Source organism: Electrona antarctica, assembly GCF_951216825.1.
Source record: "Electrona antarctica genome assembly, chromosome: 16".
In the NCBI taxonomy this organism is placed as follows: domain Eukaryota; kingdom Metazoa; phylum Chordata; class Actinopteri; order Myctophiformes; family Myctophidae; genus Electrona; species Electrona antarctica.
The window spans coordinates 37746062-37818150 of NC_136797.1; the positions used below are offsets into that span (position 1 = coordinate 37746062).

At 41.9% G+C, this 72089-nt stretch overlaps 3 protein-coding genes across 5 annotated transcripts; 1 reads left to right on the forward strand and 2 right to left on the reverse strand.

Moving 5' to 3' along the window:
- Positions 1-4271: 4271 nt before the first annotated feature.
- LOC306939444 (F-box only protein 7-like) lies at positions 4272-5780 on the reverse strand (the record flags this gene model as incomplete). Its single annotated transcript, XM_079524032.1, has 1 exon — positions 4272-5780. The coding sequence occupies one exon, from the start codon at positions 5778-5780 to the stop codon at positions 4272-4274; it is 1509 nt and encodes a 502-aa protein (XP_079380158.1).
- A 4666-nt stretch (positions 5781-10446) lies between these two features.
- Positions 10447-47303, forward strand: dennd1a (DENN/MADD domain containing 1A). 3 transcript variants are annotated; one of them, XR_013791980.1, is made up of 24 exons: positions 10447-10616; positions 14073-14137; positions 17074-17120; positions 17545-17594; positions 18019-18138; positions 18543-18612; positions 19629-19709; positions 21707-21760; positions 22724-22834; positions 23360-23460; positions 24852-24897; positions 26846-26947; positions 30647-30772; positions 31229-31330; positions 31829-31916; positions 32901-32941; positions 33525-33596; positions 34718-34774; positions 38140-38274; positions 38503-38573; positions 39709-39843; positions 41074-41323; positions 42643-43907; positions 43939-47303. XR_013791980.1 is itself a non-coding variant. In XM_079525128.1 (23 exons), the coding sequence occupies exons 1-23, from the start codon at positions 10600-10602 to the stop codon at positions 43708-43710; spliced, it is 3009 nt and encodes a 1002-aa protein (XP_079381254.1). In that variant the 5' UTR covers positions 10447-10599; the 3' UTR covers positions 43711-47303. The 3 variants fall into 3 exon arrangements, 2 of the variants coding, with proteins under 2 accessions (XP_079381254.1, XP_079381255.1); XM_079525128.1 differs by having other exon boundaries at positions 42643-47303; XM_079525129.1 differs by lacking the exon at positions 39709-39843 and having other exon boundaries at positions 42643-47303.
- Positions 47304-50312: 3009 nt separating this feature from the next.
- Positions 50313-51656, reverse strand: LOC306939445 (beta-1,4-galactosyltransferase galt-1-like; the record flags this gene model as incomplete). Its single annotated transcript, XM_079524033.1, has 1 exon — positions 50313-51656. One exon carries the CDS (start codon positions 51654-51656, stop codon positions 50313-50315), a length of 1344 nt encoding a protein of 447 aa, XP_079380159.1.
- Positions 51657-72089: the final 20433 nt, after the last annotated feature.

The following is a 72089-nucleotide window of genomic DNA, read 5'->3' on the forward strand; positions in this document are numbered from 1 at the left end:
GTGCGTGTGTGTGCATGTGTGCGCATCCTTTACTCCTTTAGTTTTCAAATAATTGATATCAATATTTCTTTTGAAATCGCTATGGAAAAAATGACTGGATCTGGAACGATGGAACCAGAATGCAGGAGTTTATCCTCATTTAGAGACCCCTGGAAGATTGCCGAGGTGGACCGAGGTGGACCAACTACCATAAACTCCCGAACTTACCGCACGATTCTCTGAGCTGCTCATATGGCGAGTTGGCGGTGCCTGGGATCGACTCGGATTGTACCAGTGACCCATGACCTATATGGTCCAAAGGCGAGAGCTCGACCAACAGACAATGTGTGCGTAGGAATGGAGCTTAAAGCAGGCTGTCCTATGTTTACAAAATGTTTCACTTGTATTTGAGAATTGTTTGACACGAGTATATCAACTGTAAACTTTGACTCAAGTACTGGAAATTAGTGCATTGTCCACCATTGTATGAACATACTGGGGAGATGTTTCAATAAACACTGTCTGGGATATGACTTCATCATATCGTCACTGCAGGAAGAAACCTTGTATGTCCAAAACTGTTCATTTTCAGGAAATAGAAACAAGAACATGTGTTCCAATGTGCATGGTTATTATTTAGTCACAAGCTCTGAGTTAATACTTTTCATTGGTTCAATGTTTATATGCACGCACGCACACTTAACAAATTTCAACCAGCCGTTCAAAGATTGCGAATACAGCAGATCTACAAACCCATGTCAGCTTATTACCGCTACTTCTTTGTGTGACAGTGTCATACGGCAAAGTATAAAACAGTTATTCATTTTATGGAAAGTGGAGATACAAGTTTCTGTCCGAACAGTGACAACATGGAAGATCCCAGGACGATGTTTAAAGCAGTTGTAAACACTGGATAAAACTATCTTCTCACTGTTTACATCACCATAACACCACTGTCATGCAGTAGTGGAAAAAGTATAGATATTTATTTTAAAGTAAAAGTATCAATACCTACTGCAATATTGAAATAGGCCTATACTCTGTTACAAGTAAAAGTCCATAATTCAAAATGTACAGGAGTAAAAGTATTGTTTTGGGTTTTGGCATCAAAATGTACTTAAATGTACAGAAAGTAAATGTACTCGTGCACAATGTCCAATTTCAAGTTTTGGCTATTTTCAAAAGCAAGTGCATGGTTAATGTATATGTTTTGTAATTGTGGGCTTGCTGCAACACCAGTTTGTCTTATAGAACCAAAACGTTGGCACCTAACTAACTACTCCTACACACTTTCACTTACACTGTTCAAACCTTGACTGTGTCAAATGTTCAGCTTACTGTGGAATCGCACGGGTGTACATGAATATTTGAAATGTTTTTTAGTTTGAGAAATATTTTACTTTAACATGATAATGGAAGTCAATGGAGGATTTTGATACATCACAACTTCTTCATACTTTCACCCGGAAACTCTACTTTGAAATGTGTTGTTGTTTTTTAGATATTTAACTTTTAAAACGTAAAGTGATAAATCTTTGGACTCGCCATATTTCTTCATACTTTCACAGAGAAACTCAATTCACAGTTTAAAGAAATCCACCTTACTGTGGACATACACGCTTGAGATTATTACTTCGAAATAATTTGCAGTTTTCTAAATATATAACTTCAAGTGCCACAAGTGCCCAATGCATTGGCCATGGCCATTTAAAGGGTAGCAATAGCAAAGAAGTGAACACAAGTCCATATATTGCACAAATGTGCTGACATCATCACATTTGTGATGACGGCATTGGCCGTTTTTAGCCCAATGAGTGTTTTTTGAGTGGTGCAAACCACTCCAACAACTGGCTTTGTACCCGTGTACCCGTGTACCCGTGTTTGTTCGTACCAAAAAACGAGCATGGTTGCTATGGTCACTGACATTACGTCAGACCACAGCTGATCACCTTGCATATAAGACCTTGCACCACTCAGTTCACACGGGTGTGATTTTTTGCAAAACTAATGTTTGAAATGGATTCAGCATCATGAAAACCCCCTAGTTTGACACATCACATGCTACATAAAGCATGATGAAATTTTGAATATTTTGCCTTCTATAGGTTGTTAATGGTATAGTACAGATTATGCCAATTATGAAAATTGTTCAATTTATGCAAGTTAGCATCCGGCAGTTTCTAAATGCTGGGGACCCATACTCAACATTTCTAACATAAAACCTTGGTGTACTCAACATGTCCGGGTTCACAATGGGGCTCATATGGGCTGGCTACTAGACTAGGGGCGACTGTGGCTCAGGAGGTAGAGCAGGTCGTCCAATGATCCATGGGTCGGCGGTTCGAATCCCGGCTCCTCCTGTCTACATGTCGAAGTGTCCTTGGGCAAGACACTGAACCCCAAATTGCTCCCGATGTGCTGGTTGGTACCTTGCATGGCTTCCGCCACAATCGGTGTGTGAATGGGTGAATGTAATGCACAATCTATGTAAAGCGCCTTGGATAAAGGCGCTATATAAATGCACCATTTACCATTTATTTACCATTTACTAATATAGGCCATGCCCATTTCTATACTGGCCATATATGGAACGTGTCTTGAGTGTACATGGTTTGATGAGGTCAGATCAACATATGGAATGAATTCTGTATTGGCTACATATCGTGTCACAAGGCGTGACTGACTGACGGGAGATGCAGGTTTTCATAGTACACTGGCTGTGACCTATATGGTCACAAGACTCGCAACAATATTTGGATCCAAAATGTAGTGGAGTAGAAGTAAAAGTACTGGAAACTGGAAATACTCAAGTAATGTACAAATACCTAAAAATTGTACTTTGTACTAGTTACTTTACACCACTGGTTCCTGCATGCATAGTCTAAATAAGACGCATGATTAAAATTACATGCTGGACAATTTAACTGCAATAGCCTATACACTTTGTCCACAGACACTGGGCTGTATATAAATAAACCGGCAAGTCCACCAAGGACACATTGATGGCATACGGCAAACAAGTGATGCATTGATTGAATATCAATGCATTAATGGCACAAACAAATAACAAAGATATGTTGTATTGTCATAAATGGTTATAAGCGCTGTTGGCATTTGGAGGGTACATTGTGTGTGTGTGTGTGTGTGTGTGTGTGTGTGTGTGTGTGTGTGTGTGTGTGTGTGTGTGTGTGTGTGTGTGCGCGCGTGTGTGGGCGTGCGCGCGCGTTGGGCCTGACGTTAAACTGCTCCGTTGTAAAATGTAACTATACCAACGTTAATGTAGTGCAGTGGTTCCCAAACCTTTTCATGTCAAGGACCCCCAAATTGACACTAACTAGCCCAGCTGACCCCCATTTGAAAATATATGCCAAGGACCCCGTAAGAGAAGATTTTTACGGCTCTAGCAGTGATTCTCAACCCGTTTCATTTCAAGGACCCCCCGTTGGACATTTCTATCTCTGGGACGGGACACCCAATTTATGATCAATGTTAATTATTAATTTAACTCTGAGAGTGTACAAATCTGGTCCATTTGGTTCCATTTGTACACTCTCCGAGTTACCGACCCATAAGGGTCCATTTGGTTCCAAACTATCTGCGGACCCCCTGGAACTCCCTCAAGGACCCCCTAGGGGTTCCCGGACCCCACTTTGGGAACCACTGATGTAGTGGGTGCAGATTTAGGAATTTCAACCACTGGACTGTGTGCCCTAAGCACACACTCACAAGCTGGCCTACAAGAAGGCGACGCTCACGATGGAGTAACATATTGGCGTGCCTCCCACTCCCGTGAGCAGCTGCAGGCGTCAGATCTGGTCTTCTATAGCGCTGTGTCCATCCGTGAGTGAGTGGGATGGAGTGGAATCTTTGTTTCCTCTGGTGGTCCAGCCTGGGACATGTCCTCGGAGTCGGACTGCATGGCTGTTGGAAGGGGTTTCGAACGATGCCCAGTTGCCCACGCTACTCCTTGTGCCCATGGAGTGCTGGACATGTTGTATCATTCATGACTGAGGACATATGCCTTGAAGGCACGTTCACATCTGCTCGTGCCGATAGGCTGCATATTAAGTACAGTGAAGGTGGGGGCTGTTCTCAATGGCCTTAACAGAAGGTCAGTCATCATGTCAGGTTGTCAGTCAACTATGTTGTACCAACATCTTGACTAGCCGTCTATGACAGGGTGTGTGTGTGAAGTGTGATGTGTGTCATACCAGACGGATACAATATTCAATCAAAAACAGGATAACAGTGTGGCCAGACTACGATGTCATGATTCAGCAAGTAGTATGACTTCAGACATCTCCATATTTGATCTTCTTTTCCTTGTCGTGTCCATGCACCACATCGCCTCCTCTTCTGACCCTGCCTCTGTAATTTGTGGTCGTTGATCCGTGCTGTCCAGGAAAAGCACCCCCTGGTGGCTCTGCTTGGCATGTGAGCAGCCTGTTGGAGTTGTGCCTTCTTGGATATGGAGGGAAAGGGAAAGGCTCCGGGTTACGGAATGGGTAGTACGACCTTGGGTTACGGAAAGGGTCCGGGTTGGGAAACGGGATCGGCGCGACACGTGGACGGACACATGGACAAGCCCGGCGAGACGCATACTTGCGTTTGTAAAGATCCTTCCAGTCAGTGTCCCTGGACGATCCGTCTCGTTCACCGAAGTCCCGCCGGTAGAGGTGTCTCCACAGGGGGTTGTCCGCCGCGACGCAGCGGAAACGTCTGCTGACGGCGGACAGCGCGGCCAGGCTCTGGACGTCCAGGAGCCTCAGGATCGGGAGCAGAACCTCTGGGGGGAGTGCGTCCAGCCCGAACGCGGCCGGCAGTGCCATGGCGTCTCTGGCCGCGGCTATTAAAGGGAACACCAGCTGGTCTTTGAATGTCCGCGACAGCGTCCGCAGGTGAGTAAACGCCGCGGCTGCACTGGGGCCCGCCCACTCGGCGCTCACAAAGCCGGATGGACTCAGAGACAGTTTGCCCATCGGCGTAGTCGTGCCTGCCGTCTCAATCTTCAGGGTAGCGTTGATAATAAGCTTGGCCCCCATGGACACGGCGTTGAGCATGATGAGGCTGTCCTCGCACAGAGAATGAATGTAATTCAGTCTGTACGCTCCGCCGGCCTTCCTCCAGCCAGCGGGCATCGTCGTCGTCGTCTCACCGCCCGGCCTGCTGTCAGAAGGAGAACCGGGAGGAACGACGAAGCCCGACTCCAGCATCAGGAGATGCACGGCCACCATGAGGCAGTCGGCGGGGCCGCTGCTCTGGGCTCCGCGGTGCAGGACCTCCAGGGATTGGGGAGCCTTGCCCTCCTCTGCTTCCATGCACAGCACAGGCTCCCAGGTGGGGACTACTGCCGCTGGCGTCGGCCCCTCGGTTGTGCCCGCCAGTACGTCTTGTGTGTGTGCTGTCGATTGGCTGCTGCTGCTGCTACTAATAGGCTCACCAGATGAAGGTGCAGCGCGCGTTGTATTAGTCTGCCGGTGTTGTCGGGGTGGTGAATGGCTGCTACAAGTGCTGCTGCTGACAGAATAGGCCGGAGGGGAGGAGGAGGAGGTGGACAGGAGAACACAGATTAAGTCCCCGGAAACGATCCCGCAGGAGGACAAAGTTTGGAGGACGGCGTTGTCTGAAACCACCAGAGGCTCCCTGCCATTCAGGGACAGCGTGAACTCTGTGTCTGGACGGAGTCCGTGAGAAGGCAGAAGGATCTCCTGAACATGGAGTCTGAGGTCCACCAGCGTGGGTCCTTCCCCCGGCAGATCCACTCTGCTAATTTGTCTGTTGATCTGGATGCGTAACTTCATGCTTCCGCACGTCGCCGATCCTATTGATGAAAACAGCGTTGATTAAAAGTTTGGTAGAAATAGTCCCACACGCTCTCTCTATATATAGCTGCTTGTTGTATGATGTCATCAAATGTGACATCAGCCTTATTCATCTTACACATCTGGTCTAGATGCGTTATTGCCCATATATGGAGATCACCACACTGCTCCCCACAAGTTGTTGTCTCATCAGTATGACATCACCAGTTCTGATGTCAATCACAACACAGCACCGATTTGCTTGTGTCCCCTGGGGGCCATACGACCATATATGGGCTAAGCACACACTCGCTTAGTGTATATATATCGGTTGCATCGTCTGTCTGAGTCCCTTTTCTGCCCATATATGGAGATCCCTGATGTTATCAGTATATGGGCATAATGGGCCTGGCCATATGGGCATATGGGGGGTATCGTGATGGTGGAAAATCCCTGTGCAGTGGTCTGTGGAGAATATGTGGAGAATGTGGAGAACTGTGAAAAGTGCACTGACTAAGTATAATCAAATGTCAAGTGCGGGGAATTCTGCAGGTGTGGGCTGGGGTTGCCATGGCAATGAAATGGCTCAGTGAGTGAGAGCTTGGAAATTGAAATTGAAGTGTGGGGACTTAAGCTCATTAGGTCTACTGGCAGAGCCTGACCAGAGCCTTTTCTGGCGGTTCTCGACAACCATGTTTCCGACTGACTCAAGGCCGGGCACTGCACTCATGTGGTGGTGTCATCTAGGTCATCAGATTTTACTTGACACTCATAATCCTCCAAATACTGAGGTGGTTTCACTTTTCTTCTGGGATATGTTGCACTCTGGCCACTGTCACCTGCCTGAGCACTGACCAAATCATCCATCTCCCGTGCTTCTTGTTCCTGTATCTCACTGGTTTGGCCATCTTCACCTGCCTGAACATTTGCCAAATCACTCATTTCAACAACCACCTGTTTGGGTCTGAATCTCAATGACATTCCTTTGAATGAACTTTACCAATCTGTGCTTAGTTACCTTCCCAGTGTCGGGACAAAACACTAAATAGGCTGGGCTATTCTTATCATATCCCACAAATATCCCTTTTTCACATCGTGAATCCAACTTTTTCTTATTTTGTTTATATGCATAGCATGGGGACCCAAAAGTTCTCATTCTTGAAAGGTTTGGCCTCTTTCCTGTCAGCATGTAATATGGGGTCTGTCCTACACGCTTATTGAAACATCTATTTCGAATAACAGCAGCCGTCATTACCGCATATGTCCACAATTCCCTTGGTAATTTGCACTCAATCAGCATACATCTGGCCATCTCAAACAGCGTTCGCCAATTTCTTTCAGCTGTCCCATTCTGATGGGGTGAGTATGGAGCTGAGGTCTCATGTCTAATGGACTTTCCGCTTAACAATGCCTGAAAGTGACCAGAAGTATACTCAGTACCATTATCCGACCGAATACACTTAATTTTCCCATAAGGTGAAACATCGGCAATGTACTTCTCTGTAGCTTGGACTGTGTCACTCTTAGATTTCAAGAAATAAACAAAAGTAGCTCCTGAATAGTCGTCAGTAAATGCTAAAGCATATTTGAATCCGTCTTTAGCCGTTGGATCAATTGGTCCAGATAAATCAGTGTGTACAAGTTCTAATGCTGCTTTAGCTCTTTGGTCTGGTTCTCTATTTCAGCTCTGAGCAAATTTACCTTCTATACACACATCACATGACAACTTGGAAATATCAACCTTGCCTTTAATTTCCATACCATCAGTTACATTCTGCAGTTTTAACACATCTTCATAGTTGCAATGTCCCAGAATCTCATGCCACGTCTTGATGTCATAGCATCCATTACATTCATCAACATCAATACTCTCATCAACGGTGTTTACATAAAACAACCTGTCATGTACCTTAATGTCGAATGTCGTGCCGTCTCTCTGGATGAACTTGTTCTGACCCTCTTTGAAGATGAATGTGGCTCCATTTGATGTTGCTGCGTTGACTGAGAAAATGTCTTGGGGAAAGGATGGAACATACAGCGCCCTTTTCAGCATCGTTTCCACCTCTCGACCCTTGGTATCTCTCAGGTAAAACACTGCAGTACCTCTCTTCAGCGCTACGCCAGAGGCCCTCACTCCATCAGCCATCTCCAGAACATTCCTCCGTGGCTCGAAATTCTAATCGAAGTTTCGGAACTTCTTCACGTCGGTCACAATATGTGACGTAGCCCCGGTGTCGACCATCAGCCCTCTGCTCAGAGTATTACTCCGACAAAGTCTCTGCTTCGGTCTCCCGGCGCCGTCCGAGTCGCGGTTCACCTGGCCCACCTTGAAGGCGAACGCGTGCTCCTCTTCATCCTGCGTCACATTGATGTTGTCTTTCCGTCTTCTTCGTCTGCAGTTGGTATCATTATGTGTTGGACTTCTGCAAAGACTGCACCACTGTCTCTGTTCTTTCTGACCAGCAGCATCTCCGCACTCAAACGATTTGTGCCCTCTCTGGCCGCAGTTATAACAGGACAGTCTCACGTCGTTGTCCTTGCTTCTTAGTCTCATCACGCTGTCATCCCCGGAACTGCTACTGAACCTTTCAGTGATCTCGTAACTCCTCAGTTTGGACTTAAAGTCGGCGAAGGTGATCCTGTCATCACTTTGTGCGATGTGGATGGAAAATGGCTTATAAGATTCTGGCAGCCCCTTCAGAACCATTGCTGTTAGCAAGCCATCACTCAAAGTCTCTTCCGCATTTCTCAGTGCCGTGATAGCTGTTTCTGCTCGTATAATATATGCTGTCATTGTTTCATCTGCAGTTTTCCGGAGCGACGTCAGCTCTGTGTACAAACTGATCACCCTCGGTTTCCCCTTGCCCGCATAGTGATCTTTCAGAATCTGTAACGCCTTTCTTCCGTCATCCGCTGCCTCACGCATAACTAACGACAAACTCGTATCATCGAGCACTTGAACCAATTCAGCGTAAGCATTTTCATTTTTCTCGGCGTCCTCAGCGGCTTTTACCTCGGCTGCTGCGTCTCTTACTGCGGCCTCATCTCCATCGAGTATTTCTTCGTCGTCGATATCGGGCTCGTACAGTATGGTGTCTTTCAGCCCTTTCAGCCGGAGGTAACCGAGAAATTTCACCAACCATAATTCAAAGTTCCCTTCATCTCCGTCAAAGCGAATACGGTTCCATTGGTTGTTGCCTCTACCACTGGGCTCCATAACCTGTTGAACAAAGCTAGCGTATCGCGTCAGATTCAACAACAAGCAAAGCTAGCCGGAAGCATTACGGAGGGACAATAAGGAGACTCAGAGAGCAGATGTGGGTTTGCTTCCTTAGACCATGGCTGAGAGAAGCGAGTGTTTATTTTACTCATTATATACCCGTCAACACAATTGGCACATCCGGCATCCGGTTTCAGTATAAAAGCATATATAAATATACATACAGTGACAATGATATATTTATATACACAGACAATTAATGATCATTTTTAATACATCTCAACAGACTGTATTTCTTGTATATAGATAGAAGCTTTTACCATACTTCAAAATAATTTTTTTTTTTACCTCCAATAACTATAGGTACGTAGCACATAGCTAAACCTAATAATTCAATATTGAAACCGTTATTTCACAGAGGCTGAGATTTGAAAGTTCGTAGCGGTCGACATGCAGTTGTGCGCTCTGCTTGCGCACTAGTTATGCAACACGCAAGTAGGCACTCGATAGAGTGCAGTTCTAGTTATTTTACTGTTATGTTCTCCCTCCTCTTGAATTCATTCAATTGAACGGGGAATGAGGATTTCTGTGTGTTGGAATGTATTAAGATGATCATTAATTGCCTGTATATATATCATTGTATGTATATTTATATATATACCTTTATTGCCTGTATATCGTTGTGGGTATGTTTATATATATATACTTCTGTATTGAGAGCACGTGATACCTGATACCTGATACCGGTCACGTGATCATGTGATCTGCATATAAGGAAGTGAAAATAAACACACTGCTCTCTCGGCCATGGACTAAAGAGCAAAGGCATATTCTCTGTGTCAATTTGTTCATCCTCTGTAGAATGTATTCCGGCTAGCTCAGAACTACTGTTGATTTGACGCTATATGCGCTAGCTTGATTTAACACTGTTTTTGCACCATTTTGTCTTGTTATGACGTAATTATCATTATTTTGTGGGTTTGATATTCCATGTTAAATAACATTCACTGATGTTGATTATTTGTGTCATGTTCAACATTATCTGAATAAATAAACAAATAATTTATTTCACAGACCCTTTGGCATTACATATGGGCCGTATACATGTAAATGTCGGTGTGTGTATGACTGCATGTTTTGGCCAGAAGAAAGAAAGTGCATAACTTATGTAAGTCTGGGACAGGCCTTCAACTTTAGCTAGTAGCTAAGGATCTCCAAAAGATTTAAATCTCTGATGATAAGGGGTCAACTTTTTGAGAAAAACCCCAAAACATGCAGCGCGTAGGCAGTTAATCGAACCCCTCGACGTCATCTCGCATCACGTGACCCGTACTGTCTTGGCTGACTGGTATGTGTAGTTCGTAGCAGAGCGCAAGGCGGCGCCTGCAGATGGGGCTACAACTACAACTCCCCGCAGCAGCGTTTTGTGTCACGTGACGTGTCCATATCCGCCTGCAGCAGTGACAGCCAGCCAGCCAGTCAGTCAGACAGTCAGAGATAACATGTCGGTGTGAATTGGATGTTTCTACACGTTTTCTGGAGGTTAGTGGCGTCAACCGAAGGTCCAAACGCAGTCGGCGGGGACACAGACATGGGAAGATGGGTTCCCGCATCAAGTAAGAAGCGTTAACGTTCTCCCACTTAGCATTAAAACAGCCCCCATTGTTGTTTTCATGACAGCAGCGGGTCACAACAGGGCCGTGACTTGTTGTTACAATGCTATTATAGGTGTGCAAAATAAAGATATCTAGTATCTATCTATCTATCTATCTATCTATCTATCTATCTATCTATCTATCTATCTATCTTAAAAACACACGCACACACACACACACACACACACACACACACACACACACACACACACACACACACACACACACACACACACACACACACACACACACACACACACACACAGTAATACAGTGGTTTTCAACATTTTTGATACCATGACCCATTAGGCCTATTTATTCGGCATTTTGAGCCACGGACCACCATTTGATGACGTTTAGCCTCTCAGACCCAAAACCAAATATATTTTTGTCCACAATTCCATGCTGTATTGTATAGGTAAACGTTGATAAAATCCTTCTACATTTTATAATTGTCTAGACTTCTTGTAAATTAATGTACTAAATGTAGATGTAGAAAATATTCTGTAATACATGATTTGACATTGAAGGCATACTATTTCTACAAATGTGTGTGGCTCGTCTTGAGTCGCCTCATCATGAGCATAAACAAGAAGTTGAAGAGTACACTTAGGTCATATAGCTATGTGCAAGTTCAAATCATTACCGTATATTTTACATTATTTTTTTCAGGTAACTTTCCAAAATACATTTTTTGTTAATTAATTATTGAGGGATGCCAGGCTCGCCTATGCAAAGCTTTGTGTGTATGAGCACGGAATGTGCTTGTAGCACATAATGTGGTGATTTGATTCACTTCACACAATTGTGATGTTTTCTTTTAAAATATTATGGAAGAACAAAACAAAACAAAAATGGGCATATCTGGCCATTGAGGTGCCCAGAATGTTTAGGTGCAAAGTTAACTCTTCCTATGCTTTCTAAGTTGCAACTTTTTATTTTGTACAGAAAGATGTTAAACTCACCAACATTGCAGCTGTATGGAAAGCTTGAATTATCCTCTTTCTATCTGCAAATAGAAATTTCATAGAAATCCACCGTAGACATGTTATGAGCTACTTTCTGTCAAGAAATTGTGATTAAATTGTGATTGTTATTTGTCAGTGTTAGAGTTTGTGGAAGTGCTTGTTGGAAACCATGTATCACCTGTTTCGAAATTGCACACAATGCAGGAGTCAGCAGGATGTTGCAATATTGAAAACTCTTATTTCAGACATGTAAGGGTCTACTTAGAACCCCCTCAAGGAACCAGTTACCCTGAGGGTCCCTAGACCGCACTTTGAGAACCACTGCTTTTATCCATTTGTCGAAAAAGAGCCTGCAATAACTGAAGATGTATAATGTATGCATTATGCAGTCAGCTGACAGCTTAAACACATATGATACACGTTTTACTATATATATATATATATATACATACATGAGCAAAACTGAAGATGAACTAACTTAAATATTGTATGAACCCATTAAGAATGGGAAAGCATCTGTGTCATTTTAGATTTGAGCTAAAAAGTGTTTATTTTACACTTTGGCTATTCAAAACTATTGATTGATTAGGCAGAAATGCAAACAGCAACAGAGTACAGTTTTGTCTGAAAGGATAAAGTCCTTGCCGCCTTGTTTCCATTCGGTCATTTGGCCAACTGAAAGTTGGATTTTCGGGCCTGTTTTAACTTATTAAGACCAGGAATGCCTTAGCTTTTAACCACTTGAACCATTATTTTAAAACTTTAGTTATTGAAAAATAGCAGATATGATCTGCTATTTTGTGAAAATGTGTGCAAATCTTCCCTCCCCCTGGAACAACATACACATTACATATCATTTTTGGTGTCCTTGACATGAAATAGTTGTCCACCACTAATATAGAAACATCGTTTTTTAAGAAAACGGTCATGATTTAGAAGACATTTGTAGAATCTGGTCTCGGGTCTCAATGGGTTAATGAAAGCGAGTGATCCGCATGTTTTGAGGGATGGGATATACAAGTCGCTTGTATATGTTAATGTATATCTGCTATTTTGGAAAACTCGTGAAAATTGTGTGTGTGTGTGTGGGGCCAAATATAATTTTTTTATGGTCCTGGGCATATCGATACCCTGAAGAGGGCATTTTATTTGTCGAACAATTCACTAATGTGTGGGGCTGGCTACTATCTGACGTGGGGGAAGCAGTTCTCTTATTATTTTACGTGACAAAATGCTGTGTGCTTACTTGAGTAAGGAAATGACACTGTGTGCTTTGTGCACAATAAAGGTGGATGGGAACTTTGGCCTGGATTTCATAGGCCTGCACTTGCAAATTGCAATTTCACTTACTTAGGGTTAGGAATTTAGCGGAAGCTCCTAGTGCAAAGTCAGAGTAAATGGCATGAACCCGGCTAGTAAAGAAAAGGAAATAAAAAAACTCTACCATGTACTTCAGTTCAGGGGCGGGCTGGAAAGAAAGCCTGGGATTTAAAATTTCAGCGACTCTTACTGTATATTTGTAGTGAAAGGACATCAATCAGCTGATCAGTCAGTTTATCAAATAAATAAGAACTAAAGGACCCTAGTATGATAGTCTTTGTCTGTAATGTTTAGCCATAGATTACTTGTCATCACATTTCCTGATGGCATAAACGTGTTCAGAATAGATGCCCTGGCCCTCAGTCTTCGTTTGGTTCGAGCTGCTACATAGAAATATCCACATTCGCAGTGCACTCCAACCTGTATTATATACCATACATTGTGTTACAGTTGACAAACTTATTCATGTACGTATTTGCAATGTTTTGACCCTTCACGCTTGAAGAACTATACTAGAGAGTATGCAGATGCATGGGGGGGGGGGGGGAGGAGGAGTGTCCCACCCCTTCAAGACTGAGTGGCTAAACATTGAGCTGCGTTGGAGTGTTGGAGTTACTTTGGAAGCGCTCAGGTTGGAAATCACTCAACGGTCCTGCAGTGCGGCCCCCTGTTTCTAAATGTCACATAATGCAGGAGGCAGGAGCACGTATTGTAAACGAGTGCTTCCAAAATCCAACACCTGCACGGATATTATTTATTGACAGAAAGTAGCTCGTAACATGTCTACGGTGGATTTTTATGAAACAAACACTTGGCAGATAGAAAGAAGATGATTCCAGCTTTCGGCACACTTGCAATGCTGACGAGTTTAATGTTGTTTAACACAATCGGATACGTACTGTATGGGCTGTCAGGGCCAGAAAGTAGTTTTTGCCACTCAATACGCGTTCCCACTATCTTCCCGTTGTGATGATGTTGCGCACAAGTCGCGCATAGCCTCTATTGCTTTTATCAGCACTTTGGTCAGCTTCTGTTGTTTTAAATGTGCTACATAAATAAAGTTTGGTTTTGTTTGATTTGATTTATCGACTGACTTGTGTCCCCCTGTGTGTGTGTTTTTGTGTTTTAGGGAGAGCCCTGATTCTACCTTTGAGCTGTATTTGGAGGTTACTCACCCAGGAGCAGAAGGCTCTGGTAAGCCCTTCACAGTGGTGTAAAGTAAATAAGTACTGTACTTAACGTATATAGATATTAATCCCGACGATATGAATCGATTGAATAAAATAAATCGATTTTAGGCTAGTGAGTTATGGTGAGTGTGATATGAAATGTGAGTCTATGACGAGATGGAAGCAAAGTGGAAAAGGATTAGGCCTACTGATTCGGTGGCATTTCACATTGCAAAAGGGTGCAGGAAGAGTGGGCAGTGGGCACCTAAACATTGTGGGCACCTCAGTGTGAAATTGGCTTTTTTTCCCTCCAAAATGTAAAATAAATAAATAAGGAATTAATTTGTATAATGGTAATGGATGGACATATTGTAAAAGTTGTCACTTTAGTGGGTGGAAACGTTGCATTTTTGCCTTAATAAAGTAAGTCTTGTGGAGCTCTAGAAAGTATTGTGCGGATGTTTCTTCCTTTTCTTTGATGTTTGCCTTGCATGCCTGACATCCAGCACCTGGCCTGAAAACAGGCAATGAGATGTGCACAGTGCACACAATCATCTCTGTGCACAGACATATAAACACACACACACACACACGCGCGCAAACGCACCGTCGCACACGCACAGTCACACAGGCATGCACGCACGCACGCACACACACAGACACAAATGCACACAAATACACATGCACACACACACTCCATAGTAAACTATACCAGCCACAGTGTCAGGGCTACTAAATAAATCAAATGGAGTCTTGGAGTCTGACACCAGACAACTGCATTAGGTCTGACTGAGTTGGATATTCTAATCACATCTTAGTTTATTTTTGAGTGGTGCAACCACTACTGAAAATATTTGGAGTAGTAATACAGGAAGTTTGCTGGTTGTATATCACCCTTACACCAGGTTGCCTATTAGAGCACCAGGACCAGACCGGCTTGTGGTTTACATGGAATATGTATTGGGGATGGTGAATAAATGATGGAATATGATGATGGTTGAACTGAACAGGAAAAGAAACATAGTAACAATCAGTACCAAACAAAGGCATAAATAACTATAGGGCATAAACTAACTATAGGGCATAAACTAACTTGGCTAAACATCAAATAGACAGATACTACAAATCACAAACACCAGTAATAATTAAATAATCATAAGGATCATGGAACAGACAATCACAACATTACAGGAATGCATCAAATAAATAACATTACGGGATCTCAGTGCAGGAGAAGGTACAGTTCAGTGGACAGAGAAGAGACTTACTTATATTAACGCATCAAGGTGAACCGAACCAGGTTTCTACCTCTTCACCCTTCAACATTTATAAACCAAATGAGACTATGGGTGCGTTTGGAAATGCGCATCAGGAATGTGGTCAGCTTGTTGAGTGTGGTGGGCGGTGACGTCACAGAGTGTGTTCAGTGTGCCTTATTTACGAACGACCACAGCTGTGACGCAATCACACCGATTCACACTGGACAACCCCAGCTTTAGGGTAGGGTCGCTCAGTGCGGACACCCAGCACACCCGGTGCGCAGCGCACTGGATTTTCGAACGACAACGTACCGAGTGCACTGAATAAACGAACAACAAGAGAGCACACCAGTGCGTTCAGGGCGCATTTCCGAACGCACCCCAAATGTTTGCTCTGAGGGTTACACCTGGGCCTTTATAGTCCTACCACAGGTGTGGTGAATTAGTAGCCCCACCCATCACCAAATGAGGCAATCTCTTCCCACTCCACCCCACTCTCAGCCAGAGAGTGGTGGGGTTTTCTACAACTCTTATCGACAGCTTTGTGTGTCCCTGGGTCCCTGGCTGGCTGGCTACAGTATATTGTAATTGAACACAGGTGCTGCCAAATAACGAATTACATAATGCCAGTCGCGCATATGGCATGTCTAGGTCATATCAATTAGCAGAGCGGAGCTGCTTCTCACTCACAAGCACAATGACCAGCTCTTCTTAAAGTTTACTTTAAACCATAATATGACATTTGGAAATTCTATCTACCTGGACTGTGTGTGTGTGTGTGTGTGCGTGCGTGTGTGCGCGTTACATTTCATAGCACACTGCTGCAGATAAATATTCAACTGGTGATAATATGAGTATGTCGTAATTTCTTGTTTAACTGAAAGCTGAACTGAAAGCAACGATGGAGGTCTGAACCAAGACAGAGATTTCAAATAATTGCGATTAGGTGATTACGTAATAACTGTGACTGGCCCAGTTACCAGAACACACATTATTCTGTTTGAACTAAAGCCAAGAATAAAAATGCACCATAACTATTCTTAACCCATGAAGTCAAAGAGGAAGTGCTGAACAATGCAAGCGAAGCCCAGTCTTTCCCCTTGGCCTAACACGAGATGTGTGATGTGCTTGTTTCGCTTTAGAAACAAACACTCTATAGCAATGGTTACTAATCACAATATAGAGCTATCTACGTATTACTTATTTCAACAAAAAACAAAAAGGGTGGCACCAATATGGAAGTTCTTGGCCGATACCGATGTTTAAAATATCAATTTAAGATAATGATATTTGTTTATTTAGCTTTTGGTGTTATTTCCCCATTTTGTGCCAGCCAGGGAAACAAATACATCTTCATTATAATAACTTTTCAGAATCTACAGCTTGGTAGGTTGCAGATAACCAACATAGCCAACGCAAAATTGATGCTTATCAACAACAGATAAATATTGGCTAATGTCATCAGTTGAAGTAAGCTTTATTTGCCGACCCAATTTAAATAATGCATTGGAGGATTTAGTCCAAAAAGCCCTGCCACCCCACTCCAACTCACACACCTTTAAAAAGCGAAATAATATATTTACGAAAATTAGAAAGCAGAGAAACTGATGTTTCTGGTTTAATTGATCATAACACCTGTATATTAACTAGTAATGACGTGCAGCATCAGTGAAGTATGTGATTGGTTGTCATTTATTTGCAGGTCCTCCGGAGGTGCGGAGGCAGTACCCAGAAGACTACAGTGACCAGGTTTGCTTATACACACCCGTGTTGATTTTTACAGCACATTTTGAAGTCGTTAGTCATAGTCTTTGAATACAATTCTGCTCAGTTTTAGTCATATTTTAGTCACCTGAAATGTTAGTCTAGTCTGCAGTTAATGTCTACTGTTAAGTGTATGTTAACTAATGTTAACTAATGTTTACTGTATAGTCTAATTTTAATGTTTCACTGTTCTACTGTTTATTCTACTAATGTCATAGGACTTTAGTGGACTAAATCTACAGTTGATTTGATGGCGTCCTAATGGCAGATTTTACACTTCTATATTGCTGTTCAGCCTTCGAACGTGTTGGATGACAAATCTTAGCTCACCTTGTTCCTGTTTGGCTGTGTTCCTTAATTAAATCATGTCATCGTTTCTCTTTCCTTATTTATTTGTTTTGATCCACAGGAAACCCTTCAGACTGTGCCCAAATTCTGTTTTCCTTTCATCATGGACAGGTAGTACGCACGCACGCGGCATGCATGCACAGACAGTCAGACACACACATGACAGTGGGGAGGCGATATGTTTTTTCCTAGGACGGCAGCATTAACTCATTTCCTGACAGAATTGTTTCAGACTTGTAGTCTATTCCCTTCTGAGGAAATTTTCTTTTTTCTTCTTAAAATTTGCTCAATACAACGTACGTACTTAGTATTGATTATTTAGATTACAAAACGATTCGATACCGATTATTTGCATTGCAAAACGATAAGATACAAAGTCAATGTTGCTGTTTACATTTCGATATACTTCGATTCTTGAAATTAAAACTGATTTTTTGATGTAGTTTCTATATCGTTACACCCCTACTTTGCAGGCTTTTCAGTTTAGGAAATGGAAGGTGATTTCACTCGTCTCTGTGTGTCTCTCTCCCTCCAGCCTGACGGTCAGTCAAGTGGGACAAAACTTTACGTTTGTGCTGACGGACATCGAGAGCAAGCAGAGATTTGGATTCTGTCGCCTTTCCTCGGGAGCCCAGAACTGCTACTGCATCCTCAGGTGAGTTTGTGCACATGCGTGCGTACGTGCGTGTGTTAAAATATGCCCTTTGCTTTGTGTTCTTTCTGTATATAAGTCAAATGTAGATTTTTATGTTAGACATTTCTGAGGGAAATTAATATCTTGATTCTCAGATTAAAAAAATATGATAATAAAAATACCACTTATTATTGTAACCGGTTAATTGATTGATAATGTTATCAATTCATGAATTAATCGATAATTTGCATTCCTAATCACTACAGTATTTCCAACAAATTATGAAATACTGTAGTGATTGTTACATAATTCTACCATGTAACAATGTAAAATTGTTAGGGTGTATTGTGGGATAAACCCAGTTAGTAATTATCAAATTGTAAGAAGTTAACAAATAAATCTTATGTTTATTTATTTATTCTCAGCTACCTGCCTTGGTTTGAAGTTTTCTACAAGCTGCTTAACATTTTGGCAGATTACACTATCAAAGGCCAGGTCAGTATCAATTTATTTAATCAAACTAGCGTTGAAACCACTGCATCCATGGAGCAGTGCTCTGCTGGCCAGGTGTAGCTAATCAGTGCTGATTACACCTCAGTAATGGCTGTGCCCAGGAAACTCCCCCTTGTCAGGTGAAAAGAAGCGGCTTGGACTCCTCATGCATAGAAGGAAGCATGAGGTCAGTTGGCAGAGGAAGTGTAGTGCCCAGGTTTATATTAGATAATTGACACTGTGTAAAAAAATGGGTTCCAAAGTCGTGGGATAAAAATGTACAAAAACAATGGGCCCCGCACATTAATGTTTGAAGCCAATTAGAGGCAAACCGTATGGAATATCAAATCCTTGTTTGAACGTTCATTTTTCATTGATGTCTGTTGATTAATTTGTACATACCGTAAATCCTCCTTTCCAATAATTACCGGGCCTCTATTAATTACCGGGGGGTGGCGTTGAATTAAGCATATTCTTTTTTTCTATTTCAGTGGTCGCATCTGATATGCATCGCTGCCTCCGTTTGACTTATATGGAATATACTGTTCGCACACAACACAACACTGGCCTACACAACGAAAATAAAAATAAATCGTGGTTACTAAACGGAGATGCAAGTTTGGTGTCGGTTCAAAGAGGAGCGAGTGTTCGGGAGAGAAAGACAAAGCACTTGGCTGTTGGAGGAGGGAGAAAGAAAGTTTTGCGAGGAGTGGCAGTGGCAGTTCAGAATCACTGGGCCCCGTCATTGTATTGGCCCGGTAACATTTGTCAATAATTGACCCCCGTGAATAAATGGGTGAAATACTAAACACCCCAAATCTGGGCCTATTCCATTCTATGTGTAATTAAGTGCATATATTACAAACGTTTGTACTATAAACTAGCTACAAGAAAGCAACTGTTCAATATTAGTTTGTTATTAAAATAGTTATATCATGGCCATTGCAACAATTACTACATTACTACAGTGTGTGTGTAACTGGCCATTGTGTGGTCCTTGCTTTCTGTGAACTTTTCAGCAAAGTGAATGGGAAGAGCTACTGGTCTCTCTCCACACACTGCCAATCCCTGACGCTGGGACCCCCGTTCATCTCAGCACGGTGAGTCTTAACCACTTTACACCTGCCGTCCCTGTTTACAGCAGGTAGTTTGCGGTAAATGGTAAATTTATATAGCACCTTTATCCAAGGGGCTTTACATACTTGTGCATTATGTTCAGCCATTCACACACACATTCACACACACTTATGGCAGAGGAAACCATGCAAGGCACCAACCGGTTCATGGGAGCAATTAGGGGTACTTCAGAGTCTTGCTCAAGGACACTTCGACACTAACTCTGGGGGAGCCCGGATTCGAACTGGGAACCTTGCGGTTCCATCTGGCCACTCTACCACTGAGCCACCGCCACGTTGCCAGACTGTTGCCTCCTGCAATTTTCAAATGCTTCCGTCAAATGCTTGGTTTGAGGTAGGTTGTCGGTCTAATGACTGTCGGACCAATAATAGTGTTGGAAACTAAAGCCTGTAACCAGAGGGAATGCTGAGGTGGAGCGCCACACCTACCATCAGCTCCCAGTGCTTACCGCACGACTTGCTGCACCCAAGCCGTGCTCCTCATACGCTGAGTTGGCGGCGACTGAGCTACCCTGACACAAGTAAATCAATCAGTTTTTATTATGGATCTTTAGAAAGCACTTTGTTTATTAGTCACACAGTGCGGGGAATTGGAATCGAGGTGCATTGGTAATCGATTTATAATCAAATCGTAGCCCTTTGAATCGGAATCGAATCGCCTCTCAAGCATCTAATAAGTAATACTTATTGTCATGGACATTTCAGTGTGTGTGGCATGGAGGGAGTTTGGAAAACAGTCGTGTCAGTTGAAAAGCTTGGGAACGCTGTTTTTGAATTAAGCAATATTACATGAGAGGGTTAGCTCCTTTCAGTACCCTCGGTTACCTTTTTCTGTATTTTGGACGGCGGTACCCTAGGGCAGGGGTTCTCAACGTTTTTGGCCGGGGACCCCCGGAAATGCTTTGGCAATGTCTCGGGACCCCCGCCCCGCCCCCTCCCGACCCCCAATATAAATTGACTGCTACAATAACCTTAAACCATTTTGGGCGGGAACCCCTTTTGGTGTTTTAAGCATTGTTATAATTTAGCTATTGAAAAATAGCAGATCTACAAGTTCATAGCGCGCCACCGAGTGGCGCGCTATGAACTTGTAGGTCTGCTATTTTTTAGGTCTGCTATTTTTTTTTTTTTTTGGAAAATAATTTGGGGACCCCCTAAAATAATTTGGCGACCCCCCGAGGGGTCGCGACCCACGGGTTGAGAACCCCTGCCCTAGGGGCCCTTGAAAGTTCATCCACTCTCCATAGGACGCATCTGTACCACTGCCTGGTCACGAACACATCTAGCGTTGCTCGAGTGTTGATGAGATGTTTTAAAGATGCATAAAGTAGCAGTAGAAGACAGCGGAAATTTTGTGCGAAGCTGCGTTAATTGGCGTTGCCGTTAAGTATTTGTAATCTATTTTTGAAATTTTGGCTTCTCTAAAATGTTCTCTTCCTCACTTCCCATGTCCCGCCTCCTGCACCGCGAGTGGCTTTCAGAGAAGCCAGAACTTGTACAATAGAATAAAAATACTTAACGGCAACGCAGATTAACGCCGCTTCGCACAAGTTTCTGCGGTCTACGGTTGTATTTCTACTGCTACTTTATGCATCTTTGAAACATCTCATCAACACTCAAGCAACGCTAGATGTGTCCATGAGCAGACCGTGGTACAGTTGCATCCTATGGAGAGTGGATTAACTTTCGACGGACCCTAGGATACCGCCGTCCAAAATACAGAAATGGTAACCAAGGGGAGAGCTAACGAGAGAATGTGCTTTACTGTCATTTAAGGCACACCTGCGTTCTCCATTTTATATCGATAAAAAAGACCTTAAGAAGACGTTCCCACATGTCCCAAGAACCCTGTGGTTTTATTTGATAAGACGTGTGTGGACGTCCTGACATCATAAGCGTTAATGTTTTCCCCAACGCACACTTTAAAATACATGAACGTCACTGTGCCTGTTCCCTTGCAGTATACCTGTTTCACTGTGCCTAACATCAGAGAACTGCCCAGCATTCCCGAAAATGTGAGTATAGTCGTCTGTGTCTGTCCCTCTTTGTGTCATTAACATGAACCCTAGCATCCCTATATTGGGGCGAACATTTGGCAATGACAGCTGATCTACAAGCTCACAACACGGCACGTTGAGCTCAGAACACGGCACGTTGTGAGCTTGTACATCAGATATTTTTGACAATCATATCTAGTGTGGAACGAAAACAGGAGGGGGCCTAGTATAGAGCCCTGGGGGACACCGGTCAACTAAGGATAATATGGTTCAAGTGGGTTAAAGGAGCACTTCAATTGGTCCTCGCAAATTTTACTAGGTGGTTACTGGGGTTAGACAATAACAATGTGTCTGCATCGGCAGGCGTAAGCTAAACCATACTGGAAACTTGCATTGCAATATTGCTATCGTATCAATCAATTTGACCATGCATGTATTAAAGGTAGGGTAAGTGATATTTTTTGGTACCAAAAGTATTTTGTTAAAAGGTTAAATCACTATATTCTATTCAGTAATCATTGCTATAGATAGTGTTTGCTCAGTAATGGGGGTCCCCCTGTCTCTCCAGCTCTTTAATAAATACATTTCAGCCAATCACGTAACCATTTATCAGCTTAATTTGTATAGTGTTCTGGTTCCAATTGTGTCTGCTCATTTATTTGTGTCCTGTTCCACTCGTTTAATCTGTATCCTGAGTCCTGACTGTGTTCTCTATAAAATAAAATTGGTATCCCGACCTGAAAATGCATTTAATACAAAGCTGGAGAAACATGGAGACTCCTGTTATTGAAAAAACACTCTATACCAATGAGAACTATCACAATATAGAGCTTTATAACACTTACTTTAACCAAATAAAATCACTTGCCCTACCTTTTAAATATTATCAGCCAAAATTTCAGCTGATTTATCACTGGACGTGGTCTACTGTCAGGTCGCATCTAACGTGTCTCCTCTTGTTGTGTGTCTGTTCCCTTGCAGAGAAACCTAACAGAGTATTTTGTAGCGGTAGATGTCAATAACATGCTCCATCTGTACGCTAGTATGCTTTTTGAGCGTCGAATCCTCATCTGCTGTAGCAAACTAAGCACTGTAAGTAGAAGACACACATCCTTTTGTCTGTTTCTACTGCTGTTGTTCCCTCCGTTCCCTTTCTCTTCACTTCTCGCTCTGTGTTGTGTGTTCATTCTATCCCTCTCCCTGCGTTCTTTAAACTTCACCCCTCGTGTCAACCACGAGGTCTCTGATGAGAAGTTTCATTGCATTTTTTGTGTGCCTTATAACAGTTAGTTCAGGGGTCTTCAACAGTAGGTCCGGGACCCGTGTCTGTGTGTTTTTTCCCCGTTTTTTTTTAACATTAGCCAAAAATAACAGATCAACAAGCTCACAATGTTGGTTTAATTAAGGCTAAGTGGTTAACTGTCTGAGAATACACATTAACATGAATCCAACACAACGCTACACAAGTTGTAGCGTTGGATCTATTGCTTCATCTCCCTCTCATCTAAGGGGTCCTTGGCCTGCTAAACGTTGAAAGACCCCGGAATGAGTTAGTTCATCAGTGTTTAGCTGCTCTGCACATACCTGGCTGTATACGATCTTCCTGTCTCTACACAGTTAACGGCGTGTGTCCACGGATCAGCAGCCATGTTGTATCCCATGTTCTGGCAACATGTGTACATCCCTGTCCTACCGCAGCATCTCGTAGATTACTGCTGGTGAGTGTTTTACAAAGATGCCATGTCACAGCTTGTCTTCTTTGAGCTTGTGGATGATCGGCTGTTCTAGCTATTTCCTTCTTTTTTTGTTTTTGGACATGCCTGCAAATGTTCGCCTACAATGACTATACTATGAATATTTGAATATTGTTAAAACAAGTAGTGCTGCACAATAAATAAATAAAAGATCTAGCGATCTAGATTCAGACCTATGCAATCTCATTTATACATTTTAGCAAGATTCCTGCAGCACTAGTTGGCTGTCGTGTTCATTTTAGTTACTCTTATGTTTTTGCTACAAGAGAGAGACCTTTGGTGTCTGTTTAAAGCCACAGTAGTTGGCTCCAGGTGCTACAATTTGAATGTGTTCAGCAACTACAGACTAAAGACAATAAATATTAATATTTTCATGGAAAAAATTTGAATCTTGTGAGAATCGTGATCTCAATTCTTGTGGTGGAAAATCGAGATTCACATTTGAGCATGAATTGTGCAGCACTAGTAAAAAGTGAAACTTGTATATGTTATATGTTTTATATGAATCACGGCACATAACTTAATTTTTTTTAATTATTAATCTGGATGATTACAATGATTACGGCAACTGAAAATCCAAAATCCAGTACCATAAAAGTGAATTCCTTAAATCACAAAATCACAATAATACATTTAAAAAAATAACTAAAAATATTTTCCTGGATTAATTTGTGTCATACATTCTGCAACACAGAGCAGAACGTGCGCTACGCAGCTCATCTGTGAGTACTCTGTCAGGGTGGGCGGAGCAGCCAAGCAGGAGGGGACTGACACACCAGAGCATAAGAGCGGAGTGGAGCGCTCTTCGCTCCAGACGGCTTTTATTCCGATCCGCATTCGCTCCTGTTGATTCCCCCCCCATGACGCATTTTAAAACCCGCTCTGCGCTCAATTAAAAACCACTCCACTCCGCTCCCACTCCACTCCACTCAACTCCACTTATATATCGTCTGTGACACTCATGGTTTATCTGAACACCACGGTGATGTTAGCATTAAGTAAGCACCGGATTCAGTACGGGTCTAGGGACCCGGACGGACCGGGTCTTAATACATTTGAATTGTGCTCTGTGAACATTTTTTATTCGGCTAAAATGTTGTTGTTGTTTGGTTTTTTTTTTACGTTTTCTTGAGTGTGAATTTTAGGGCAAAACTAGTCTCTTTTTTGTTAATGCTGCTTGTTTTCTGTACAAGGCATTATGGATGGAAATCAGCATTCTTGCGAAATCCGCTGTATTTACACAGGCATTTTATGGGTGGTGGTCATGAATATGCACTGTCCCGTCTAAACAAACACATAACTATACATATTTAACTTCATAATTATTTATGAATGAATGTGTGTGTGTTTTTCAGTGCTCCGATGCCCTACCTTATTGGAGTGCATTCCAGCCTAATGGAGGTATGTGTCTTTGATTTTCAACGTGCGACACAGGTGTGAAATGCTATCGCTTGTTTTCTCTCTCGGGTCAATCCATCATCTCTTCATTTCTTTGCACGTCGCCTCGACAATGCTGCAGTGTTGATTTTGTCGACTAAAACTAAGACGAAAAATGTTAGCCAACTACCTTTTTTCACTGACTTTAATAAAAACTAAGCTATGATGACTAAAACTAAGACAATTTTGTCAACAAATACAAACTAGACTAAAATATTAGGCAGGGACTAGTGGAGAAGAGATCCAGTAGAAGTAAAAGACAAGCCATTTTATGTTAGGTTGTGCTTGGAAAATAGCAGATCTGCAAGCTACACGCTGTGACACGTTGTGAGCTTGTAGATCTGCTATTTTCAGCATGCAACCAAGTGTAACATCGGCCATTACAACTCCATCAAGGCACCGCCAAAATACATTTTTGTCGACTAAATCAACTGTAGATGTCTACTAAAATCTTATGTTATTTAGTCAACTAAAGCTAGACCAACAATAAAACATTTCAGATGACTAGAATGTGACTAAAACTAAATGAAATGTTGCCGTCAAAAGGGTGTTCCACCCTTTTCATATCAAGGTCCATTATTTATTGGGCATTTGAGCCACGGACCACCATTTCATGCCTCTCAGACCCTCTCAGACCCAAAACTTTAGCCTCTCAGACCCAAAACTTTGTTATCGTTGAGTTCACAGCTCATAACTAAAGCGTCGCTGCCTTGCGGTTATAATATTAACGTTTTGGGTGACTTGTGAAAAGATTAGTCAGGGGTCGTTAATTTGGGGTCTTCAAAAGTAAACGCAGTAAATGAGTTTGGGAACAGATTAAACAGAGATCATCTCCCTTATGATGTGTTCACAGTTCACACGGGCAAATGTAAAAGATGCAGTCTACCATTCATTATCAAAGGAAGCCAGTGGCATGACGTTGCAAAGACGCAACGATGCATGTACAGTTGGGTGCCACCGATATTGTCCCTTTATCATTTGACCCATTTAGGCCTGACCTCAAAATTTAAAAAAATCCTTCTAAATCCTCCAGTTTTCTGAAATAAATATTTTCACGATTTTTAAAAAATAGCAGACCTACAAGCTCGTAGCGCGCCACTCGGTGGCGCGCTATGAGCTTGTAGATCTGCTATTTTTCAATAGCTAAATTATAACATAATAAAACACCAAAAGGGGTTCCCGCCCAAAATGGGTTAACTGTCCTTTTGCGCAGATCACGCAAACCTCAGCAAAAAGAAAAGGACAATATCGAATCGATGGCCTCCAACTGTAGCTGCTCCAAATCAACTCACAACGCGCCTTTGCGTCTGCCCGTGTGAACGCACCGTTAGAGTGCTGAAGAAAAACAGAGAAAGTGTCCTCTTTCTTGGTAGAAATAGTAAAGAAGTGTGCAGCAGAAGTTTTCAGCTAAAATGTAGGATGCTTAAAGGAGCATTCAGTGATTTGAGTGATTTGGAAAACCACCCAGTCCGCCCCGGTAACAAAATGTGCACATGCACGCTCTACAGTAGGGGGAAGTGCAACAGGCCAACAGCATGTGCACCAAGGCCCGCCCCCACTCGATCATGATTGGAGGAAGGCCCCTCTCATCCTGATTGGATGAAGGCTTTGCCACCTGCCACCAAAACTGAAACTAGGGTTTTTTGACCCCAGGGGCTCACTGGGAACAGGGAGGAACTCCTTATATGGTCAGCACACTCTATAGTAGGGAGGATTATCCAGAAAAAAAGGGGAAAAAAGTGATATTTAGATTAAGTCAAATCACTGAATATACCTTTAATAAATGCAAAGGATGAATTTCAGGTACATGAAAATGTAGCTGACATAAGAAAAAAAGAAACTAAAGGGGACCCGGTTACTAAATGTTATTAACATTCAGTGTGTGCTCATGTGCTCGACTGCTGGTGTACAGAAGGTGAGAGGGATGGCTCTGGATGATGTGGTGGTCCTCAACGTAGACACCAACACACTGGAGACCCCCTTTGAAGACCTCCAGACGCTGCCCAGCGACGTGGTATGATCATGATGCTTGTGAAATGACTGTCCGTTGCCATACTATTGTTTGTGTGTGTGTGTGTGCGCGCAGTGCTGTAGCCTATGGGTTTTTTCAGAAGGTATACCATAATTATTCCGTGCGTGACATGCACACGTATTAGGCTATACGCTACACCCTGCACGACATGCATACTTGTAGGACTGTCTATTATGCTCACGTGTGATCAATGGATGAAATGGTTAGCAGACAGTATATGGTGTACTACGCACGTATGTGTGCATGTGCGCGTGCACGCTGTGATAACACAGAGGGTGTCTCTGTATTAAGGTGCATTCAAACCTGAACATATACATTTGTTTCCAGTCGCTTCAATCACTTCAATTTGGTCGTGCAGGTCAGCGTTGGTAAAACAAAGTTCCTTCGCTTGTGTCATGTGCCGATCGGCTGTAGACAGTCATTTATCTTTGGGAAAGTAACCAAATGGACCCGCTCGTTCACCCAAGACGGCTCAGTTCAATATATTTAGCATAATTCCTGCTACTCTATCATTTATGAGCAGCAAAACTAGTTCCTATGTCTTTGCAAAGGGTTTGTATATTGTTTTTTCCACCATTGCTGAGTCCCGGCGGTCAGTTCAGTTGGAACTGGATGAATAAAACAATTTTTTTAAAACATTTCCGGGGTTTTCCGGACAACATCAACGCGGATTGGCTGTCAGGACGCGATGCGTGGAGTCTGGGGGACGCGAAGGTCACTTCAGTTGGATTTTCCTACCGGGCAAAGATTCCAGGCGCTTCGCTTCGATCGCGTTGTCCCGTTCGTGCCTTAAAGGGGAAAACCACCCATTTTCAACATTTTACTATGTCATTAATATACCTTAGAGCTGTTGTGTGGAAATAATAAAAAGTCCCCCCATTCTGTGTTTACTAGAACTGTAATTATGAAAGAAATCTTGATGATGTCATCAAGATGTGTTTCACCATGTTAATGATTTTTTTTCAGACCTCTAGTTCTAGGAAACAGAATGGGGGGACTTTTTTGTTATTTCCACACAACAGCTCTAAGGTATATTAATGACATAGTAAAATGTTGAAAATGAGTGGAATGCCCCTTTAATACCAGTAAGACGCCCTGAGGGTGAGAAGCGACCTCGCCCTACAGAGCGAAGTCGCATGCATGTATCCGCCTGGGTGACGGCAGACTGGGGTCAGATCAACATATGGACTGAATTCTGTACTGGCCATGTATGGAGCGTGTCTTGGGAGTGTACAGGGTTTGATGAGGTCAGATAAGCATAATGGAATGTCAGAACAAGTCAGCTCCATATATGGAGATCTAAGGGTGGCAGCGGGGGCAGTGTCTTGAGTGTACAGGGTTTGATGAGGGCCCAGGTAGGGCCGGGCCTTAATTTTTGGGCCTGTTGAGAACGCTAGTTTTCACCAGCTGCCAGGCGTGGCTGCACTAATAGCTTTGGGGCGGGCCCGTCTAGAGTTTGAATGGACAGTTATCAGTAAAAAAGGAAACATCGAAGAGGAAAGACGAATGGGGAAGGATCAACCTATGGAATGTCATAACAGGTCAGCTTCATAATGGAGATCTGAGGGTTTGAGGTTTGAGGTCAGATGTAGAGTTGCTGGCCAATATTGATGACACCAGGGATCTCCAATTCTCCATATACGGGCATTCCCATATATGGGCTTAATGTTGATGACACCAGGGATCTCCATCCTTGATGATGTCACGTGATGTCACGAGGCATGACCATATATGGAGGCGTGGGGTGGGTGATGGACTGACGGGAAATGCACGTTTTCATAGTAAATGCGACCTGTGGTCGCAAATACACATAAATAAATGGTTAAAATGTGTGTGCGCTGCCTGGCAGTGTTCAGCTTAGAGATAAACATGTTTTTAACAATAGTCTGGAGAACAAGATCAAAATGCATGAAGGTGGATTGAACAGAGCGAGATTATTTCTTGAAGCGTCATCATCCAAACAGTTTCTTGACATTTGATTATTATTTTGGCCGTTGTGTTGAGTGTGTAAAGGAGTATTAGTATGTGGCTGACTGTTGAGTGTAAAGGAGTATTAGTATGTGTCTGACTGTTGAGTGTAAAGGAGTATTAGTATGTGTCTGACTGTGTTGAGTGTAAAGGAGTATTAGTATGTGGCTGACTGTTGAGTGTAAAGGAGTATTAGTATGTGTCTGACTGTGTTGAGTGTAAAGGAGTATTAGTATGTGTCTGACTGACACTGTGTTGTGTGAGGGGGAGGGGCGTTTCGACTGCGCCCCTCCCCCTCATACAACACAATGTTGTGTCAAACCATGTGACCTCCATTGGAAATGCATTGGGCGGCCATGACACAACACAGCATTGATCCAACGAGCACGAGAATTGCATTAAAGGTGTGAGCTCAGCCTAAAGGAGTTTGTGTCTGACTGTGTTGAGTGTGAAGGAGTTTGTGTCTGACTGTGTTGAGTGTAAAGGAGTATTAGTATGTGTCTGACTGTGTTGAGTGTAAAGGAGTATTAGTATGTGTCTGACTGTGTTGAGTGTAAAGGAGTATTAGTATGTGTCTGACTGTTGAGTGTAAAGGAGTTTGTGTCTGACTGTTAAGTGTAAAGGAGTATTAGTATGTGTCTGACTGTGTTGAGTGTAAAGGAGTATTTATATGTGTCTGACTGTGTTGAGTGTAAAGGAGTATTAGTATGTGTCTGACTGTGTTGAGTGTAAAGGAGTATTAGTATGTGTCTGACTGTGTTGAGTGTAAAGGAGTATTAGTATGTGTCTGACTGTGTTGAGTGTAAAGGAGTATTAGTATGTGTCTGACTGTTGAGTGTAAAGGAGTATTTATATGTGTCTGACTGTGTTGAGTGTAAAGGAGTATTTATACGTGTCTGACTGTGTTGAGTGTAAAGGAGTATTAGTATGTGTCTGACTGTGTTGAGTGTGTAAAGGAGTATTAGTATGTGTCTGACTGTGTTGAGTGTAAAGGAGTATTAGTATGTGTCTGACTGTGTTGAGTGTAAAGGAGTATTTATATGTGTCTGACTGTGTTGAGTGTAAAGGAGTATTAGTATGTGTCTGACTGTGTTGAGTGTAAAGGAGTATTAGTATGTGTCTGACTGTGTTGAGTGTAAAGGAGTATTAGTATGTGTCTGACTGTGTTGAGTGTAAAGGAGTATTAGTATGTGTCTGACTGTGTTGAGTGTAAAGGAGTATTAGTATGTGTCTGACTGTGTTGAGTGTAAAGGAGTATTTATATGTGTCTGACTGTGTTGAGTGTAAAGGAGTATTAGTATGTGGCTGACTGTGTTGAGTGTAAAGGAGTATTAGTATGTGTCTGACTGTTTTGAGTGTAAAGGAGTATTAGTATGTGGCTGACTGTGTTGAGTGTAAAGGAGTATTAGTATGTGTCTGACTGTGTTGAGTGTAAAGGAGTATTAGTATGTGTCTGACTGTGTTGAGTGTAAAGGAGTATTTGTATGTGTCTGACTGTGTTGAGTGTAAAGGAGTATTAGTATGTGTCTGACTATGTTGAGTGTAAAGGAGTTTGTGTCTGACTGTGTTTAGTGTAAAGGAGTATTAGTATGTGTCTGACTATGTTGAGTGTAAAGGGGTTTGTGTCTGACTGTGTTTAGTGTAAAGGAGTATTTGTATGTGGCTGACTGTGTTGAGTGTAAAAGAGTATTTGTGTGTGTCTGTCGTGTCCAGATATCATCGTTAAAGAACCGCCTGAAGAAGGTTTCTATAACGACGGGGGAAGGCGTGGCCAGGGCTTTCCTGAAGAGCCAGGCGTCTCTGTTTGGAAGCTATAGGAACGCACTGCAGATCGAACCGGTAAGTACATCAAAGGCTACCATATAGACAGTGGTGGAAAGTAACTAAGTACATTTACTGTACTTAAGTATAATTTTGAGGTACTGTATTTGTACTTTCCTTGAGTAATTCCAACTTCGAATACGTACCATACTTACGTCTACTCCACTACATCTCGGTTCCAAATATTGTACTTTTACTCCACTACATTAATTAGAAAACTGTAGTTACTTTGTAGATTTTGATTATTATTACAAAACATACACTTAAAGGGCCACTTCACCCCTTTTGCAACCAGATTTTATTTTAATGATGTTTAGGACACAAGAAACACTTTCATGGGGATTTTATGTGTGTTGTGTTTTTAGATATTTTAGCATTTCAATATATATTTCCGTTTCCGAGTAACTTTTCCAACACTGCTGACCCCTGGACCAACCACTCCCTCTCAGACAATGTGTTTTCCTTTGCGTTTAGGGAGAGCCAATCACGTTTAATGAGGAGACCTTCATGAACCATCGATCCAACACCATGAGACAGTTTCTACACAACGCCATTCAGCTGCAGCTATTCAAACAGGTGCACGCACGCACGCACGCACGCACGCACGCACGCACGCACGCACATGCTGAAAATAGCCGATCTACAAGCTCACAACCAAATGAACACTGCTACCGATGTGTTGGCACTTCTTGTACCTCATGGCTAAACTCATGTACATACCTGCTGCCACGTGGACCTCCTGATGCGTTGCCGCTTTTTATGACACTTTTTTATGCTTAATACTGCTTTTGTGCTGCTGCTGGCATAGTGATACTGGACACAAAAAAAGAGTTCCATGTGACAGAGGGTTCTAAGTTGAACAAAAGTTGTTTTATATGTTAGAAATAGGTCAACAATACAAATGACGCTAGTTTTGTGGATTAATGTGTAACCTCGTGTACGTCCCTGCTGCTCTCCCTCCCCCCTTTTTCTTCTCTTATCTGAAATCTATGAATGAATGAGCTTGCACAAACATGATAGGACGATGCAATGTGTTCTCTTGTGACTCTTCTGCTCCTGTCCTGTACACTACAGTTTGTAGATGGTCGTTTGGACCTGCTGAACTCAGGGGAGGGCTTCAGTGACGTGTTCGAAGAGGAGATCAACATGGGCGAATACGCCGGTGAGCTCATCACACATATTGGTGGGCAGTGGTGGGAAAGTACTCACACGTTTCAATACTGCAATGTAGAAATACTTCCCTTACCTGTAAAATTCTGGAATTCAAAATGTACTTGAGTAAAAGTACAAAAGTATTGACATCAAAATGTACATAACATACATAATGTACCAAAAGTGAAAGTACTCATTATGCAGAATGTCCCATTTCAAGTTTTCAAATGTATACAAATCTTGTGAAAATAGCTGATCTACAAGCTCACAATGTGTCGCATTGTGAGCTATTGTGGACAGTAGAAAAGGAAAACATGAATTGAATGGTACCATTTTTTATTTCCCTCATTTAAACACTTTGCCAAAGTACAAATAGGAAAAGATTCCAATATTAGCACATGGAAGAAGCACGATTTACAAACTCTCAATGCGTCTCAGACTCACTGAGAGCTTGTAGATAATACTTTCCTATTATTTTGATATTAGAGAATTTGAAGTGGTCAAACTATCAATATGTGCAGAAGCATCTTCCATAAAATCCTGATTGTCTAGGATATTTCATGAAAGCAAATGTTTAGGCCTCATTCTGTGATTTCTGCAGCTGGTTGGCAGTATACTGTAGATTTTATTTAGCTTGCCTTTAATCCAATGTTAGCAACAAAAACTGCAATAATACTTCGAGTTGCTCCGATCAGTGATTGGCTGATTTTCACTCCAAAAGACTAGATCGGTGATCGCTAATTTACCTGATCTGGAGAAACTGATATTTTACACCATTTTAGTGGTATAAAAGTTGACCTTTGATCTTTTCCACCCATCCAGTCACACAAATCCTCCGTTCCACAGGTAGTGACAAGATCTAAATCCTCTGTCCATTCCACAGGTAGTGACAAGATCTAAATCCTCTGTCCATTCCACAGGTAGTGACAAGATCTAAATCCTCTGTCCATTCCACAGGTAGTGACAAGGTCTAAATCCTCTGTCCATTCCACAGGTAGTGACAAGATCTACCACCAGTGGCTGCTAACGGTCAAGGTGAGACGCATGGTTCATATTGCTGTAACTAACAACAGATAGTCCAACTTGAATGCATTGCTCAGTACACGTATTGTAGCTGTCATGTCATACCACCACCCACTGGTCAAGGGTTAAGTACTGCAACTCTTTTGTTCTTGCTTAACCCATTCAGGCCTGACGTCGAAATTAAAAAAAAAAGTTTTCTAAATCATGACAATTTTCGGAAAGATTTGAGGCACATTTTAACGATTTTTCAAAAATAGCAGACCTACAAGTTCATAGCGTGCCACTCGGTGGCGCGCTATGAGCTTGTAGATCTGCTATTTTTCAATAGCTAAATTATAACAATGTTTAAAACACCAAAAGGGGTTCCCGCCCAAAATGGGTTAATGGTTAATGTGGTTAAACGCTAACGTGACATGGATGCGTTCCAGGTCTCAATGGATTAAGAGCGTCTGCTAAATGCCTAAATTGTAATTAAAGGGCAACTCCAGGCTAAATAACACAATACGCTCGTCTTCCTACTTATGTTGATCCCAAATGACTTGCCATGGGGTCTATAACGACACGTTGATGATGTCTGTGATGTGTTGTGTGACAGAAAGGGGGCGGGGCCATCTTTAACACCATGAGGACCAGGGCCAACCCTGCCATGAAGACCGTCTACAAGTTTGTAAGCATTTGACCTTTGACTGCTACCTATAGACCATATATGCAGTATGCACATGACGGCCATCTTGTATGTAGACCCTCCAAAAATGCTTTATGCAATCGCATAATTTACTGCATAATCAGCCAAATGGCACAGATTATTTAGGGGTAAAAAAAATCTAAATGGGCACATAATCGTGCAAACTTCCTGCATATTTTGCAACTTCCCACATATTGCATGAAATCTCACATATTTTGCCTATTTCGCATTTGTCATTTTTGTTTTGGAAACGCTCGCTTTCAGGCAAAGCAAAGTCCTGCTGCCTACTGTACTGCATTATGTGCACATTCAAAACAGGTACTGTAGTTACGCAGGTCCGTTGAGTGATATTCAATCAACGCCAGCACTTTTAAAATGTATCTCCTGCAAGGAATTTCTTGACAGAAAGTAGCTCATAACATGTCTACAGTGGCTTTTTATGAAACAAACACTTCGCAGTTAGAAAGAGGATAAGTCAAACCGTTTGCATATGGCCTATTGACCCATTTAGACCTGAGCTCGATTCTACAAATGTCTTCTAAATCCTGACAGTTTTCTGAAAAACCTATGCTTCCATGTCAGTGGTTCTCAAACATTTTGAGGGCAAAGAACCCCAAAAATATATGAAAATGGCCGCCGACCCCCATCTGAAAATATGTTGTGCCAGGGTCCTCCCAGAAGCAAATATTTTAGTTAAAAACGTTCACTCTGAAAAAATATATTAGAGTGAACGTTTTTAACTAAAATATTTTGCAAAATCATGAAAATGTGGTGCAAATCTTTGAATATATTATATTCAAAGATTTGCACCACATTTTCATGATTTTGCAAAAAATAGCAGATCTACAAGCTTGTAGCACGGCACTCAGTGCCTTGCTATGAGCTTGTAAATCTGCTATTTTTGCTATTAGTTGCTATTAGTTAAAGTATAACATAATGCTTAAAACACCAAAGGGGGTTCCCGCCCAGAATGGGTTAAGACCTGAGGCCGATTCCGCAAACAAAACTTTCAACATTTTTCAAAAATGTTCAAAAATGACAGATGTACAAGCTGAGAGTATACTTCTAATTGTTGCATCATTCTCTCTATCCATGATATATAGGCGAAGGACCATGCTAAAATGGGCATCAAGGAAGTCAGGAGCAGACTCAAGCAGAAGGTATACAACTCTCTCTCTCAAAATACTGTACAGAAGCACAAAAAGATTAACCCATGTTCAAGTTCATATTCTTAACAGCGTTAATGTGTTCAGTTCGGTTGCTGGACCCACATAATTTATCCCAGCATAAACTCGCACATAACGTTTTTGGTCTAGTTCTTAGAGGAGCACCTTGAGATGTTGCTTGGTGCGCACAGCGGGCCGATGTTACTTTAGCCAGCATGAAACGAGGCTCTCGCTTCTCACTTCTTGCTTCTCACTTCTCGATTCTCGCTCTCGCTTCTCACTTCTCGCTTCTCACTTCTCGCTTCCAGCTCTCGCTCTCACTTCTCGCTCTCACTTCTCCATTCTCGCTCTCGCTTCTCGCTTCCAGCTCTCGCTCTCATTTCTCACTTCTCACTTCTCGCTCTCACTTCTCACTTCTAGCTCTCGCTTCTCCATTCTTGCTTCTCGCTTCTCACTTCTCGCTCTCACTTCTCGCTCTCACTTCTCGCTCTCACTTCTCGCTCTCACTTCTCGCTTCTTGCTCTCACTTCTCGCTTCTCCATTCTCGCATCCAGCTCTCGCTTCTCCATTCTCGCTCTCACTTCTCGCTCTCACTTCTCGCTCTCGCTCTCGCTTCTCGCTCTTGCTTCTCGCTTCTTGCTTCTCGCTTCTCCATTCTCGCTCTCACTTCTCGCTCTCACTTCTCGCTCTCACTTCTCGCTTCTCGCTTCTCCATTCTCGCTCTCACTTCTCGCTTTCACTTCTCGCTTTCACTTCTCGCTCTCACTTCTCGCTCTCGCTTCTCCATTCTCGCTTTCACTTCTCGCTTTCACTTCTCGCTCTCACTTCTCGCTCTCGCTTCTCTATTCTCGCTCTCGCTTCTCCATTCTCACTCTCGCTTCTCCATTTTCACTCTCGCTTCTCACTCTCGTTTCTCCATTCTCGCTCTCGCTTCTCGCTCTCGCTTCTCCATTCTCACTACTCGCTCTCACTTCTCGCTCTCGCTCTCACTTCTCGCTTCTCCATCTCCATTCTCGCTCCTCACTTCTCACTTCTCACTTCTCCATCTCCATTCTCACTCTCACTTCTCGCTTCTCCATCTCCATTCTCACTCTCACTTCTCGCTTCTCCATCTCCATTCTCGCTCCTCACTTCTCGCTTCTCCATTCTCGCTCCTCACTTCTCGCTTCTCCATCTCCATTCTCACTCTCACTTCTTGCTTCTCCATCTCCATTCTCACTCTCACTTCTTGCTTCTCCATCTCCATTCTCGCTCCTCACTTCTCGCTTCTCCATCTCCATTCTCGCTCCTCACTTCTCACTTCTCCATCTCCATTCTCACTCTCACTTCTCGCTTCTCCATCTCCATTCTCGCTCCTCACTTCTCGCTTCTCCATCTCCATTCTCCATTCTCGCTCTCGCTTCTCCATCTCCATTATCGCTCTCACTTCTCGCTTCTCCATCTCCATTATCGCTCTCACTTCTCGCTTCTCCATCTCCATTCTCGCTCTCGCTTCTCACTTCTCGCTCTCGCTTCTCACTTCTCGCTTCTCACTTCTCGCTCTCACTTCTCGCTTCCAGCTCTCGCTCTCACTTCTCGCTCTCACTTCTCACTTCTCCATCTCCATTCTTACTCTCGCTCTCACTTCTCACTTCTCGCTGTCACTTCTCACTTCTTGCTCTCACTTCTCGCTCTCGCTTCTCCATTCTCGCTTCTCCATTCTCGCTTCTCCATTCTCGCTCTCGCTTCTCACTTCTCACTCTCGCTTCTCCATTCTCGCTTCTCGCTTCTCGCTTCCAGCTCTCGTTCTCGCTTCTCACTCTCGCTTCTCCATTCTCGCTTCTCCATTCTCGCTTCTCGCTTCTCCATTCTCGCTGACCCATTCTCGCTTCTCGCTTCTCCATTCTCGCTTCTCGCTTCTCCATTCTCGCTGCTCCATTCTCGCTTCTCGCTTCTCCATTCTCGCTTCTCCATTCTCGCTTCTCGCTTCTCGCTTCTCCATTCTCGCTGCTCCATTCTCGCTTCTCGCTTCTCCATTCTCGCTTCTCGCTTCTCCATTCTCGCTGCTCCATTCTCGCTTCTCGCTTCTCCATTCTCGCTTCTCGCTTCTCCATTCTCGCTGCTCCATTCTCGCTTCTCCATTCTCAATTCTCGCTTCTCCATTCTCGCTTCTTCATTCTCGCTCCTCACTTCTCGCTTCTCGCTTCTCACTTCTCGCTCTCACTTCTCGCTTTCACTCTCAGGTACTCTCCTTCACTTCTCTTTTTCACTCTCTTTCCATAATAGGACATGCATGTTGTAAATAATAACTTATTTTTTACTATTATCCATCTATGAATCTACACAATTACATTTATATTATATATTTTATATACTGTAGATAGACATTTGTAGTATGTGACACCAGAGCTAGTAACAGTTGGTAAGCGAGAGCGCTTCATTTCGTTTGATCTGCCACAAAACGTGTATTTTGACAATGCATGCACACCTGCGCACCGGTTATGTGCACCCCTGGTTATATTTAATTGTGTCCATATTTCCCAGGCCTAACTCTACAGTGTCTACATGTATCAGAGGAGGTGGAGACAATTTATTAACCCTAGAACATTAAACACGGGTGATTTTCACCCAGACAATGATATTTTTGTAATTGTCATAATATTGCTGATGTCTGGGGTGGGTAGGTCCCACATCCCGGTTTTTGAGTGGTGCAACCACTCCTATAGACAGCTATGTGTGTGGCTGGGTCCCTGGGTCTGTCTGTCCCTGTGTCCCTGGCTGTGTCCGAGCACGAAAATAGCGTTCTAGAGTTTGTTCACCAAGTGTCACTGTCGCACAGCCTAACACACACAGGCCAGGGAGGAGGGCTTGTACAGTACAGTACAGTACAGTACAGTACAGTACAGTACAGTACAGTACAGTACAGTACAGTACAGTACAGTACAGTACAGTACAGTACAGTACAGTACCACTCACTTCAGACGGGTCTGATGTTTTTATACCGTCAGGTGTTCGGGTGAATTTCACCCGTGTTTAGTGATAGAGTGATAGAGAAAAATCCCTTTCCCTGTTTTATTTTTTTATTTTTACTGGACCATTCTCACATGTCCCAGTAATGGGTGGACCAAAGGAGAAGTTCACAGCTCCATTATTCTGCCCCCCTATGATAGGGTTATGATATCTATTTTCTTTTATTTTTTTTGTGAAAAGCCTTGATGAAATATTCAAGAAGAGTACCTCAAGTTGCCATGTATTGCTGTACTTCAAATTATTTTGATGAGAAGTATTTGTTTAGTGTTCTAGGGTTAAAGGTTGTTCCAATAACAACAACAAATATCTGATAATAACATGACATAACGTGGACCCTGTGACCTCTCCAGGAGCAAGCAGAGAACGGCTACACCACTGCAGGCGTGGCGGCCATCGAACACGACGGCTCTTCTGGCGCGGAGCTTAGAGAGGGAGTGTGGAGCACCCTGGACCCCCGCAGGCCCGTCACCGTGCACTTTGGACAGGTAGGCAGAACCACACCACCTACTGGACAGGTAGGCAGAACCACACCCGCCCGCATCGGAGAGCCTATACTGGTAGGGCTGTCACCGTAGTTTTAAGTCGGCGATTGAACTTTGGAAAATATGAATACAAATTTAATTTCTTTTTCCTTTTTAGGCTTCGTATTTAGAAATTGTGAAGTTGTTTCCACATGTGCTATATAAATACATTTGATTTGATTTCCTCCACAGGCGCGGCCCCCCAGGCCCCTGATGATGAAGAGACCGTCTAGCAATGTAGGCCTGGACGCCACCCCCGACCTGTACGTTATTATCACTATAATATGTAATTATATATTCAATGTACTAGGCCTGGTTATTAACACTAATATATTATAATACAACGTAGGCCTAGACAGCAACCCATATGTTATTAACACTATATTATATTATATATACAGTGTGGGCCTGGGCAGCAACCCAGACCTTTATGTTAACACACCACCACTTAAACCCATTAAAGGGATAGTTCAGATTGTTTTAACTTAAGTTGTATGAAATACTTGCCATTAATATAGTGGTTGCAACTGTATTAATTGATTGCCAGTTCTGCTCTGGTTTTGGTGAAATATCAAGTAGTTCCGGTCATTTTGTGGGGGGCACTGGGGGCCACACAGTAAAAGTAAATGAATCCACAAAACTAACGTCATTTGTATTGTTGACCTATTTCTAAAATATTAGTGCAACTTTTTTTACCCCTCTATCACACAGAACTATGTTTTTTGTGTCCATATCACTACGCCCAAAAAATAGTTCCATGTGATAGAGGGGTCAAAGTTGAACGAAAGTCGCGCTAATATTTTAGAAATAGGTCAACAATACAAAGTATGTTCGTTTTGTGGATTAATTTACTTTTACTGCGTGGCCCCAGTGCCCCCCACAAATTGACCGGAACTACTTAATATTGACCAAAACCAGAGCAGAACTCCCACCATGGGACTCGGGCAATCAATTAATACAGTTGCAACCACTATATTAATGACAAGTATTTCATACAACTTAAATTAAAACAATCTGAACTATCCCTTTAAGACCTGAGGCCGATTCTAAAAATCTCTTCTAAATCATCCCAGTTTTATGAAAAACCTATGTTGCTACATCAGTGGTGCTCAAACGTTTTCATGTCAAGGCCCAATTTGGCCGCCGACTAAAATGACCCACGTGGAAATAGATTTCAGCTGTTTTCAGCATGCAGCCAAACCAAAATCTTGTCTTTTAACCACTGTAAAAAACTAAAAACTAAAACAATGTATTTATTGTTTTGTTATTAAAACACAGGGAAAAGTTACATGCTAAAAAGAAAGTCTTACCCTACCTACATATAAACGCTCCAGATTTTGCTTTCTTCTTTTCCCTTTCTTCTTCTTCTTCTTCTTCTTCTTCTGTCGTCTGTTCTAGCTGTGGCCGCCCTACGCGTCACTACACAGTCTTTCTGTCGGAGGATTCGTCAGAGGACGAGCTGCAGCGCGACGACCCGTCCGCCTCGGGCTTTAACGAAACCTTTCTCTTCTCTTCCTTCGAATGGTCTCCCCTGTAAGCCAGACGACATACTCGAGTCGTGCAGCGAAAGCAGCCGCCCTAGCGAGTTCATGACGCTGTGTCGTGGACTCGCTAGGGTGCGGCTGTTTACGACGCGAGACGGAGTATACGTTTGGCTTCATGCACTTGACTTGATCGTCCAATCATTCTTTCCGTTTCTCACATTTTCCTTCAGTTGGTTTGTGTGCATTTTTAGAGGTCACTGCACACAAAGCCCTGACTAGACGTTAACCAACCCATTTAGACCTGATGCTGCATTCACATGGGATCAGGCAAGCGGTAGACGGCAAACGGCACCACCTGCTGCACTAAAATTACTTCCGGTTTGCCGTCTGCGGTCTGCCTGATCCCATGTGAATGCAGCATGAGGCCGATTCTAAAAAATGCCTTCTAAATCTTTCAGAAAAACTAGATGTGTATTTAAAAATTACAAAAATAATATGTTGCTATATACTGTACATGGCAATAACAACCCCAAAAGGGGTTATTCATAGCCTGAATAATTAAGTGAAACGAAATAAAAATTCAGACTGAAAGCCCCTCCCCAAGGCAGCAGTTTCTGGAATTGCCGTTGTCAAAGCGGCAGTCTTTTCAATCCGAATAGTAGGAAAGCAGATGACGTTGTTGTCAATCATGTGGCTATGGCTAACCCGGTTGCTACCCAAACAAACACAGTCAACGAGCGCTACTAGCATGTAAACAAAAGCGGTAAAATATGTCGGATGATGATGTTTATATAACCTGTCGTTTCTGTAAAGAAACTATTTATCATAGGTCGATGTTTGTTGTTTGACGCTGTCGAGTGACGGGGCTGATGGCTGATCAGCCAAATCAGCTGCTGCGATCAGATTTTCGATGGAGACTGTAGACAACCGTAGGCTGCGTCACCAGACCTGAATCGCCAGGACATATTTTTTAATGGTAGCGATTCAGGGCTAGAGCGAGGCTAGGTTATTGAGGCTCCCATAATATTTATTTATTTTATTTTGTACCTATCAAAGTAATTTTGTTTATTTGTTTCCTTATAAGTTAACTTTATTTCTGAAAATTGAAAGTTTTTCAAATTGATTTTATTTTATTTTTCAAAAATCTGGCATGGGTCAGACTCCAGTTCAATGCATGTAAACTAGCATTCAATTCACCACTCCACACTGTGCGAGTCGCGACATGCAGCCAGCCGCGACACTAAACAACAACCTCTTTGGCACCCCCCCCCCCCTGCAGGCCTCAACCCTACCGCTCCCTGAAGGAGTTGGAGTCCGCAGAAGGCGGTGGCGGCCAGGGGACGGAGCACCACACAGCCCCGCCTAGCCCTACGACGACGGCCGCCGCGGGCGACGTGCTCTCCAACGTCAGTCTGCTGGGGGAGCTGTTCAGCTGCCAGGACGAGCCTGAAGGCACACAGCCACTGAGCCTGGCCAAGAGTCTGGAGGACCTGCGCACGCCCAACCAGCTGTACACGTTCACACACCAGGTGACAATGAGCCCAACCAGCTGTACACGTTCACACACCAGGTGACAATGAGCCCAACCAGCTGTACACGTTCACACACCAGGTGACAATGAGCCCAATCAGCTGTACACGTTCACACACCAGGTGACAATGAGCCCAACCAGCTGTACACGTTCACACACCAGGTGACAATGAGCCCAACCAGCTGTACACGTTCACACACCAGGTTTTGACTTTTTGAGGTGTATTTGTACTTTTAGGCATTTATTTGAAGACTAGTTACTTGGTAGATTTGTATTATTATTAGAAAACATACATTTACCACTTCAGGCCTATATACTGTAGGCCTACATTTCAGCCATTTGAAAATGGCCGATCTACAAGCTCACAATGCGTCGCAATGTGACGCATTGTGAGCTTGTAGATCGGCTTTTTCAAATGATTTTTACTTAGTATTTTTACTTGACATTTTCAAGTTTTCAAATGTATACAGTAGGACTGACGACGTTAGTGTGTGTTTTGTATTAATAATTAATCTACGAAGTAACTAAAGTTTTCAAATAATTGTAGTGGTGTATAAGTACAGTAATTGCCACTGAGCGGTGCCTTATAACCGCTCCAATGAACAGCTGTGTATGTATGTATGTATGTATGTATGTATGTATGTATGTATGTATGTACAGTATATGTGACGAGTACGGACATCTGCAATACCGCTGGGTGACCTGTTGAGCTTCACACACACACACACACACACACACACACACACATTGATTGATTGATATGTTTATTGACAATGTTTACATGTACAGAAAAATGCACATAGTTATACATCACTATCAAAAGGATAAATGCAAGAAAGCCAACGGCTTATTTCCATTGCAGTCCCTTAGTTGAACATGAAACACAACAATGAATGTGTATGAGTGAGCGTGTCCATGGGAGTGTTTTAGGAATGTGTTTTATTATTATTATTATTATTATTTATTTATTTTTGTGTGTGAGTGCGTATGTGTGCCTATATGTATGTGTACACAAGAGACAATGGGTACATAACACACATCAGGGGGATATGCAATAGTAAAAGGATTCAAGCATTCAATGTACAATAATTTCAAAAAGAAAAAGACATTTACAAATTAGATGGACTGTGGCAACTGAAACCGAAGATAGGTTAGGATGTATCCTGCTTAGCCACACACACACACACACACTCACTCACAGGCCAGAGAGGAGGTCTTGACACACACACACACACACACACACACACTGCACCAATCAGTTCGCATGGGTGCGATTTTTAATTGTGAATATATGCTCACGTTTTGTTTGTGTTGCAGCGCATGGATCTGTCTGCCAACGAACGCACCTGCACGCTGCCCGGGCTCAAGCTCTCCCACCCCTACACCAAGCAGTGGAGCGGGCAGGACGACATGGCCCTGCCTGTGTGGGCCTCTCCTGGCTGGGAGCGAGCGCCGTCAGAGGCACAGCAGGAGGCACAGCCGCCTGATGGCACCGAGAGCTTTGGCCCGGGCCCCGTCTACCCCGATCCGTCCGGCGGTGAGAGCAACATCACCATCCCGCGGCCCCAAGGAAGGAAAACGCCGGAACCCGGCAAGATCCTGGCACCGCACGTGACGAAGCCCCGCACCACGCCCACGGGCGTGCGCGAAGGACGGACGTCCGCAGGGGGGCAGGAGTTTAGGCAAGCGTTGGGGATGAGCCCCGGTGAGGATCTCCTCAAGCCCGCCAGGCCGGAGGACGACGAAGACTTAGACTTGTTGAACCTTTTGGACCCTCTCAACGACTCTGCGCAGAGCACCGCCGCCACTTCCCTCCTATACGAAGGAGGGGAATCCGCTTCTTCGGCCTCCAAACCGAGCCTTCCGCCTCGGCCCAACCTGCCCGGCCTTCCCTGCCTCCCTCCGTACGCCCACGCGACGACACTCAACCCCTTCGCCCATGGCCTGCGCACCACCTCCCCCCTCACGCACTACTCTCCGACAGTGGGCGCCAATCCCTTCGCCGGAGTCTACGGCGCGTCTCCCGTCGGGCCATATTTCCATGGCCCGCCCAGGCCACACCCCCCCTCCGCGCTGCCCGAACTCTATAGGGCCTACTCCCCGGGAACTTTCTCCGCTGGCTTTCGGCCACTCGCGTCGGCTTTCCCCCCCGCAGCCGCCGCCTCCCTACCCCGCCTGTCTGCCAGCAACCACGCCCTCTCCGCCCTGGCGGACTCGCCCAGTGTGCCCAACCTGGCTCCGAGAAAGCTGCCAAAAACCGGGGCGGATTCTCCGCCGGCGGCAACTCAGGACTTCTTCGGCGATCTTTTGACTATGGCCAAGCCGGCCACGCCTCCCAAGAAGAAGGCAGACGACCTTCGGAGGAGATGGGAGACGTTTGATTAACATCTGGCAATAATGCCCCCCCAACCCCCCCTTCCCCCGGGCTTTACCGTCCCCAAAGTACCACCAGCTGTGCTGCGGACCCATGGGCAATAAAGCACGCCTGGTGGCTGGAAGTTGCAGCCGATGCATAAACGCAGACTTCCCCGTCTGCGAGACGCAGGGATGTAAAACGTGTGTGTGTGTGTGTGTGTGTGTGTGTGTGTGTGTGTGTGTGTGTGTTGAGTTGAGTTTTGGTCTCTTTTCGCTCTCGGGCAAGAACAGTAGACACATACAGTACGTGGCCCTTGCTTCTTCAGCACAACTCACCTGTCCACAGTTAACCCATTAAGACCTGTAACCAGATTATCCAAATTGTCTTCTAAATCATGACAGTTTTCTGAAAAACCCTATGTTTCTACAGTGTATATCAGTGGTTCTCAAACTATTTCATGTCAAGGACCCCAAGAATTATATGTAATCAGCTGCCAACTCCATCTGAAAATATGTTGTTTCCAGCCCCCCCCCCCCCCCCCAGCAGCAAAGAAACCGAATGTTAAGGAATATATATTCAAAGATTTCCGCCATATTTTCACGATTTTTCAGTAATGGTTGTTCCAGGTCTTAATGGCTTAATTGTTTGATTCTTTGCAGACGATCCTGCTGTGCGCGCCTCGTCTCCGATGCCACCCTATAGTCATACATGCTTATTCCGCTCAATACTTATAGCTACTTTTGTGACGTACAAATGCCAGTGACCCGAAGGGTGAGGGAAAATTATGTGATACTCTTGTAACAAAAAAAAAGAAAACAGTGTTTGTCAAAAATGATGCTAGACCTTATCGGTGGGGAAGCTAGTTCGCTATTGTTGATTACCAGCTTTGTGGCATTATGGTAGTTATGACGTGTGGCACATTGCAAACATGCAGTTATTTCATCTGTCGAGTCGGATCATGCTGACAGGGTTTTTTGGAACGAACCCGCCATCACTTCATGATTGCACCACTGATAACAAATTATGAACTGAAAGTGTATTTCACGTTTTGATCAACCAGAAAAAAAAGGGTTTTCCCCAAACTCCTCTAGCACTATGACCGTGCCGAAGAATCATAAACGAGGCTATAACTCTCGGGCTTGTGTCGTTAATCCCTGAATTATGTGTGACGAACTCCTGTGAAAACCCTTGATGGGATAAATGACCCACTTTGAATATGCAGTGAGACACTGAATATCTGTAACTCTACAGCACTTCCTGTCAATAAATGCTATGGGAACTTCTTCATCTGCGACTGTATATACAGTATAATCCAAGTTTATGGAACATCTTATAGAGCACTGTTTCCCAAACAGTGGGTCGGGACCCATTTGTGGGTCGTGGACACATTTGTATGGGTTTTTCCTACATTTATTTCAAAACATTTTCAGAAAACATTCCCATAAAAGCAAAACATTTTCATGAATTAGAAACAAAATTAGATTTTTTTTTTGTAATTTCATGAAGAAATAAACGAAAAAAAAGTAGTGAAAATGCTGTTTTCACTAGTTAGGGTCCCGGGCAAAAGTCTAATCTCTCTTTGGGTCTCGCACTATAAAGTTTTGGAACCAGAGTTATAGAGCGCCAAAGTCTAATGTAATGTACACATCCTACCTGGGTCGTGTTTTTTTTGTTGACGCTGCCGAATTAGTTATATTTTCACCAGAAACAGACCGTGTCAAACTATGAGTGACTGACTGACGTAAACGATACAGACACCTCCCCCTGACAATATCACGGAGACATTTGGTTTATTTTTGGACCACAGTTCTTATATGGGACGGTTTTAACATGACCCAATGTTGTTCTCCATAGAGAAATTACTTCTTGACACCGGGGATGAGCGAGTGACGCCAGGACTTAAGTTCATTTTATTTTTAATTTTCAGTCTGAAACGTTTCTGAACCAATCATAGCGTCATATCCCTTCAGGCTATGGGACGTTAGTAGCTCCACTACACTGTTTGTTTAGTGAGAGACAGATGGCCAGCAAAGCATGTTTGCTACTACGTGGCTTATTTCTAACCTATAATGTTTTCAGTTACCTATTTTAGCGTGATGATTAAGTTTAAAATGAATAATACACTGTCTGGATGTCATCTTAAATGAGATTAAATACAGAGTAGTTCTGTAATCAAAATCAGCTGTGTTTGGAGGAACGTGCAGCAATGGGAATCAAACTGATGAAATTAAATCAAGATTCTTTCGGGCCATGTTACGTCATCACGCAGCACGTTTTTGTTCAAGGGAAGTAATTAAAATTGGCTTTATATGGACTTGATATAAAAATAGAAAATACACAAATTGAAATGTCCCCATTGTTTTGGCATCTATTGTTAAGGTTTATGACACATGATGACCACGGATATGCTCTAAAAGTGAAGAAATGTATTTTTCATTTCACTACGTCTTTAACTGTTCACTGCTAACGTTTGTGGAAGGAAACAAATGTCTACTGATTACAGTCCATAATCAAAATTCCCTTTTTACATTTTTTGCCTACGTCAGTCCTTCTCAAAGTGGGCTCCAGAGCGACATGTAGATCTGCCTTTTTTATTTTCATGAAACTTCTTGGCAAAATTATGATGTTAAGAACCGCTGAGCACTGAGGCACAGGTGCGGTTGAGAACCGCTGATTAAGTTGCATGATGGAAATGGAATACCTCCTTAACAACCATAACAACGACCCACCTTGACAAAACTAAGTCATTGGATTTTTTTCATGTCTCATGAAAGCAGGGAATCATAGCTTCAAATTGACATTGGTTGACAGTTTGACCCACCAGTTTTGGAGATATGGCTTATAGAGTAATGTCTCGTTGAGAAAACGGGTCTGAAAGGTTCACTTCCGTGGACACCTAGCTACATGTTTAATCATTTATTTCATATTTGCTTGTCGATTTCAGCTCTCACATTTATTTCCGACATGCATAGTATGTGAAGAATCTGCCTATGCTATTGCTCCTTTGGTGAAAAGCTGGAGGCTGCACGATGGCAGCCCCTCAGTCTCATTTTATCAGCAAAATGAAAAGAAAACCTTTGTGTCCAGTCCAAATAATAAACACAAATACCTTTGTGTATTATTAAGTGTGGTGGTAGGAAGTCACATTTGATGACATTTTGTAATCTCTGGCACCCAATATACACTGTTTTATCAGTGTTCATTCAACTCTGAGAGTATAGAAATGTACACCGAGTTAGAAACCCTTAGTTCACCCCCTGGACCTGTTCAGAAGCACTCAACAGGTACTATTCTCAATTTGGTATTGTGACAGTGTGCCATTATTTTCCTTCAACAATTATTAGTCCTTCCATTGTTTACATCAGTAGAACTCCAAATCTTTTCTTTTTTTTTTATGCCACAGTGGGTCCAATCAACAGACGTCGATGTAATATCGGCTGATATTTACTCATTGGTGAATATCTGTCCAGTCGTACACTTCTCATGATTAAAAAGGTAATCAGCATTTAATATAATAATTAAGCACTTTTAAGTTTGATTTTGTGTTGGATGTGTTTTTATCTGTTTTCTGTTTTTCTCGTAATTAAAACATGTCATGCAATCATTTGGGTGGTTTCCATTAGTTCACTTAAAGTGTCTTCTCCTACTTTTTTATTATGTCCAGCTTTGAGGGTTTGTGTGAAACACAAATAATGTGTGAACACAGTGAAAACGAAGGTGAGGATGCAATTGACCGGAATGAGATGATGTATTATGATGATAAGAGCGCCCCAGTGCTCCGCCAGTGTCCCCCCAGTGCCTCCCCAGTGCTCCGACAGTGCCTCACCAGTGCTCCGCCAGTGTCCCCCCCCAGTGCCTCCCGAGTGCTCCGCCAGTGTCCCCCCAGTGCTCCGCCAGTGTCCCCCCAGTGCTCCGCCAGTGTCCCCCCCAGTGCTTCCCCAGTGCTCCACCAGTGTCCCCCCCCAGTACCCCCCAGTGCCACTGCTTCCCCAATGCTCCACCAGTATCCCCCCAGTGCTCCGCCAGTGCCTCCCCAGTGCCTCCCAAATGCTCCGCCAGTGCCCCCCCAGTGCCTCAGTGCTCCGCCAGTGTCCCCCCAGTGCTCCGCCAGTGTCCCCCCCCCCCAGTACCCCCCCCCAGTGCCACTGCTTCCCCAGTGTTCCACCAGTGTCCCCCCCCAGTGCTCCGCCAGTGCCTCCCCAGTGCCTCCCAAATGCTCTGCCAGTGCCCCCCCAGTGCCTCCCCAGTGCTCCGCCAGTGTCCCCCCAGTGCCTCCCCAGTGCTCCACCAGTGTCCCCCCAGTGCCTCCCATGCAGTGCCTCTAAAATCATGAAAAACGACATACTTAACTAAAGAATGGCGTCCGAAACCATGAACCTAGTATGTCGTTTTTAATCCTCCAAAATCATGAAAAACGACATGCATGTAGTTTTTTTGTGATTTTCATATTTTTTCAAATCCTCAAATCATGAAAAACGACATACTATAGTATGTCGTCCCAAACCATGAACTATAGTATGTCTTTTTTTCGTGATTTTCATATTTTTTTCAAATCCTCTAAAATCATGAAAAACTACATACTATAGTATGCCGTCCGAAACCATGTATGTCATTTTTCCGTGATTTTTTTTTTCAAATCCTCCCAGTGCCTCCCCAGTACCTCCCCAGTGCCTCCAAAATCATGAAAAACGACATATGCCGTCCGAAACCATGAACCTATAAGGCCTATGTCTTTTTTTCGTGATTTTCATATTTTTTTTCGAATCCTCCCAGTGCCTCCCCAATGCCTTCCAGTGCTCCGCCAGTGTCCCCCCAGTGCCTCCCCATTGCCTCCCCACTCCCCAGGACTCCACCAGTGTCCCCCAGTGACTCCCCACCCAAGGCCTCCAAAATCATGAAAACGACATACTATATGCCAGTGCTCCGCCAGTGCCTCCCCAGTGCCTCCCCAGTTCTCCGCCAGTGTCAGATATCAGATAATATGCATAATTAAGTTCAGCCTTTTGGCCCCTTGGGAAAAATAATTGCCCACCTCTGTTGTAGATGGTTTACACTTTACTAATAGTGATACATAAATATATAAATAAACACCATGATCAACTAGACATTCAAATTGAACCTCATAGCTTATCATACAAATGTGTATGCGTCTTAATTAATTGACCAGTATGCTTGCTGCCTACAGCGCTGCCAGCCATTTGTTTGATACTTGATTGTTTGATGGAAAGTCCAGACAATAAAAATCCTTCCTTCTAAAGGATGCGGGCTGGACGCGACAACTGTTTACGCCCCTTTTTGGATAGCCTACTCTGCAAGCCATATTCTATGTACAAGGATGAAGCTCGCACTTTCAAAACTGATGTTACTGGTAGTGTTGCTAACAGTAATGAAAACACAATCGGATTCAGAAATCCGGTTGCCCAGGTATCTGACCATTGTTTGTACAACTAGGAAAACATGACCTACTCCTTAAGACCTCTACTTCTAGAACCATGCATCGTCGGTGACAGTGCATGTGTGTAACTCTGCTATGTTACTGAAATGTGGAGTTAAATGCTGCAAATATAACTCCTAACGTTGTTGAAGTGGGACTCATAGATCCCCCTGACTTATTTACAAAATCATTCCTGCATCCCAGGACTCATTACATTGAGAATCTATTTACATCACTGCTTGGAATCAAGAATATAGTTAAGTGAAATGCCTGACCCCGTTCTCTAGCTGAATAAAGCAGATAGGAGTACAGGCCTATTAGTTAAATGTTGACAACAAAAAAAGAGAGCAGGGCATTTGCCACGAATGTGAATTATCCAGAATAATAATCATTACAAGTCCTCGTGGAGGAAAATAAAGATTCACATTGTTCTAAATTCTAATTCTCAATGAAATCGTGGCTACCTCTGCTGACGGGAGACAATATGTTTTACAACAGGAGACAGCTATTAGGGGACCATCTCTTGAAGTCCCCTCACACACTGATGCCTGTCAGTCATACTGTGGAACAATGCCTAATTTTATCCTCTACTCCCACTGCTACTCTGAAATGAGGGACGCAAAAGGACACCTGGTTGCCTTAAGTGACATTTTGTCATGCTGTGGCGACCCTCACTCCTAAATTAGTTTTAACCTCATCCCATGAATGTCAAACTGAAACTGGTGCCTCACAACATGAGCCTGCACCACTCCTTATTTTCTATACCACCAACGCGCTCGGTTGCACTTCCGCATTTGAGCGGAAGTAGACGTTCTGAGACGGTACTTCCGGCAGTCTTCCGGGTGCTTCAAAACGCCACTGAGCAACTTCCACTGACATGAATAGCTGGGGGGTGGAGCTTCGCGCCAGTTCAGTCTCTATCCTTTTATATACTCTATGACGCACCCCCATGACCAGGCAAACAATGCCAGCTAAACGCCGGCCACGCACAGCTCCTATTAATTAGCCTGATGAGGGGGGCGTTGCGCTGCTAGGGGTAACCTGTCAAGTTCAACCCACTACACATGTATTGAATGTTTGTCAATGTGCACTGTCCCATAAATGAACAAATAAAGTAAAACCGTTAAAAGATAATCGCTAAGAAACTGATAATCGCAGCCCTATACGTGTGTGCAACTGCGTCCATGCTCCATCATCTCAATGCTGTTCTCTCAGCATCCCTATTCTCCCCAGGGCCTTGTCCACACTGGGGATCAGCTTGTCATGAAACCCCCACAGCCTGGTGTCGACGCGCATGTGCTCTTTGGACACGCATATCTGGTTGTAACTGGGTGGTATGGTGTGTGTGATCAAGCAACCCCGGAGATGCATAACCAAACCCATGTCTGGAGGGACCTTGAATGTCTCTCCGAAGTTCTTCAGCACTTTGTGCACTGATGTCTGCTGCACCATTCTTGGCTGAACTATCATCTTGTATGCCCCGGCTTCTCTGTTCGTTTCATATAATCTATAGATGTTCTCCAGGATATTTATTCCTGGCACCCCTTCCCACTGGGGTAGGTGGAACTTTGCGCTGGGGTCCACATGGTCAGTTGGAAATAAGTGCATCTCAAAGAGGAACACCCCCGCGTTCGGATTCTGCTGTTGGAGCTGGCTCACCAGGGAGATTAGGCTGTTTTGGTTTTGACCGTACGGTACAATAATCTCATCTATGTCATGCAACAGGACATAGCGCGAGCGGTCCATGTATCGGTAGATACATTCGTTGAGTGTGGTCAGCTGGCCATAGTAGTGCAGGTCCCCCGGTCCATGCTCGAGATACCGCCATCCCCTCGACGGTGTGAGGTGCTTGTCCACGGGCCAGGGAACCACCTCTACAAAGCCCTCCTGGCTGTAGCTGCGCAGCAGGCGGTCGAGGTCTGGACCACAGCTGGTGTTGTAGACCACCACCCTGTTCACGCCCAGCAGCCGGTACATCTCCAGGGCCTGTGTGAACTGAAGGACGTTGTTGTAGTCCCCGTACAGGGTGGGGATGCACACTGTGAGGTTGAACTGGGGCTCTATCGCCTCTGTCCCGCCGCTCTCCTGGTTACCTACAGGGAGAAAGATCTGCCACTGTGCTTCCATGCTATCTGAATGAGTCAACAGGGTGACATGGGTCGCTTTGCATCCCTCGGGGATCGAACACATGACGTCCATAGTCTCAAAAGGAAAACCGAAATCATCCATGCCTGCGTGTCGTACAAAGCTAGCCGGAGTGCTGCGTTTGGAAAGGTTGCCGCTGCAGCAGAAAACACAGTGAAGGATCATCATGGAATCTCTCCTGAATATACCAATGATGCGCAGATCCCAGCCTTTCACCCTGCGGTCCATGTAGGCAGAAACCAGCAGGTGCTTGGTGTTATTCAGAGGGGTGATGCTCTGGGTAGAGGTACGGCAGGGGCACATGTTTTTCTTTGGATTCAGATTCAGGACGAATATGTACATGAAGATGCCGGCAGTAAACAAGAGGAGGATGAACCACAGTTTTTGTTTATTCATTTTGCCTGTAGAAATCATTCCAAACTCAAGACTTGTATGATGTGACGTTTCTTCTTGTCCCGACTTCCGGCACAGTTGTTAAAGAGGGTCATAGGATGTAGGATGTGTTGGGAAAGGCCTTGTGGCCTTATGATTTAGGGGACTTGTATCTTGCCTTAGGCGTTGGGGGAGGCTGGTGAACTAGTCAAGCCCAATGATTTAGGTACCCCTTGATATATGATTCTTACTTACAATATGAGATACTTAGTAGTCTAAGTTATCTGCCTGTGTTATATATGTTCTTCAGTGCTCCTAGGCACCACACTTTATAGGGAGAAATGACATCATGGCCTGACGTCGCCATCCACCCTTTCCGTGACAACAACTTATTTCTTACTCGACTGTTCCATATCTATGTCATAAATTACCTATTTTATTTAAGGTTGCTACAGTAGTATTTACGCATTTCAAATCTACATAATTAGTCAATCTATAAAGTCGAAACTTGTGTGGCACATATGCCCCTGACTTTGTATATCACTATTTGCATGATGTATCTGAGTGGCAATTGACCACTCTGCATTAAACATTACATAGGGAATCATCCCCTATTTGGCTGTGGGGTTGTCTGATTTGAACTATACATTATTGGTTCCGCTCAAGACATCCTGATGTATTTTAAAACCATCTGTTCATTATCATTACGTTCGAATCAAGACCAATTTACCATAAAATGAGTGAGTTCTAAAACTCCCTTCATTCAATTGTCTGATAGATTATTGACTATAGGAAAGTTGTCATAGTTGTCATATTTACAAGCCATTCGTTATTCCAAATTGAATTAAAAGTATCTTCTCTAAAAAATGTGAAATGTCAGCTAGCATAGGCATAGTGCTGGTGCAAGTAAATACTATACTGCATGTCATCTCACTCACAAGGATCTTGTTACCCGCGTCGCAAAACTGCTTATTTTAGGCATGTAGCCACAGGAGCCCTTAAAAGTGGGTCGCTGCTCAACACGTAAAATGTCTTGAGACACTGTAGTAAAGTTGATTCAGATTGACCAGCCAAAAAGCAGTACTCTCTACTCACCGAATCACTATGACACCACCAATGGCCCACCATCGCAATCGCACGTACCTCACCACAGAGTGGATGTACAGTGTTCCATCACATGAAAGGAAAAAGACAGTCATTAGTTCATCCCTGGAATGTTTCTTTTTGTCACATATAGTCCTCCATTGTTCATGCCTCTGTCCAAGTGCCTGCTATCACTCGCATGTCCATGTTCCCAAAATGTCATTCGGGAAATAGTTCTTTCCCGCCTGTGTTGGGCCCCAAACCAACACACGCATACTGTTCAGACATCAAAGTGCGGAAACAGTCTGACTGTACATGTGACTTGCCGTGCGATGCGATAGGCGATCCATCTGATGGTCCCACAGTAATCAGGTTCCGTAAAACACAGTACTACTGATTTCTATGTCTGGTGAATCAACTTTGCCAATAATACCCGTTACATATCTAATTTCACCTCACTCACACTAACGTATGAGTTCTGTGTCTCACTTTTTAGGTTCACACAATACTATTACTCAAATGCTCCTATGCGGTAATTCAACTTTTCTCATGAGGGAATTGCGCTTGTCCATATGATCAACTCAACACAACTCCAATCCATGTCTTCCCTAATGGATGACCTGTCAGTATATTTAGATTGGACCGTAATACTCTGCATGTAGTTGAATACTGTAAATACTGGTTACTGTGTAGATTATGATTATTACAAATCATACATTAACCACTCCAGCCCTATATACATTTTTTCCATGTTGAAAATAACTAATTTACAAGAACAACACATTGTGAGCTCGTAGATCTGCTTATTTTACAGTTATTTTATAATTCAAAATGAGACATTCTGCTAAATCGACAGAGTTTCTTAAATACAGCCACAGCTAACACTAATTTACTCAAGTAAGCCTACATTTGAATTCTGGACATTTACTTGTTACAGACTAGTATTCCTATATCGCGATAAAGTAACACATTTCTCCACCACTCATAATACTGTAATAATAGACTTATTGACACTCACCGAAGACTTCCCAGCTCCCAAGCTAGACCCATCACAAGTGTGTCCACTCAGAACAGCTGCTGTGAGAGGTGGGGGATAAGAACGGAACTACTTTCTGAACTCTACCTATCCTGACAAATGTTCCTTAGTTGATTCTGATCATGAGGAACTTCTAATCTTTCTACAAAAAATGCCATAGTGATATATTCTGTATAGCAATAAAAACGAAAGGTTCCCAGGAAAAACACAAACAGGGGTTCCTGTCTTGACTGGGTAAAAATACGATGACAGTTACAAGCATTACCTATTGTAAGGAGTACTATAATTACCTATACATGTTATGCTTTGAGTATAATTTTGCCTATCTATTTAGTCCAAATATAGAAAGTGACAAAGCACAATTACACTCCATTTTTTTTAGATGCCTTGCTCCACCTTTCCTAACTAGCCGTGACTCTGGGAAATTGTTATATTGTCATTACATTTATAATAAGACGTAATAAGATAATATATATGACCATGATGATCAGCTAACCACGTTGCTGTTTGTTAATTACTTTGAATACTTGAATCTTAAAAAACTCCTATTAACCATTATTCCTATCTAGCCTGCTATACTGCCAACAAGACAGCACTTACTGGGGGTGGGCGTACCGGTAGACCTGCTATTTTCTGAGACTGTCTGTCTGCCTGAGTCTGCCTCTGACAACTGCCAACGACCTCACTGCTGTCCCTCCACTAACCATGGGTGGTGACACTTAACTGAAATACCAGGAATACATTCTTTATACTTACTCGTTCAAAATGCCACATCTATACTATAGAATCACCATTTACAAAAATATTATTTTCCTTTCATCCACACGTACGTGTACACACACTTCCATATTCCATATTCCATATTCCACATTCATACCTGCTGCTCGAGTCTTACACGTTACCAGAACCTATGAATTAATCTCATATACAATTCGCTGTTTCAACATCCTCTTTTAATCTTCCCTGTGGGCTGTTTGGTCCCACCAGGAGAGAAAAGAAAGAGAATAACGGTGGACGCTGTCTGTATGATTTCCTATACTATTCCCTATCCTACTGATATAGGATATAGTTTCTCTATTTCGTTCAACCAAAGAATATTTATACCAGTAAATTACTGATAAGGGACGTTCAACCAAAAATGTTTTATATCAGTATAGTACTTATATGGGAATGTAACCACTCGGACTATTTCCATGGACGTTCAACCAAAACCACAAAGGAATATTTGTACGGCTGTATCTTTAACGACACAGCCTCAAAATACGAAACCCTATGTTGTACATTGAGTCAAACCACTCTTACCCCAAAGTTCGTTCGGGTGTTGTCTCTGTCGACCAGCATCTCAGATCCATATGCACAGTGCTATAATCTGAAAAAGAAAATGCTGACGGACAGTAGAAACACCCTGCTCACAGCGCCATAATTGTGGTGGATTATTAATACTCATAACAGAGACTTTAAGAAATAATCGAGGGAAGAGTGGACTGAAACAATGTCACGTTTATTACAAGGAGTGGTCTGTACCAGCCCAGGGAAACTTGCACGTATGCAAGCCTCCAGAGCTGTTCACATGCGTCTCTCTTATACACAATGAAGTGTCGTGTATTTTCACACACAACTGACCCAGTAAACTAGAGAAAACTGAACTCTATCTAAAGCAAACTGTAGAGTAGTGAAAAACCTTGTCAAAAGCATCGAAGAAACAGGCAGAGAGAGTGAACTGAAGATCCATGTTGACCATTTATTTCAGACCAAAGACAGAGAGCTTCGCCGTGGGCCCTGAGCAGGAGCTCAGGAGCTCCACGACTGACCCACCTCGGCGGCAGTTGAACGGTGTGGTTACAGATTTACATAGAGCTTGAGAAACACATTTGGTGCCTTCAAGGTTTCTTGAGACAATAGAATGCTAATGTTGTCTCCCACACCTCACCAAGCCTCAAAGGCTACCCCCTGCAGGTAGTCTGCATGGGAACCTCTGAAGTGATTGCTCTCAGAGACATGTTTATCAACCTCTAACCAAATTAGCACAGTGACCAAATGTATAGTGTAATTATTGCAAATATAGCATTATGGCTTATGGACTATATTTACGATTCCACAGAAGGAACAAGAATACATTGGAGGTATGGTCAGTGGTCAGTCAACATGGTCAAACATGGGTCTTGGGTAAGAATAGGTCATCTAGGCAATCAACAGGTGGAAGCCTTGCTTCCTATGCTCTTTAAGGGAGTGTAGTATTCTCATCTTGAAACTCCCACTACACCTCCCCAGTGCTCCGCCAGTGTCCCCCCAGCAATGAGCCAGCAACTGTATTTATTTAATCACATGTGAAAAATGTGGCTTACAATATGTCGGAGAAACGAGTAAAACAATAGCTGCAAAGCTGAGACAACAAAGATACAATATTAACAATGCAAAAAAGACAACTACAAGGATTGTTTAACATTTCATGGCACACGGCATTGCAGCTCTAAAAGTGTCTGGACTACAAACACAATCCCAACTGGACAGTAGGACAAAGACGTTTTAATGAAAAACAGCGGATCAAGAACCTCAACACGGATTTTCCTGGAGGTCTAAACATGCCAAAACTCCACAGCCATATAGATGCTAAAAACAGCCAACAATTAATGGAAATCAGACTTTAAATAGGGGACACATTAGCACATTCCACACCAAACCAACATGGGACATGTGGTATATTTTGGGTACATACCATCCAAAACACTCTAGTTCTACTATACAAAATACTGGAGAGCAGAAGAGAATTGTGACAGCACGACAGCAGAGTGAGATGTTCCGATCATGTTGGTTTATTCAGGCATACAGCATGGCACCTCCGGCAGCCTTACGGCCTCGGATCGACTGACAAAGTAGTCGTATTTTGGTTCACCTTTTAAGCAGTTTACATGAGTGTGGGGTGTCGACAGAAAGATGCATACAATTTAGTGACAAGTCCTTTGATCAACCATTTGCTCCAGTGGCCACTTTGAACCACTCTCTTAGGTGTGACCCAGGAACTAAACTCGAGACAAAAGGCACAGACTACAGTATAAACAGGCCATCCCCAGGTGTGACTTTGAATAATAGTAAGAACAAAGTCAGGCTTTGGAGACGAACTGGCTAGTGGCTTGCATAATTAAGTCAGCCAACTATAGTCAGACCTACTGAATAAACAGGATCAGCATATGCCCAAGAACATGAGATATTGTAAGAGTTATTGGTTCCAGATTCCACAGACACAAAGCAAGAGCTTTGTGTCTGTGACAGCAAATGGGCCATTAGACACCGGGCCCAGGAAACAAAAGAGAAACACATGACAGGTACACCTTGAGATATAAATGTTACTTAGAAGAGCCTGGGGTATTTCTTTTTTAAATGGAAACAGTAAAAACTCAAATAACAAAAAATATCTAGTTTTAAAGAATATACCAAATACGTAAACCTAAATTCCAACGCTAAACCTAAACCTCAGGAAGCCACGAGCTAGTCATAAAACCTGCCACTGGCTAATTGAGGAGCCATGGAGTGAATTAACCCTAAACAAAGCCCAATAAGGCTAAATAAACCACAATCCTAAAACAATAGGGTAAACTTAAACTCAGGGATAAACTGGAGAAAATCTAAGAGTGGTTAGATCAGGCTTCCTTCAGATACATGGCGAATGCACTCATTCCTTGCACTGTACTTACATATGTTGCGACCAAAAACGTACAGTGCACTGAAGTCCCCCAGTCCCCCCAGTGCCTCAAATCATGAAATACGACATACTATAGTATGCCGTCCGAAACCATGTATGTCGTGTTTCGTGATTCTCATCTTTTTTTCAAATCCTCCAAAATCATGAAAAACGACATACTATAATATATAAAAGTGATTAGTAGTGATTCTAGGGTTCATGTCATTAATGTCATTAATGTAATATTCTGAGGGGAACATTAGCAAAACAATCAGATCTACAAGCTCATGATTTAAGAGGATTTGAAGTTTGTAGTTTCTGAGTTATTTAACTTAAACGCCCAATGCATTCCCAATGGCAATAGCACAAACTTTGGCATGCTACTAGTCCTACATACTTACACCTAGAAACCCCATTCAAACCTATTTAGGTTCATCTTACGGTGGACATGTTTGCCTGAAAAGGAATCTTTGAAATGTTTCATCGTTTTAGAAATATAGTGCTTTCAAATTTGAGACATTTACAATGGGGCTCAATGGCAGATATTGGCACGTCAAAAAAGCACTTTCACCTAGAAACTCCATTCACACTTTTTATAATTCAGCTTTCTGTGGAGACACATGCTGGAACTTTTTACTTTGAAATGTTTTGTAGTTTCTGAGTTATTTAAGTTAAACGCCCAATGCATTCCCAATGGCAATAGCACAAACTTTGGCATGCTACTAGTCCTACATACTTACACCTAGAAACCCCATTCAAACCTATTTAGGTTCATCTTACGGTGGACATGTTTGCCTGAAAAGGAATCTTTGAAATGTTTCATCGTTTTAGAAATATAGTGCTTTCAAATTTGAGACATTTACAATGGGGCTCAATGGCAGATATTGGCACGTCAAAAAAGCACTTTCACCTAGAAACTCCATTCACACTTTTTATAATTCAGCTTTCTGTGGAGACACATGCTGGAACTTTTTACTTTGAAATGTTTTGTAGTTTCTGAGTTATTTAAGTTAAACGCCCAATGCATTCCCAATGGCAATAGCACAAACTTTGGCATGCTACTAGTCCTACATACTTACACCTAGAAACCCCATTCAAACCTATTTAGGTTCATCTTACGGTGGACATGTTTGCCTGAAAAGGAATCTTTGAAATGTTTCATCGTTTTAGAAATATAGTGCTTTCAAATTTGAGACATTTACAATGGGGCTCAATGGCAGATATTGGCACGTCAAAAAAGCACTTTCACCTAGAAACTCCATTCACACTTTTTATAATTCAGCTTTCTGTGGAGACACATGCTGGAACTTTTTACTTTGAAATGTTTTGTAGTTTCTGAGTTATTTAAGTTAAACGCCCAATGCATTCCCAATGGCAATAGCACAAACTTTGGCATGCTACTAGTCCTACATACTTACACCTAGAAACCCCATTCAAACCTATTTAGGTTCATCTTACGGTGGACATGTTTGCCTGAAAAGGAATCTTTGAAATGTTTCATCGTTTTAGAAATATAGTGCTTTCAAATTTGAGACATTTACAATGGGGCTCAATGGCAGATTTTGGCAAGTAAAGATTTGAGTGGGGTTTGAACCCACAATCTCCAGGTCATGCAGCCAGTGTGCTAAGTCACTGATCTACTTGCTACCTGCCACAACACAGTCTGCTGTTCCCTTTGAGTACAACATTGATACAAAAATAAAATACAAAAAATAAAATAACAGGAGATTTGTCTATTGTTTCTTTTGCTGTTGTTTATCTCTAGACGTTCGAATGTTTATGAACCACAATGGAAACAAGTCTCTGGCTCTTCTGTCATTATCTTTTCGGCCTTTTAAGAACCGCATGCACAGTGGCTCATGGGTACAGAGCCTGCCTGGGAATCAGGAGGCTGCAGGTTCAAGTCCTGCCTCTGACATAGTGTCCTGAAAATATGACAAACCATGGACTATAGTATGTTGTTTTTTCATGATTTTCATCTTTTTTTCAAATCCTCCAAAATCATGAAAAACGACATGCTATAGTATGCCGTCCGAAACCATGAACTATAGTATGTCGTTTTTTCATGATTTTCATCTTTTTTTCAAATAGTCCAAAATCACGAAAAACGACATGCTATAGTATGCCGTCCGAAAAAAATTATAACTTTGGCATGCTACTAGTCCTACATACTTACACCTAGAATCCCCATTCAAACCTATTTAGGTTCATCTTACGGTGGACATGTTTGCCTGAAAAGGAATCTTTGAAATGTTTCATAGTTTTAGAAATATAGTGCTTTAAATGTGAGAAATGTATAATGGCAGATAGTGGCACGTCAAAATAACTTTCACCTAGAAACTCCATTCACACGTTTTATAATTCAGCTTACTGTGGAGACACATGCTGGAACTTTTTACTTTGAAATGTTTTGTAGTTTCTGAGTTATTTAAGTTAAACGCCCAATGCATTCCCAATGGCAATAGCACAAACTTTGGCATGCTACTAGTCCTACATACTTACACCTAGAAACCCCATTCAAACCTATTTAGGTTCATCTTACGGTGGACATGTTTGCCTGAAAAGGAATCTTTGAAATGTTTCATCGTTTTAGAAATATAGTGCTTTCAAATTTGAGACTTTTACAATGGGGCTCAATGGCAGATTTTGGCAAGTAAAGATTTGAGTGGGGTTTGAACCCACAATCTCCAGGTCATGCAGCCAGTGTGCTAAGTCACTGATCTACTTGCTACCTGCCACAACACAGTCTGCTGTTCCCTTTGAGTACAACATTGATACAAAAATAAAATACAAAAAATAAAATAACAGGAGATTTGTCTATTGTTTCTTTTGCTGTTGTTTATCTCTAGACGTTCGAATGTTTATGAACCACAATGGAAACAAGTCTCTGGCTCTTCTGTCATTATCTTTTCGGCCTTTTAAGAACCGCATGCACAGTGGCTCATGGGTACAGAGCCTGCCTGGGAATCAGGAGGCTGCAGGTTCAAGTCCTGCCTCTGACATAGTGTCCTGAAAATATGACAAACCATGGACTATAGTATGTTGTTTTTTCATGATTTTCATCTTTTTTTCAAATCCTTCAAAATCATGAAAAACGACATGCTATAGTATGCCGTCCGAAACCATGAACTATAGTATGTCGTTTTTTCATGATTTTCATATTTTTTTCAAATAGTCCAAAATCACGAAAAACGACATGCTATAGTATGCCGTCCGAAAAAAATTATAACTTTGGCATGCTACTAGTCCTACATACTTACACCTAGAATCCCCATTCAAACCTATTTAGGTTCATCTTACGGTGGACATGTTTGCCTGAAAAGGAATCTTTGAAATGTTTCATAGTTTTAGAAATATAGTGCTTTAAATGTGAGAAATGTATAATGGCAGATAGTGGCACGTCAAAATAACTTTCACCTAGAAACTCCATTCACACGTTTTATAATTCAGCTTACTGTGGAGACACATGCTGGAACTTTTTACTTTGAAATGTTTTGTAGTTTCTGAGTTATTTAAGTTAAACGCCCAATGCATTCCCAATGGCAATAGCACAAACTTTGGCATTCTACTAGTCCTACATACTTACACCTAGAAACCCCATTCAAACCTATTTAGGTTCATCTTACGGTGGACATGTTTGCCTGAAAAGGAATCTTTGAAATGTTTCATCGTTTTAGAAATATAGTGCTTTCAAATTTGAGACATTTACAATGGGGCTCAATGGCAGATATTGGCACGTCAAAAAAGCACTTTCACCTAGAAACTCCATTCACACTTTTTATAATTCAGCTTTCTGTGGAGACACATGCTGGAACTTTTTACTTTGAAATGTTTTGTAGTTTCTGAGTTATTTAAGTTAAACGCCCAATGCATTCCCAATGGCAATAGCACAAACTTTGGCATGCTACTAGTCCTACATACTTACACCTAGAAACCCCATTCAAACCTATTTAGGTTCATCTTACGGTGGACATGTTTGCCTGAAAAGGAATCTTTGAAATGTTTCATCGTTTTAGAAATATAGTGCTTTCAAATTTGAGACATTTACAATGGGGCTCAATGGCAGATATTGGCACGTCAAAAAAGCACTTTCACCTAGAAACTCCATTCACACTTTTTATAATTCAGCTTTCTGTGGAGACACATGCTGGAACTTTTTACTTTGAAATGTTTTGTAGTTTCTGAGTTATTTAAGTTAAACGCCCAATGCATTCCCAATGGCAATAGCACAAACTTTGGCATGCTACTAGTCCTACATACTTACACCTAGAAACCCCATTCAAACCTATTTAGGTTCATCTTACGGTGGACATGTTTGCCTGAAAAGGAATCTTTGAAATGTTTCATCGTTTTAGAAATATAGTGCTTTCAAATTTGAGACATTTACAATGGGGCTCAATGGCAGATATTGGCACGTCAAAAAAGCACTTTCACCTAGAAACTCCATTCACACTTTTTATAATTCAGCTTTCTGTGGAGACACATGCTGGAACTTTTTACTTTGAAATGTTTTGTAGTTTCTGAGTTATTTAAGTTAAACGCCCAATGCATTCCCAATGGCAATAGCACAAACTTTGGCATGCTACTAGTCCTACATACTTACACCTAGAAACCCCATTCAAACCTATTTAGGTTAATCTTACGGTGGACATGTTTGCCTGAAAAGGAATCTTTGAAATGTTTCATCGTTTTAGAAATATAGTGCTTTCAAATTTGAGACATTTACAATGGGGCTCAATGGCAGATATTGGCACGTCAAAAAAGAACTTTCACCTAGAAACTCCATTCACACTTTTTATAATTCAGCTTTCTGTGGAGACACATGCTGGAACTTTTTACTTTGAAATGTTTTGTAGTTTCTGAGTTATTTAAGTTAAACGCCCAATGCATTCCCAATGGCAATAGCATAAACTTTGGCATGCTACTAGTCCTACATACTTACACCTAGAAACCCCATTCAAACCTATTTAGGTTCATCTTACGGTGGACATGTTTGCCTGAAAAGGAATCTTTGAAATGTTTCATCATTTTAGAAATATAGTGCTTTCAAATTTGAGACATTTACAATGGGGCTCAATAGCAGATATTGGCACGTCAAAAAAGCACTTTCACCTAGAAACTCCATTCACACTTTTTATAATTCAGCTTTCTGTGGAGACACATGCTGGAACTTTTTACTTTGAAATGTTTTGTAGTTTCTGAGTTATTTAAGTTAAACGCCCAATGCATTCCCAATGGCAATAGCACAAACTTTGGCATGCTACTAGTCCTACATACTTACACCTAGAAACCCCATTCAAACCTATTTAGGTTCATCTTACGGTGGACATGTTTGCCTGAAAAGGAATCTTTGAAATGTTTCATCGTTTTAGAAATATAGTGCTTTCAAATTTGAGACATTTACAATGGGGCTCAATGGCAGATTTTGGCAAGTAAAGATTTGAGTGGGGTTTGAACCCACAATCTCCAGGTCATGCAGCCAGTGTGCTAAGTCACTGATCTACTTGCTACCTGCCACAACACAGTCTGCTGTTCCCTTTGAGTACAACATTGATACAAAAATAAAATACAAAAAATAAAATAACAGGAGATTTGTCTATTGTTTCTTTTGCTGTTGTTTATCTCTAGACGTTCGAATGTTTATGAACCACAATGGAAACAAGTCTCTGGCTCTTCTGTCATTATCTTTTCGGCCTTTTAAGAACCGCATGCACAGTGGCTCATGGGTACAGAGCCTGCCTGGGAATCAGGAGGCTGCAGGTTCAAGTCCTGCCTCTGACAATAGTGTCCTGAAAATATGACAAACCATGGACTATAGTATGTTGTTTTTTCATGATTTTCATCTTTTTTTCAAATCCTCCAAAATCATGAAAAACGACATGCTATAGTATGCCGTCCGAAACCATGAACTATAGTATGTCGTTTTTTCATGATTTTCATCTTTTTTTCAAATAGTCCAAAATCACGAAAAACGACATGCTATAGTATGCCGTCCGAAAAAAATTATAACTTTGGCATGCTACTAGTCCTACATACTTACACCTAGAATCCCCATTCAAACCTATTTAGGTTCATCTTACGGTGGACATGTTTGCCTGAAAAGGAATCTTTGAAATGTTTCATAGTTTTAGAAATATAGTGCTTTAAATGTGAGAAATGTATAATGGCAGATAGTGGCACGTCAAAATAACTTTCACCTAGAAACTCCATTCACACGTTTTATAATTCAGCTTACTGTGGAGACACATGCTGGAACTTTTTACTTTGAAATGTTTTGTAGTTTCTGAGTTATTTAAGTTAAACGCCCAATGCATTCCCAATGGCAATAGCACAAACTTTGGCATGCTACTAGTCCTACATACTTACACCTAGAAACCCCATTCAAACCTATTTAGGTTCATCTTACGGTGGACATGTTTGCCTGAAAAGGAATCTTTGAAATGTTTCATCGTTTTAGAAATATAGTGCTTTCAAATTTGAGACATTTACAATGGGGCTCAATGGCAGATAGTGGCACGTCAAAATAACTTTCACCTAGAAACTCCATTCACACGTTTTATAATTCAGCTTACTGTGGAGACACATGCTGGAACTTTTTACTTTGAAATGTTTTGTAGTTTCTGAGTTATTTAAGTTAAACGCCCAATGCATTCCCAATGGCAATAGCACAAACTTTGGCATGCTACTAGTCCTACATACTTACACCTAGAAACCCCATTCAAACCTATTTAGGTTCATCTTATGGTGGACATGTTTGTCTGAAAAGGAATCTTTGAAATGTTTCATCGTTTTCGAAATATAGTGCTTTCAAATTTGAGACATTTACAATGGGGCTCAATGGCAGATATTGGCACGTCAAAAAAGCACTTTCACCTAGAAACTCCATTCACACTTTTTATAATTCAGCTTTCTGTGGAGACACATGCTGGAACTTTTTACTTTGAAATGTTTTGTAGTTTCTGAGTTATTTAAGTTAAACGCCCAATGCATTCCCAATGGCAATAGCACAAACTTTGGCATGCTACTAGTCCTACATACTTACACCTAGAAACCCCATTCAAACCTATTTAGGTTAATCTTACGGTGGACATGTTTGCCTGAAAAGGAATCTTTGAAATGTTTCATCGTTTTAGAAATATAGTGCTTTCAAATTTGAGACATTTACAATGGGGCTCAATGGCAGATATTGGCACGTCAAAAAAGAACTTTCACCTAGAAACTCCATTCACACTTTTTATAATTCAGCTTTCTGTGGAGACACATGCTGGAACTTTTTACTTTGAAATGTTTTGTAGTTTCTGAGTTATTTAAGTTAAACGCCCAATGCATTCCCAATGGCAATAGCATAAACTTTGGCATGCTACTAGTCCTACATACTTACACCTAGAAACCCCATTCAAACCTATTTAGGTTCATCTTACGGTGGACATGTTTGCCTGAAAAGGAATCTTTGAAATGTTTCATCATTTTAGAAATATAGTGCTTTCAAATTTGAGACATTTACAATGGGGCTCAATAGCAGATATTGGCACGTCAAAAAAGCACTTTCACCTAGAAACTCCATTCACACTTTTTATAATTCAGCTTTCTGTGGAGACACATGCTGGAACTTTTTACTTTGAAATGTTTTGTAGTTTCTGAGTTATTTAAGTTAAACGCCCAATGCATTCCCAATGGCAATAGCACAAACTTTGGCATGCTACTAGTCCTACATACTTACACCTAGAAACCCCATTCAAACCTATTTAGGTTCATCTTACGGTGGACATGTTTGCCTGAAAAGGAATCTTTGAAATGTTTCATCGTTTTAGAAATATAGTGCTTTCAAATTTGAGACATTTACAATGGGGCTCAATGGCAGATTTTGGCAAGTAAAGATTTGAGTGGGGTTTGAACCCACAATCTCCAGGTCATGCAGCCAGTGTGCTAAGTCACTGATCTACTTGCTACCTGCCACAACACAGTCTGCTGTTCCCTTTGAGTACAACATTGATACAAAAATAAAATACAAAAAATAAAATAACAGGAGATTTGTCTATTGTTTCTTTTGCTGTTGTTTATCTCTAGACGTTCGAATGTTTATGAACCACAATGGAAACAAGTCTCTGGCTCTTCTGTCATTATCTTTTCGGCCTTTTAAGAACCGCATGCACAGTGGCTCATGGGTACAGAGCCTGCCTGGGAATCAGGAGGCTGCAGGTTCAAGTCCTGCCTCTGACAATAGTGTCCTGAAAATATGACAAACCATGGACTATAGTATGTTGTTTTTTCATGATTTTCATCTTTTTTTCAAATCCTCCAAAATCATGAAAAACGACATGCTATAGTATGCCGTCCGAAACCATGAACTATAGTATGTCGTTTTTTCATGATTTTCATCTTTTTTTCAAATAGTCCAAAATCACGAAAAACGACATGCTATAGTATGCCGTCCGAAAAAAATTATAACTTTGGCATGCTACTAGTCCTACATACTTACACCTAGAATCCCCATTCAAACCTATTTAGGTTCATCTTACGGTGGACATGTTTGCCTGAAAAGGAATCTTTGAAATGTTTCATAGTTTTAGAAATATAGTGCTTTAAATGTGAGAAATGTATAATGGCAGATAGTGGCACGTCAAAATAACTTTCACCTAGAAACTCCATTCACACGTTTTATAATTCAGCTTACTGTGGAGACACATGCTGGAACTTTTTACTTTGAAATGTTTTGTAGTTTCTGAGTTATTTAAGTTAAACGCCCAATGCATTCCCAATGGCAATAGCACAAACTTTGGCATGCTACTAGTCCTACATACTTACACCTAGAAACCCCATTCAAACCTATTTAGGTTCATCTTACGGTGGACATGTTTGCCTGAAAAGGAATCTTTGAAATGTTTCATCGTTTTAGAAATATAGTGCTTTCAAATTTGAGACATTTACAATGGGGCTCAATGGCAGATAGTGGCACGTCAAAATAACTTTCACCTAGAAACTCCATTCACACGTTTTATAATTCAGCTTACTGTGGAGACACATGCTGGAACTTTTTACTTTGAAATGTTTTGTAGTTTCTGAGTTATTTAAGTTAAACGCCCAATGCATTCCCAATGGCAATAGCACAAACTTTGGCATGCTACTAGTCCTACATACTTACACCTAGAAACCCCATTCAAACCTATTTAGGTTCATCTTATGGTGGACATGTTTGTCTGAAAAGGAATCTTTGAAATGTTTCATCGTTTTCGAAATATAGTGCTTTCAAATTTGAGACATTTACAATGGGGCTCAATGGCAGATATTGGCACGTCAAAAAAGCACTTTCACCTAGAAACTCCATTCACACTTTTTATAATTCAGCTTTCTGTGGAGACACATGCTGGAACTTTTTACTTTGAAATGTTTTGTAGTTTCTGAGTTATTTAAGTTAAACGCCCAATGCATTCCCAATGGCAATAGCACAAACTTTGGCATGCTACTAGTCCTACATACTTACACCTAGAAACCCCATTCAAACCTATTTAGGTTCATCTTACGGTGGACATGTTTGCCTGAAAAGGAATCTTTGAAATGTTTCATCGTTTTAGAAATATAGTGCTTTCAAATTTGAGACATTTACAATGGGGCTCAATGGCAGATATTGGCACGTCAAAAAAGCACTTTCACCTAGAAACTCCATTCACACTTTTTATAATTCAGCTTTCTGTGGAGACACATGCTGGAACTTTTTACTTTGAAATGTTTTGTAGTTTCTGAGTTATTTAAGTTAAACGCCCAATGCATTCCCAATGGCAATAGCACAAACTTTGGCATGCTACTAGTCCTACATACTTACACCTAGAAACCCCATTCAAACCTATTTAGGTTCATCTTACGGTGGACATGTTTGCCTGAAAAGGAATCTTTGAAATGTTTCATCGTTTTAGAAATATAGTGCTTTCAAATTTGAGACATTTACAATGGGGCTCAATAGCAGATATTGGCACGTCAAAAAAGCACTTTCACCTAGAAACTCCATTCACACTTTTTATAATTCAGCTTTCTGTGGAGACACATGCTGGAACTTTTTACTTTGAAATGTTTTGTAGTTTCTGAGTTATTTAAGTTAAACGCCCAATGCATTCCCAATGGCAATAGCACAAACTTTGGCATGCTACTAGTCCTACATACTTACACCTAGAAACCCCATTCAAACCTATTTAGGTTCATCTTACGGTGCACATGTTTGCCTGAAAAGGAATCTTTGAAATGTTTCATCGTTTTAGAAATATAGTGCTTTCAAATTTGAGACATTTACAATGGGGCTCAATGGCAGATTTTGGCAAGTAAAGATTTGAGTGGGGTTTGAACCCACAATCTCCAGGTCATGCAGCCAGTGTGCTAAGTCACTGATCTACTTGCTACCTGCCACAACACAGTCTGCTGTTCCCTTTGAGTACAACATTGATACAAAAATAAAATACAAAAAATAAAATAACAGGAGATTTGTCTATTGTTTCTTTTGCTGTTGTTTATCTCTAGACGTTCGAATGTTTATGAACCACAATGGAAACAAGTCTCTGGCTCTTCTGTCATTATCTTTTCGGCCTTTTAAGAACCGCATGCACAGTGGCTCATGGGTACAGAGCCTGCCTGGGAATCAGGAGGCTGCAGGTTCAAGTCCTGCCTCTGACATAGTGTCCTGAAAATATGACAAACCATGGACTATAGTATGTTGTTTTTTCATGATTTTCATCTTTTTTTCAAATCCTCCAAAATCATGAAAAACGACATGCTATAGTATGCCGTCCGAAACCATGAACTATAGTATGTCGTTTTTTCATGATTTTCATCTTTTTTTCAAATAGTCCAAAATCACGAAAAACGACATGCTATAGTATGCCGTCCGAAAAAAATTATAACTTTGGCATGCTACTAGTCCTACATACTTACACCTAGAATCCCCATTCAAACCTATTTAGGTTCATCTTACGGTGGACATGTTTGCCTGAAAAGGAATCTTTGAAATGTTTCATAGTTTTAGAAATATAGTGCTTTAAATGTGAGAAATTTATAATGGCAGATAGTGGCACGTCAAAATAACTTTCACCTAGAAACTCCATTCACACGTTTTATAATTCAGCTTACTGTGGAGACACATGCTGGAACTTTTTACTTTGAAATGTTTTGTAGTTTCTGAGTTATTTAAGTTAAACGCCCAATGCATTCCCAATGGCAATAGCACAAACTTTGGCATGCTACTAGTCCTACATACTTACACCTAGAAACCCCATTCAAACCTATTTAGGTTCATCTTATGGTGGACATGTTTGCCTGAAAAGGAATCTTTGAAATGTTTCATCGTTTTCGAAATATAGTGCTTTCAAATTTGAGACATTTACAATGGGGCTCAATGGCAGATATTGGCACGTCAAAAAAGCACTTTCACCTAGAAACTCCATTCACACTTTTTATAATTCAGCTTTCTGTGGAGACACATGCTGGAACTTTTTACTTTGAAATGTTTTGTAGTTTCTGAGTTATTTAAGTTAAACACCCAATGCATTCCCAATGGCAATAGCACAAACTTTGGCATGCTACTAGTCCTACATACTTACACCTAGAAACCCCATTCAAACCTATTTAGATTCATCTTACGGTGGACATGTTTGCCTGAAAAGGAATCTTTTAAATGTTTCATCGTTTTAGAAATATAGTGCTTTCAAATTTGAGACATTTACAATGGGGCTCAATGGCAGATATTGGCACGTCAAAAAAGCACTTTCACCTAGAAACTCCATTCACACTTTTTATAATTCAGCTTTCTGTGGAGACACATGCTGGAACTTTTTACTTTGAAATGTTTTGTAGTTTCTGAGTTATTTAAGTTAAACGCCCAATGCATTCCCAATGGCAATAGCACAAACTTTGGCATGCTACTAGTCCTACATACTTACACCTAGAAACCCCATTCAAACCTATTTAGGTTCATCTTACGGTGGACATGTTTGCCTGAAAAGGAATCTTTGAAATGTTTCATCGTTTTAGAAATATAGTGCTTTCAAATTTGAGACATTTACAATGGGGCTCAATGGCAGATATTGGCACGTCAAAAAAGCACTTTCACCTAGAAACTCCATTCACACTTTTTATAATTCAGCTTTCTGTGGAGACACATGCTGGAACTTTTTACTTTGAAATGTTTTGTAGTTTCTGAGTTATTTAAGTTAAACACCCAATGCATTCCCAATGGCAATAGCACAAACTTTGGCATGCTACTAGTCCTACATACTTACACCTAGAAACCCCATTCAAACCTATTTAGATTCATCTTACGGTGGACATGTTTGCCTGAAAAGGAATCTTTGAAATGTTTCATCGTTTTAGAAATATAGTGCTTTCAAACTTGAGACATTTACAATGGGGCTCAATGGCAGATATTGGCACGTCAAAAAAGCACTTTCACCTAGAAACTCCATTCACACTTTTTATAATTCAGCTTTCTGTGGAGACACATGCTGGAACTTTTTACTTTGAAATGTTTTGTAGTTTCTGAGTTATTTAAGTTAAATGCCCAATGCATTCCCAATGGCAATAGCACAAACTTTGGCATGCTACTAGTCCTACATACTTACACCTAGAAACCCCATTCAAACCTATTTAGGTTCATCTTACGGTGGACATGTTTGCCTGAAAAGGAATCTTTGAAATGTTTAATCGTTTTAGAAATATAGTGCTTTCAAATTTGAGACATTTACAATGGGGCTCAATGGCAGATATTGGCACGTCAAAAAAGGACTTTCACCTAGAAACTCCATTCACACTTTTTATAATTCAGCTTTCTGTGGAGACACATGCTGGAACTTTTTACTTTGAAATGTTTTGTAGTTTCTGAGTTATTTAAGTTAAACGCCCAATGCATTCCCAATGGCAATAGCACAAACTTTGGCATGCTACTAGTCCTACATACTTACACCTAGAAACCCCATTCAAACCTATTTAGGTTCATCTTACGGTGGACATGTTTGCCTGAAAAGGAATCTTTGAAATGTTTCATCGTTTTAGAAATATAGTGCTTTCAAATTTGAGACATTTACAATGGGGCTCAATAGCAGATATTGGCACGTCAAAAAAGCACTTTCACCTAGAAACTCCATTCACACTTTTTATAATTCAGCTTTCTGTGGAGACACATGCTGGAACTTTTTACTTTGAAATGTTTTGTAGTTTCTGAGTTATTTAAGTTAAACGCCCAATGCATTCCCAATGGCAATAGCACAAACTTTGGCATGCTACTAGTCCTACATACTTACACCTAGAAACCCCATTCAAACCTATTTAGGTTCATCTTACGGTGCACATGTTTGCCTGAAAAGGAATCTTTGAAATGTTTCATCGTTTTAGAAATATAGTGCTTTCAAATTTGAGACATTTACAATGGGGCTCAATGGCAGATTTTGGCAAGTAAAGATTTGAGTGGGGTTTGAACCCACAATCTCCAGGTCATGCAGCCAGTGTGCTAAGTCACTGATCTACTTGCTACCTGCCACAACACAGTCTGCTGTTCCCTTTGAGTACAACATTGATACAAAAATAAAATACAAAAAATAAAATAACAGGAGATTTGTCTATTGTTTCTTTTGCTGTTGTTTATCTCTAGACGTTCGAATGTTTATGAACCACAATGGAAACAAGTCTCTGGCTCTTCTGTCATTATCTTTTCGGCCTTTTAAGAACCGCATGCACAGTGGCTCATGGGTACAGAGCCTGCCTGGGAATCAGGAGGCTGCAGGTTCAAGTCCTGCCTCTGACATAGTGTCCTGAAAATATGACAAACCATGGACTATAGTATGTTGTTTTTTCATGATTTTCATCTTTTTTTCAAATCCTCCAAAATCATGAAAAACGACATGCTATAGTATGCCGTCCGAAACCATGAACTATAGTATGTCGTTTTTTCATGATTTTCATCTTTTTTTCAAATAGTCCAAAATCACGAAAAACGACATGCTATAGTATGCCGTCCGAAAAAAATTATAACTTTGGCATGCTACTAGTCCTACATACTTACACCTAGAATCCCCATTCAAACCTATTTAGGTTCATCTTACGGTGGACATGTTTGCCTGAAAAGGAATCTTTGAAATGTTTCATAGTTTTAGAAATATAGTGCTTTAAATGTGAGAAATGTATAATGGCAGATAGTGGCACGTCAAAATAACTTTCACCTAGAAACTCCATTCACACGTTTTATAATTCAGCTTACTGTGGAGACACATGCTGGAACTTTTTACTTTGAAATGTTTTGTAGTTTCTGAGTTATTTAAGTTAAACGCCCAATGCATTCCCAATGGCAATAGCACAAACTTTGGCATGCTACTAGTCCTACATACTTACACCTAGAAACCCCATTCAAACCTATTTAGGTTCATCTTACGGTGGACATGTTTGCCTGAAAAGGAATCTTTGAAATGTTTCATCGTTTTAGAAATATAGTGCTTTCAAATTTGAGACATTTACAATGGGGCTCAATGGCAGATATTGGCACGTCAAAAAAGCACTTTCACCTAGAAACTCCATTCACACTTTTTATAATTCAGCTTTCTGTGGAGACACATGCTGGAACTTTTTACTTTGAAATGTTTTGTAGTTTCTGAGTTATTTAAGTTAAACGCCCAATGCATTCCCAATGGCA

What these genes read in the sequence shown, in the direction of transcription:
- dennd1a (XM_079525128.1), top strand. An exon ending in CAGAAGACTACAGTGACCAG is followed by an intron (nt 17,121 to 17,544) that starts GTTTGCTTATAC and finishes TTTGATCCACAG; the next exon opens with GAAACCCTTCAGACTGTGCC. An exon ending in TGCATTCCAGCCTAATGGAG is followed by an intron (nt 24,898 to 26,845) that starts GTATGTGTCTTT and finishes GCTGGTGTACAG; the next exon opens with AAGGTGAGAGGGATGGCTCT.